Source organism: Haliotis cracherodii, unplaced genomic scaffold (genome assembly GCF_022045235.1).
Source record: "Haliotis cracherodii isolate W230 unplaced genomic scaffold, xgHalCrac1.p SCAF_11, whole genome shotgun sequence".
NCBI classification, from domain to species: domain Eukaryota; kingdom Metazoa; phylum Mollusca; class Gastropoda; order Lepetellida; family Haliotidae; genus Haliotis; species Haliotis cracherodii.
The window spans coordinates 3,032,591-3,093,538 of record NW_027266266.1 but is presented as its reverse complement, the minus strand read 5'-3'; the positions used below and the strand labels follow the sequence as shown (position 1 = coordinate 3,093,538).

Genomic DNA, 60,948 nt, shown 5'->3' with positions numbered 1-60,948 from the left:
CACAGATACGTGAGTTGACGGCTATTCATCAGTTTGCGTCTTTGCCTGAATGAAACGCAAACCTGACAGGAGATAACCTTCGCCAGCTATCTGGTATTACTCTACAATTATCTGGGAAATATCTCATTCATAACGACAAAGCGAACGCAAAACAACAATCGGCCGTGCGATTATTGATTGACAGAAGGTGTGAGAGCGTTAGCCAATCAGAATCGTTGTACATATCATTCTCTCACTGACCCAGACTGTTGGTCGCTACGAGATCGAGGGCTCGTGTGTTGCTATTGAGTCGACTGTGGGTCGGTTTGACGGAAATCATTAGCGTTGTGTCGCGTTTAGTCTCCGCGTTACTTATATTTTGTAGATGTACAAATGAGGAAACCAGCTATCTGAACCAAGGCATCAGTCGCACGTGTGTTACCCGTGCGGAAGGCTTATTTTGGCAAGTGCCCAATATTGTCAACACTTTTGAGATTACAAGGATTTGCCATCTTCTGTTTTTTTCGGATACAAAAATTGCGGCCCTTAGCTCAATGAGACAAATACTGTCGAACAGCTTTCGATTTTCAGAGCCGGATGACATAGGTAAGTAGCCAATATATTATAACTAATAACCGACAATGAAAACAACATGTAGCACTGACGTAATTGCTACGAAGTAGAACTCGGTTGTGTGTTGCGTGATGTTGATGTGTTTTAGCTGAATTTTACAACTCCTTTCCCAATAACGAAAGTAGCACCAGTAAGCGTGATGGTGCAAGTACGTTAGGTGTACGAGTTGGTCTGCGACAACGCGCGAATACGTGAGAGTATTCACGAACATGTTTTCGAGGGAAATTCGTAGTGGTTTCTAGAATTGGGTCAAACGGGTCACGCGCTATAACGAGACCAACGTGGAATCTATTGTTGAAGGTTGTTGCTCTTTGTTGCAAGTGTTACCGTAAGCATGCAATTAATCAAAAGTGTACAATAAAATGTCAAAATATAATTAATAGTTATATTGTGAACAATTCAATACAAACCTAACTAAAAGGACTAACCTCTGTTAATAATATAGGCCACTAGGCGTATTTGATCCTGAACGTCACAAAATGTTTTTTTTTTTTTTTCAATAACAAGATATATTTGGTTTGTGTGAGTGTAACAATATACTCTCTATTTATGTAGCACCATTTAAAAAATATATTGTCAGGGCTATTTATTGAAATTACATGTTTATCAAAAGTCAATATTTATTCTGGGTGTATTATTTACAGCCATTTAGGCAAATTATGGCCTGTCATTGTGACTTCTCTCATGTCATTTTAGTCATTGTATAGAGCATGTTATAAAATGGCTGCAAAATTACTTGCTTTTTCATAATTTCATCTTCATAAAAGAAATGGGAAATTATATTTTGAAAGAGCTCAAGTTTCAAAAAGCACACAAACTGTTTTTAATTGCTTTTAATTACTAGTTGTATAGGACCCCATGGGGATTTTGGGTTAGAATAAAAGACAACTATGGGTGTGGTCAAACTCTTGGCTTGATTACAACGCCATTGTGCCCCCTTGAAGTGGATTGTTGCTCACAATATCAATCACTGGCTTTGTCTGGCCCATTCTCAGTTATGTACGGACCGCCTCCGTGGTCTAGTGGTAGTGCGGAAGGTCCAGGGTTTGATCCCCGGCCGCGTCATACCAAAAGACGTTTAAAGATGGTACTTGTTGTTAGCCTGTCTTGCGCTCGGCATTAAGGGGCTAAAACAGGGACTGGTCGGCTCGGAGTCAGTATACGGTGTCTGAGTGGGATATTCATGTTAACATGGTTCATGGTTAAACTGTGGCATGGTATCTCAGTGAGCAATCACTATAAATCGGCATCAGTCCGGACTAGTACAAGCAGCCACACACACGTGCATGCAATAATCTTGGACGCGAAGTTAAACCCCATTTCACCTCACCTCACCTCACCTCACCTCAGTTATGTACAGTCCACTCTCAGGGAATCAGGGGAGGGTTGCCAAACAATATGACAGTCTCTAAGCTAAGAAGGGTCATAACAAATACCGTTTTTGGTGAGGCCCAGGACAAAATGGACTTTAATATTAAAATCTGAAGTACTTTTTGCATTGTCTTTTCAGGGGGGGGGGGGGGGGGGGGTCATTAAAATATACAAGGGCATGGGGAGGGTCCTCCAAAACTAGGACAAGCATGAGGGAAGGGTTATTATTTTCTGTACATTAATGCATCAAGCACCTCTGACCCCAGTCTAATAAATGACTGGTCCCTTCTGATTCCCGGGTAGTGTTGGGGTATTTTCAAAATGAAACAAATACAGTAACCATGAATATGCAGCACTGTTTTTGCACTTATCATTCTAATTTGCAAGAAGGGCATAAATGTTTAAAAAACGGATCTGAAACATTGTAAAATGCGCTAATTGAATTCGTACACAGAGTAATGGTAATTGACCCTTCGAAAAGCCATGTAAACATAATGTCACTCTGACTGTTAATATTGCATTGCCTCAATCACAGACAGGACTTCTGGGTATTTTTATTATAAACTGTTCATTTATCATGACCCTCCACAAATATGTTTATTATTTTTTATAACCTTCCCTAGTCCTGCACCATGACTGTGGAATATGTTTATTTATTTTATGGAAAAACAAAACAATCTAGATACATGTTTGTATACATGGTATAAAAAAAGTAAGTCTAGCCAGCTCTAGCTAAATCAGCATGGGGAAAATTATTTGTATTATGCATACAAAAGTAAGTCTAGCCAGCTCTAGCTAAATCAGCATCAGGAAAATTAATTGTATAATTTCAGAGTCGAGAAGGGTATTGTGTGATATATGATATCATAGACTACATGTTAGTCTACACCCTCCCCAACGGACTGTCATATTTTTTCCTTGACCTCCCCCGATCCCCACCTCCTGTGGTGAAGGGCCCGTGACTGAAATGTTCGCAGGTCCGTGACGCTAGTACACAGGGCATGCAAAATCACTTCGTGGTCACTTCGGTGACCCCGTATGTAAAATACCGGGTTATGTAGTTGAAATTCCGCGTAATCAAGAGTCCATCCTGTCTGAATAACGACATGCTGACAGTTGAAGCTACATAGAAATCATCAGTTCAAAATATTGTCATGGCGACCGATTTGGGACAACCATTGTCTGAAAGGACCTTTTAATTCCAAGAGCTTATTACCCTGTAGCCATGCCATGTACATGTCTTGAATCCCCTAATTGCCATTGCTTGTAATATGCTAATCCTAATTGTTAATCCCTATTGGATACGAATACACAATGCCATTTAGAAAGTGGTCAAATGTAACAAATGTTATGTTTGGGATAACACTTTCTTAGTAAAGTACAGATTCTCGCACCTTTTTGGGTCGAGTCCCGTCCGGGATTCAAACTCACACTCACCAGAGTGAGGCATCTAATCGCCAGCGCACAAAGTCAGCGATCTAACCCACTGAGCCACCCCCCAAAAGTACGATAATCTGTACTTTACTTAGAAAGTGTTATACCAAATACAACATTTGTTACCTATTGGATATATTAATAACTTTATCTGTGTCAGATGACCTTGGGCCAGAGATGAGAAATGGGAGGGTCTTATCCTTCGTCTAGCTGGGGCTAGGCAAGATGCTCCCAGGCACCAGCACGACAACCACTACCACTATGTGCTGACCTGGCACATTTTCATGATACTGATTCATGTATACATCTACCTGAATGCAATGTTTCGGTGTAGATACTAACACGGTTATCAAGCAAATGACATCTTCCTGAGGCAAGGGCGTTAACTGACTATACCCAAATACCACCCTTGCCGAAAAGGCTGGAATTTCCAGACTCGGTCGTTGTGCCACCGGGGGCGATTACGAGTTTTGTCCCTTCTATGTCTCTCCAACTGACCAATTGGATTCCATCACTCATATCACTTGCATTTGCTTCAAACAAAATTGCGCTGCCCAGTCAAAACGATCTGATTGATAATCAAGTTATATATTGTAATGAAACAGGTTACTTCACAAAGATGTGGAAACTGGACTTTTATAGTCAGTTAAGACCCTTGCCTGGGGAAGATGTGGAAACTGGACTTTTATAGTCAGTTAAGACCCTTGCCTGGTGAAGATGTGGAAACTGGACTTTTATAGTCAGTTAAGACCCTTGCCTGGGGAAGATGTGGAAACTGGACTTTTATAGTCAGTTAAGACCCTTGCCTGGGGAAGATGTGGAAACTGGACTTTTATAGTCAGTTAACATCTTTGCCTGGGGAAGATGTGGAAACTGGACTTTTATAGTCAGTAAACACCTTTGCTTGGGGAAGATGTGGAAACTGGACTTTTATAGTCAGTTAAGACCCTTGCCTGGGGAAGATGTGGAAACTGGACTTTTATAGTCAGTTAAGACCCTTGCCTGGGGAAGATGTGGAAACTGGACTTTTATAGTCAGTTAACTTCTTTGCCTGGGGAAGATGTGGAAACTGGACTTTTATAGTCAGTAAACACCTTTGCTTGGGGAAGATGTGGAAACTGGACTTTTATAGTCAGTTAAGACCCTTGCCAGGGGAAGAGGTGGAAACTGGACTTTTATAGTCAGTTAACATCTTTGCCTGGGGAAGATGGCAAATGATTGTATTAGTATCGACACAGAAATGATGAATTCATTGTAATAAAGAAGTGGATAAATCCAACCTTAAGATGTTATGTCTACCTGTATAAAGCAAAGTTGCATATGCCGCAAGACATTGACTCAATGTTGTTTCATCCTATCGAGAACTGTACACCGGCCCCTTGCATATAGGAATGTGCAAATAATTGTTATCAATGTTACGCATGTCTCCAGTGCAAGTGCAGAATGCCTGTTGTTTATATAATCAGGAGTACCATGTTGGAGTAGTCTGTCAGACAGACCCTGACACAAATATACCCAGTACAGTACTGATTGTAGACTAGCATCTCGTCTCTGAAATGAACATATCGTACTGAAAAAAGATAGTTGTTAAATTATCTTGATAAAAATTTAATGAAAAGGAGCCGAGAGATTCTCTTGACAAACATTATCATGATTATGGACTTGCATGGACTGTATCTGATATATTTGTATCAGGGTCTGTAAGACAGACTAAATTGATTGCTGCTTCTGACTTAGTTTACGAGATAATACACACAGTAATTTAAATCTCTGCATATAATACAATGCCTAGCAGAACATGAAATACAATTTAAATGGTAAATCATCATGTCTAGTGATGCTTTATTTCAAATTTCAGATTGTATTGACCATGTTTTATTGTTTTCACCTGTTTGTTTACCAGAAATCACTGAAGGGATACAGCAGCGGTAGAAACTAACATAGTTAGTCCACTAGTCCTTATAATGATAACATATAACAAAACCCTTAAAAATGGCAATTTTCTACTAGTCCTTATGATACTATTGGTCAGTTTGGCAAGGACTACAGGACTGGTGCCAATTTCTAACGCTGTACAATATAAATTTTCCGGTGGAAGACAAACACATGTTTCTTGCAAGTGTAGGTATTGCGTATGCGTTGGTGATGTGCTTCATGCCAATTCACTTTATGGACGGGGTAGTTAGATTAGCATTGATTTGAGGGCTTCTATAGGGGTCGCTTTATAGACGGTGATATGCGGTATATATTTCATGATTGATTCCAATCTCATTAAAATCAGATCTTAGTTTTTGCTAACAAAGATCTGAGGACATCCCATTAGGGGTCAAGTCAGAACGACCTTTCATCCGACCAATCAGAGCGTCGCTTACCAGATCATGAAAGTGACAGTCGGAATGTGATTTCTAATCTTGCAACCTCAAACTTTAACATGGGGTATTCCGAACGAGAGTTACGGGTTTAACAACTGAATCCATACAATCTAGACCATATATTTGCCATTCCAGAATGTTCTTTTGTTAAGGTTTCAAATTTTTAATCGAGAATTTGTCAAAACATGTTTCAAAGTGCAATCGCCAATTTGAAATTTGTGCTGTAAAGCAAGAAAAAGCTGCCTTCTGGTTGGATAATGTCAACTTCTTGTCAGTCCTTCCATTGGTCAGTCAAAAATCGCCCAAGGTCGGTCTGACACGACCCGTTAGGGGATGTCCTCAGATCTTTGTTTAGCGTTAGCGAGAACTAAGATCTGATTTTAATGAGATTGTGATTGATTCTCATCAAGTAACAGGAGAGGAGTTATTTTCACTTTAGTTTATAACAAAACTATTTCAAGAGAACGGCTTGTCAATGTGGAACTAACATAGAAAGGAAGTCAACAGTTTGTGTTCGAGCCAGACACTAATGCTAAAGGGAGACAATTTAAGGGGAGGTAACTCTTGTATGACAATCATTCTGTCAAAGTGTTATGTAACTGTGGTGAAATATCAAGTGTTATGTTCACTGCAGTGAAATATCAAGTGTGATATCACTGCATTGAAAATACAACTCTTCTCAACCTCAGAAAACTCAGCCTTTCACACTGAAGTATATAATATCTCTAATTATCCCCCAAAACTGACCACCACGGAAGATATCATTTGCAGTGATGAAGGATCTTCAGGGGTGGTATCCTGCAATTAAATTGCATCACAATGCTTTGCAGGCCATTGTGACATCATCAGTTACATTGACATCAGTAATTAGAACAAATTGTGCCTGGAGTCCTTACTGTCCACATACCGAGACTTGCCTATCAGGAGGATAGAATTACTACAAATGCATGAACTTTTCTTTGAGTCGAGCCTTGCAGCAAGGCTAGCCCGAACCCTGTGTTAACTGGTAAAATGACAGGCTGTATGGTGCTGCACAGCACTCCCTCCCTCATGTCCACCTTGTTGTCGGCTTCATGGCTGACCTGCTTAGCACCTCCCCCAATTTTCAAGGCTGTGTTTATTTCTAGCGTGGCATACCCTACCAGATTGTTATCAGGCTCAGGGAGTATCTGGGATTCAACTAAGTATCCTTGGCAGGTAAATGGGAAGATTGTTATTTTGTTCAAAATAGGGATTTGTAAACAGATAATATAATGTACTTTAACCATTGTTAACATTGCATTCAGTAATGTGAAACTGAGCGTAATGCTTGTTCCTCTCTATTTAAGTGATCCTGTTGTCGGTGTAATACAAGCCACCTCCTCGTGACATTACTTTTTGATCTTTTAACTTGAACATTTTGAACATGATGAATTGGGACATATTTTTAAATTTAGTGAGTGAGTGAGTTGGGTTTAACGCCGCTTTTAACAGTATTCCAGTTATATCGCGGCGTGTCAGTTTAATGTGGGAGGAAAGCCCGAAGTGATGCAGGTCAGACGTTTACCACTTCGGTGAAACCCACGAGCACGGGTATGGTGCTGACAAACCTAGAAACATAATCGGGGCGAACCGGGATTCGAACCCACAATCATAGGTTTCTGGCGTACCCAGGGGACGCAACTCTGCACAGCGAATCGCGGCGCCTTAGACGACTGGGCCACCCGTGCCCCCTTTTTAAATTTAGGAATAATTACTGAAATTACTGCTGACTTGGCGACATGAAACCTCCTCCCCGGAGCAGATCAAGGCAAATCCTTCATGCTACCAAATGCTCATCTTTCGGAGGCAAGGGAGTTAACTGACTGTAAAAGTCCAGTTTCCACCCTTGCCGAACTAGGCTGGACTTTCTGGGCCCGATCGTAGCGCCACCAGTGGCTAGTAGAAGTTATGTCCCACCTGTTGACCAATCAGATTCCACCTCTCATATCACTTGCTTTTGCTTCAAACAAAATGGCAGCCCAGTGAAGATGATCTGATTGATAATCAAGATCTATATTGTAATAATCAGCTCTTACTTTCCGAAGTGCATCAAATCATGTGAGCACCTTGATAAAAACATGGCAGTTTACGAATTGGATGTTGATTTCGTTACACAATTTTGATTGGACTGTGCATATACTCGTTAGTTCTGTCAAAGTGAAACTCCATAATTCTTGCCTAGTTCATCTTCCCGAGGCAAGAGAGTTAAATGACTTAAAAAGTCCAGTTCCCACCCTTGCCAAACTAGGCTGGAATTCCTGGGCTCAATCAAACAGTGGCTGTTACGAGTTATGTCCCTTCTATGCTTCTCCTATAGACCAATCAGATTCCACCTCTCGTATCACTTGCATTTGCTTCAAACGAAACGGTGGAGCCTGGTCAAGACGATCTGATTGATAATCAAGATCCATAACTTGTGATAAAACGAGTCTTACATTGCGAAGTGCATCAAATCACGTGAGCACCTTGAATAAAAACATGCAAAGATTTAGAAAATATCTGTTGACAACGAATTAGCGCAGCACATATTTTGCAAATCCTGCAATCGACCGAAATCTACATGACAATTTACGAACTGGATTTTGATTTCGGACCGCAATTTTGATTGGACTATGCATAGACTCGTTAGTCCAGCCAAAATGTAACTCCATAATACTAGCCTAGTTCGGCAAGGGTGGAAACAGGACTTATATGGTCAGTTAACTCCCTTGACTCGGGAAGATGTCAAATGCTATACATTAAGGTTTCCTCTATAGTGGCTATGCACTTGGCATATTAGTAACCAAGCTTCAGTCACTTGTCATGTAGATTGACAACAAACTGATGGTCTCCATGGTCTAGTGGATAGAGCGTTTGTCTGGAGGCCAGACATATGGTGGTTCAGTCCCCAAGCATGTCTTACTAAAAGAGGTGAACCGATGGTGCAAGTTAACCGACTATGCAATAATTACAATTTTTAGATGAATTGATATGCTGAAAGTGAATAATGTTTTTATTGAATTAGGAACTAACAAGAAAAATAATATAATTTTGTACAGTCCGGACATATGGCAATTTTCACTGAAGTAAGTTGACGTCAGACATCTTTATGATGTCACAGCACAATTGTATCCTAGCAACCATAAGGTTCCATTTTTCCTGGTGGGTCACAAATACTGATGGTATTAGGCGAAATAGCAATATTTGCGTTCAGGTCCGACTGTTTATACCATATTTCACATCTGTTAACACAGGCATGTGAAAATATATGTGACACTTTTCTAATTATAACAACGTGTGATATGCATGAATGTTCCTAATAGATAACTTGCAAATTCCTATATGCAAGGGGTCGGTGTACGGTTTGTGGTAGGAAGTGATAACATGGAGTCAACAGTTTGCGGTACTTGATGCTGGTATATATAGACAAGAAGCACTGTGTGCCAGGTCAGCGCATGGTGATAGTAGTGATAGTCTTGGTGCCCCAGGGCTAGTAGTGATGGTGTTGGTACCCATCACCTGATCTTGCTAGTTGGGCCAGCTAAGCGTGAGACCTGTCTTCATTTTTCGTCTCTGGACCAAGGCTTTTATATTCAAGGTCATCTGACATGGATTAAGTCATTAATAGACCCGTGAAGATCCGGGGTAGAATAGGTCTTCAGCAACCATGCTTGCCGTAAATGGCAACTATGCTTGTCGTAAGAGGCGACTAACGGGATCAGGTGGTCAGCTCGCTGACTTGGTTGATGCATGTCATCGTATCCCAATTGCGTGGGTCAGTGCTCATGATGTTAATCACTTGATTGTCTGGTCCAGACTTGATTATTTACAGACAGCTTTCATATAGCTGGAATATTGCTGAGTGTGGTGTTAAACAAAAAACAAACAAATGTTGAAAATTGTGTTTACTATTTGTATGGGAACCATGAGTGTAAATACACACTACAGTAAACAATGAGACATAGTAACACAGCTCGTTCAAGATGGCTGACAGTCCGTGTACAATGTAATGGAGATTATCAGTTGGGATTAGCATCTTATAAGTAATGGTGTGATTCTAGACTTCTAGAGAGATACATTTTATAGTTTCAGGGTAATTAGCTTTTCTTCATCTTCATTCAGACAAAGGTTGTTCATAATCGGTTGCTATGACAATGAGCTTTATAACCTACCTCATATACATACCGTATTCGACATAATAAGCGCCCAGGGCGCTCTCAAAATTAGAAATAGGGGGCTCTTATTAGAATATTATTTTGGTTAAAAACAACAGAGTTGAAAGATTGTAAATTTCGAAGTTTATGCTGACAGCCTGAAATGTTTATATACGACAGATATATATTTTTTCCAGAATTTAATTGCCCATAATTAAGAATGCATATAACATACGTATTATACACGAATAAATAAGTCATGTGTACATTGATCAATCGGAAGGGGTGCTAATTGGGATTTTCACTAGCCAATATATTAGAAAATATCGCCATGGGCGCTTATTAGAGCGGGGCGCTTATTACGTCGAATACGGTATACTGAACTGAAAAGGTTGCAGATCGTAAATATTTTGGGGGATATGTTTTTGTAGAAAAAGATGAGCACATTTTTTCATAAAAAATCCTCTAAAATTGTCATGATCCTAAACTTTTTGTTCATTATATTTTGAGATAATTATGAAATATGCAGTCCATCCTCTGTTAGGTTACTGAGATATTTCATACTGTTACTAACCCGAGGCAGCTGATACAGAACGTGTACGTGTTTGTTGTATTGGAAAATGTATCCGTTCCATCATGTCCTTGGAATTATTGAATACTATTTGTATGACAACGTATCCAAGTGATCCACTTCATGTCACTATCTAAATGATATGAACGTCTCTAAATAGTTGCAACTAAAACATGTAAACTAATTTGTATGGTTCAATAAAATATTATTTTGAGTCCCATGTTCCCTGAATATGTTAAATATATATAATTTAGGAGGAGATTGATATTCTCGAAAAAAAAATCCAATTTTAGATTAACATGATTAAAAAACTCTATTATTAATAAGGTGTTACCTATTTTTTTGCCTTATTTATGATTACCTTGCAAATCTCATTGAACAATCCCTGTTCCTGATTAACAGTTCTGACTCACCTTGTCAGCGTGATGGTTGACCGGGACCCAGCAATCAACATAATCAATACCACATGCTACACTTGGCTAGGACAGACCTTGGTGTGATGCAGTCGCAAATCATAACACTATGTACTACTCAAAAGAAGTTAAAGAACACCTGACTCTTTAATATGATTATAGTTAATCTGTCATGGCATAGAGTTATAATGTATGAACATCAATGTTAGCTCCGATGTTTGACAGTTTGGACCTCACTCTATGAAGGTTCATACTCCAATGAACTCACACAAAGTGAATGTCAGTTCTTGAATACAGAAATACAACAAGATATACAGAAATACAACAGCATACATCATATAGACCTTGACCTTGACCTACATCCTTCGAGGTACAAAATAGTGTTACAGAGCTCCAGACAACTTTTTGAACAATTGAGTTTTTACTTGATGGTTTCTATTTTGATTGTTTTATAAAGCAGCTCTCACACTTTGCCGAGGTGGTTGCCGAGCTCTCCCGAGCCTAATTCAGTTAGGACCCGGGAAGAGACTACATATATACGAGTATCATACGAGTACGCTACGAGTGTGTTACGAGCCCCGTGGGAGTCCAGTAAGAGTCTAATAGGAGTCTTTTAAGAGTTGCATATGAGCACAACGATCTCGATATGAGCTGTGCGAGTTTGGTGTGACTTTGGTACAAGGTCGCTACAAGCTGCTAAATAATTCAGCGGGAATTACACTCATACAGCTTGTATTAGACTTGATCAACTCTGCAATAAATTTTGCAGACGATCCTCATACGAGATCTGTACGAGCACCACAAGGTCGCCACGAGTTTGTTAAGAGTTGGGTGGCGGCTCGAGTGTTTTGAGCAGTTCCAAAACTCTTGTAGATCAGTACGAGGTATCCCGAGTTACCCCGAGTTTAGTTCGACCTCGCTACGAGCTCAATATGAGTACCCCCGAGTCAGCTCAGTTCCATACTCGGGACGCAACTCGGCGTAGTGTGAGCACGCTCAACATTTTTTCATTGGGTAACCAATATCTTTTCACTTACCTATTCATCACTCTTTTGGGTTTTGCCTAAACATTTTGAGATTTGTGAAAAATGAAATTATGTTTTAGATGCATATAATTGTTCTAAATATAGACTTTTCTCGGAAAGTAAATTAGCTTCAAATTGTGTTTCGGAAATCATCTTTTTTGTACGCATGCTGAAAAAGCTTCATTGGGTATTTATGCCAACTGTTTTTATACATTTGAGTTTTTCATTTTATACATGCATTTCTGTACGCAAGTTAATTGAAAGTAATTGGGTTTTGAATATTTGGAGGGGGAGGTGTATGTATCACAAATACGCAGCTAATCTGTAGCTCTGGTCATATAAGAATTGACTTTTCCATTGGTCATTGGAGTATGAACCTTCATGGAGTTAGGGTCAACCATTGTATGAACATTGTCGCAAGCTCCAACGTTCATACCATCTTCCCGAGGCAAGAGAGTTAACTGACTTTAAAAGTCCAGTTTCCACCCTTGCCGAACTAGGCTTGAATTACTGGGCTCGATCGTAGCGCCACCAGTGGCTATTACCAGTTATGTTCCTTCTAAGCATCTCCTATGGACCAATCAGATTCCACCTCTCGTATCACTTGCGTTTGCTTCACACAAAATGGTGGCGCCCAGTGAGGACGATCTGATCAAGATCTATATTGTGATAAAACGGGTCTTACATCGCAGACTTTTATAGTCAGTTAACTCTCTTGCCTCGGGAAGATGCGTTCATACAGTTTGGCCATCAATCTAAGATATGAACGTTAATACTACAGTGAACTCACACAAAGTGAAAGTCAATTCTTAAATACAGAAATACAATAACATTTATAGACATACAGCAACATACATAGACATACAGCAACATACATGGACATACAGCAACATACATGGACATACAGCAACATACATGGACATACAGCAATATACATGGACATACAGCAACATACATGGACATGCAGCAACATACATGGACATACAGCAATATACAGCAACATACATGGACATACAGCAACATACATGGACATACAGCAATATACATGGACATACAGCAACATACATGGACATACAGCAACATACATGGACATACAGCAACATACATGGACATACAGCAACATACATGGACATACAGCAATATACATGGACATACAGCAACATACATGGACATACAGCAACATACATGGACATACAGCAACATACATGGACATACAGCAACATACATGGACATACAGCAACATACATGGACATACAGCAACATACATAGACATACAGCAACATACATGGACATACAGTAATATACATGGACATACAGTAACATACATGGACATACAGTAACATACATGGACATACAGCAACATACATGGACATACAGCAACATACATGGACATACAGTAACATACATGGATATACAGTAACATACATGGACATACAGTAACATACATGGACATACAGTAACATACATGGACATACAGCAACATACATAGACATACAGCAACATACATGGACATACAGTAACATACATGGACATACAGTAACATACATGGACATACAGTAACATACATGGACATACAGTAACATACATGGACATACAGCAACATACATGGACATACGGTAACATACATGGACATACAGTAACATACATGGACATACAGTAACATACATGGACATACAGTAACATACATGGACATACAGCAACATACATGGACATACAGCAACATACATAGACATACAGCAACATACATGGACATACAGCAACATACATAGACATACAGCAACATACATGGACATACAGCAATATACATGGACATACAGCAACATACATGGACATACAGCAACATACATGGACATACAGCAACATACATAGACATACAGCAACATACATGGACATACAGTAACATACATGGACATACAGCAACATACATAGACATACAGCAACATACATGGACATACAGCAACATACATGGACATACAGCAACATACATAGACATACAGCAACATACATGGACATACAGCAACATACATGGACATACAGCAACATACATAGACATACAGCAACATACATGGACATACAGTAACATACATGGACATACAGTAACATACATGGACATACAGCAACATACATGGACATGCAGCAACATACAGCAACATACATGGACATGCAGCAACATACAGCAACATACATGGACATGCAGCAACATACATGGACATACAGCAATATACATGGACATACAGCAACATACATGGACATGCAGCGACATACATGGACATGCAGCAACATGCAGCAACATACATGGACATACAGCAACATACAGCAACATACATGGACATACAGTAACATACATGGACATACAGCAACATACATGGACATACAGCAACATACATGGACATACAGTAACATACATGGACATACAGCAACATACATGGACATACAGCAACATACATGGACATACAGCAACATACATAGACATACAGCAACATACATGGACATACAGCAACATACATAGACATACAGCAACATACATGGACATACAGCAACATACATAGACATACAGCAACATACATGGACATACAGCAACATACATGGACATACAGTAACATACATGGACATACAGCAACATACATGGACATACAGCAACATACATGGACATGCAGCAACATACAGCAACATACATGGACATGCAGCAACATACAGCAACATACATGGACATGCAGCAACATACATGGACATACAGCAATATACATGGACATACAGCAACATACATGGACATGCAGCGACATACATGGACATGCAGCAACATGCAGCAACATACATGGACATACAGCAACATACAGCAACATACATGGACATGCAGCAACATACATGGACATACAGCAATATACATGGACATACAGCAACATACATGGACATGCAGCAACATACATGGACATGCAGCAACATGCAGCAACATACATGGACCATAAGCAACATGCAGCAACATACATGGACATACAGCAACATACATGGACATACAGCAACATGCAGCAACATACATGGACATACAGCAACATACATGGACATGCAGCAACATACATGGACATACAGCAACATACATGGACATACAGCAACATACATGGACATGCAGCAACATACATGGACATACAGCAACATACATGGACATACAGCAACATACATGGACATGCAGCAACATGCAGCAACATACATGGACATACAGCAACATACATGGACATGCAGCAACATACATGGACATACAGCAACATACAGCAACATACATGGACATACAGCAACATGCAGCAACATACATGGACATGCAGCAACATACATGGACATGCAGCAACATACATGGACATACAGCAACATACATGGACATACAGCAACATACATGGACATGCAGCAACATACAGCAACATACATGGACATGCAGCAACATACATGGACATACAGCAACATACATGGACATACAGCAACATACAGCAACATACATGGACATGCAGCAACATACATGGACATACAGCAACATACATGGACATACAGCAACATGCAGCAACATACATGGACATACAGCAACATACATGGACATACAGCAACATACATGGGCATACAGTAATATACATGGACATACAGCAATATACATGGACATACAGCAACATACATGGACATACAGTAATATACATGGACATACAGCAACATACATGGACATACAGCAATATACATGGACATACAGCAACATACATGGACATACAGCAACATACATGGACATACAGCAATATACATGGACATACAGCAATATACATGGACATACAGCAACATACATGGACATACAGTAATATACATGGACATACAGTAATATACATGGACATACAGTAACATACATGGACATACAGCAACATACAGCAATATACATGGACATACAGCAATATACATGGACATACAGCAACATACAGCAACATACATGGACATACAGTAATATACATGGACATACAGCAACATACATGGACATACAGCAATATACATGGACATACAGCAACATACATGGACATACAGCAATATACATGGACATACAGCAACATACATGGACATACAGCAACATACATGGACATACAGCAATCTACATGGACATGCAGCAACATACATGGACATACAGCAATATACATGGACATACAGCAACATACATGGACATGCAGCAACATACAGCAACATACATGGACATACAGCAACATACATGGACATACAGCAACATACATGGACATACAGCAACATACATGGACATACAGCAACATACATGGACATACAGCAACATACATGGACATGCAGCAACATACATGGACATACAGCAACATACATGGACATACAGCAACATACATGGACATACAGCAACATACATGGACATACAGCAACATACATGGACATACAGCAACATACAGCAACATACATGGACATGCAGCAACATACATGGACATACAGCATGTATATACTGATTGAAACAAACAAGGGAACAAGGACAAATATAGGGAAATAAACTTGACTGTCAGTACATTTGAAATAGCATGCATACAAATTCAACATGTCAGAATCAAATGTTGAGATGTGCTTGTGTACCTTGTTTTCAACACATACTTGGTAGACAGGCTGGGAACCCATGATAGCATGTCATTTTACTGTGTCTAAAACTATGTGTTGCCTTAATCATTTCCATCAGTATATACCGTATTTGATGTAATAAGCGCCCAGGGCACTCTGAAAATTAGAAATAGGGGGCTCTTATTAGAATATTATTTTGGTGAAAAAAACGTAAGATCGTAAATTTTGTGGTTTATGCTAACAGCCTGAAATGTTTATATACAACAGATATATTTTTCCAGGATTTATATGCCCATAATTGAGGGTGCATATAACACATGAGTGCATATTATACACGAATAAATAAGTCTTGTGTATATTGATCAATCGGAAGGGGTGCTAATTGAGATTGTTCACTAGCCAATATATTAGCAAATATCGCCATGGGCACTTATTAGAGCGGGGTGCTTATTACGTTGAATACGGTATATATATATATATATATATATATATATTTATCGTATAATGGGTAGGTTTCTCGGCAGGATAAAGCCAACGGATAAAAACGATATCCGTTGGGGTCATATGCGGATAGAGATGCAAATATCAAAGGTCAAGTAGGGACTACTTTCACTGTTTATAAACCAACGTGGCGTCGCCCTCGTCATTCGGCGATAGAGTCAGAATTAACCATCGGGAATCTGGATAAACTACAGAGATAATTTCTTTCATTTTCAAAAGAACAGTCTAATATACTGAAAATCAGTGTCTAACTGTGACGTAGCTAAGGCATTTTATAAGTTTTGGCAACTTATGAGATATAAATTTCGACACAATTTTGCGAGGGCACAAGGCATAGCCAAGCGGGATCAGTAGCCATATCTGTGCTTGTAGACCTCTGCGGCTTGAACCTTTCTCCACAAATTAAAATAGTTGGATTTGGCCGAAATATGTTTGAATTGTTACCTTGTTTGGTTTTGTCGCTGTGTGACTACACTTCTTAACGTTATGACAGGACAGACCGACTGTCAACAACGTCTGACCGTGGCTGTTATGTCTCATAGACTAGGATTAGAGTAGCTTCCCTTTGACAAAGGACGGTTACTCTTGCAGACAGACCGATGGATTGCCGCGAAAGGCAATTAAAAACAATTGTTGATTTGCGTATATGTTGCTTCGCCACTGTATAAGAAAGAGATTTCAGTTGGAACTATATTGGCTACTGTCACTGTCCGACTGACACGTCACTTACCCTGTGACGTAATAAATATTAAAGCATGCATTCCAGGAAAACTTGCAATGTTTCGGTATTGTTTTTGAGAGAGGGAAACGATTTTGAAGCAAAGAATTAAAGAATGACATTATATGATAAAGAGGTTATCACGCTTGTGTGAGCCAAGGCTCGCTAAATACAATGTTTATTCCTAATACAGGATATTTACCATCCCCAAACACACTCGCGTGATAACCTCTATATATGTACACACACGTAGTAACCTCTTTTATCAGTCAGGACACGTCATGAGGTCACTGACCTTTTCACTTGACATGACTTGGATTAATTATGTTTCCATGGAAACAATTCAACTTTGTCTCAAACAAGTGAAGGGTTGCTAATGCTTTCGGTATTGAATGAAACGTACAAGTATCAAATCTATGTTTGAAACCCTCTTCATGAAAAACACAGCCAGTTTATCTCCTAATTCCGTTTTCAAACTTCTAAAAAGGACTGCTTTTACATGCAGGCTGAAAAAAGTCAAATAACTGTGTTGTGACAACAACAGCAACACCAAAAATAGATATTAATAATAATATGTTCAGTGGGACTCTTCTTAGGTAACCTTCACTGAAACTACTTGTAAGTTTATGAAATATGTAATTTCCCAAAGAAATACATTGCTATGCACAGATGCAAGACCAAGTAAATGCTTTTGAAAAATAAACAAATTACAGAAAAATTAATGTAAAATTTTCTTATAAATATTCCCAAACAACTGCTGAATGTTACTATCATCATCCATCTGACATTAACAATTAACATCGTACTAATTATTCTTGTTTTATGGATGAACCTAGCTGAAAAAATGCAGGATAAAAATAAGAATGGTGTGATTGATGTTTATCATGTTCATCATCGTTCATCATCCGGAAGAGAATAACCCATGCTCATCATAAGAGGTGACTACTGGTATCGTATCCCAGTTATGTTGATCGATGCTCATGATGTCAATCACTGGATTGTCTTGTCCAGACTTGAATATTTACAAACGGACATTTTATGGCTGGAATATTGCTGAGTACTGCATTAAACAACAAACAAAACAAAAATCTTAACACCTCATCAGGTGACTGACAAAAAAACATGCTGTATATCTTCAGGGATCACATTTAGGTAAACCTACACTAACCCCTTCATCCATTCCTGTGGTTCTCATGATCTTAAATTACCCGCCCTTAATTTTCATTAACATTTCACTGACCAATCAAACATCGAGATAAGGAAAAAGGAAATGGTTGAGGGAGAACTTACTATTGCCAGTTTTAGTTGACACGAAGACAAAATTTTAAGGCTTTCTTTTACGTGTCAGTCTGTTTGTCAATGTTGGATTTCTCGCAAACTCGTAATCAATTAGACTGGCCGCCATGTTGTTGGTATCGCCAACCAACATTGAGGCGGGTTTGTAACTCGTATTCTGATTGGTCTGTCAGAATGAGAAGCATAGCAATTCAAATTGGCTAATCAAAATTAAGGGCGGGTAAGTTTAGATCATGTAGATCGCGAGAACCATGGGATGGGTCCAGAGGTTAGCATAGGTTTACCGAAATGCGAGCCCTGGAGATACGGAGGCTGACGCAAAACATGGCACACAGCACACAAACCTCAGATATACTATAGATGCTTAATGATAAAACTTGTTTTTGACAGCTCGTGCGCAAGTTGTTGAACATTTGCAACTGTCTTTGGGGAACCAGTCTCATCGCCAGGGCAACGAGACATGGGCATGTGCGTGGGCACCGGATTACTCATACTTTGCCTGGTCGTGCGGCAACCGGATAGTTCAACTCTTGCCCTGGAATAGGTCCAGGAACTGCATCAAGTGAGTTAGTTACCATGGTTACAATGCTTTATTTCGCCACGAGGTCTCCAAGGCTTCGACCTCTGTCCAGTTGAGACTTTATCATCTTTAAGTGTGTGTGTGTGTGCCTGCATGAGTGCGTGCGTGCGTGTGTGTCTCTGTGTGTGTGTGTTTGTGTGTTGAGGGGGGATGGTGGAGGAGTGGGGGGTCTGATTCTGCTGCCATATTGTTAAAAGTGACATCTCACGAAACAGTCGTCCAGCTATGCTTGATACAACCATAATAACGTAATTGTTAAGATGTTGTCTACCCACCTCGCCTCGCTATCAATAGTTCGCCTGCATCATCATGTCCCGAAGAACCTAACGATGAAGCAAGTCGCTACAAGATTTTGCTTTCTTCATCATGTTTATACTTGATCAAATTCACTGTTACTGAGTCCAACAAACATTCATGCTTCAGTGAATCACAAGCATCATAATAAACATACACAGATGCCTTGAACAGTAAATTGCATAACATGACTCACCTCACATTTTTGAAAATTTGTAAAATACACAACTCCAATTTTTATAGGGATGTTTAATCTTTCCGTGATACACACAACTAATTCTCATAATACGCCAGGTGTTGAAACAGAATGATAGAACTGACTATCCCTATCAGAGCTCCAGATAAGCTTTTGGTGTTGTGGGTATTTTACCCATGCATTTTAAAATCATTGGGTATCAGTAATTCTATCTGCGTATTCAAATTTCTGTTACTCACTAGTTTTTACACATGTGGGTATTTAAGTTAAATATTTAAAAACACTATTCATCTAGTCCCTGCAAACTGGTGTCGTGTGGGTTCGAGAGCTTTATAGGACTCAAAAATACCACACTTCTTCCACACGAAAGTGAGATGGCAAATGATCATGATGTGACTGTCATCGTGGAGTTTGGCAAGGTTGACGGAATGACCGTTTATAGTTTCAAAATAAGTTGCTGATTTGCTAATCGAATACGCAGGGTTACTTCACAATATTTTGATGATACGCACAAATTTTATTTTTGTAGCGAATCTGTAATGTTCATTGCGTATATGATACGCTTGGATTATATTTTACTGTGTATTTCTGCATTTCTGATGTGTATTTCACTCAGATACGCAGCTTATCTGGAGCTCTGCCTATACAGAGTTGAGTGGTTTAATTAAAAAATTGTTGTCTAATATTGGTGACCAAGTGTGCTGTTTAAGCAGGCTGGCGTGAAGATCTCCTCATAACTGGGGGACCCTCTGGGTCACACTCAGTGTGTGTTGCGGTGTCAGGTGGCGGGATTAATACGCAGTGTGCTGCTCTCTGCTCGAGACCTGATTACCTAGCCAGCTGACAATAGGTGGCACCGCTCACAGCTGCTCTGTCATGAGACCTGATTCCCTGGCCAGTTGACAATAGGTGGTTTAACGTCACGTTCAAGATGATTGCACTTACATAGCAATGTGCAGGCATGTGTGTGTGGCTGCTTGTACTAGTCTGGGCTGATGCGCATAATGCCGATTCTGAGATACCATGCCGCAGTTTAACATGAATACCCCACTCAGACACAGTATACTGACTCCGTGCTGACCAGTCCTTGTTTTAGCCCCTTAATGCCGAGCGCCAGGCAGGGTAACAACAAGTACCATCTTTAAATGTCTTTTGGTATGACGCGGTCGGGGATCGAACCCTGCACCTTCCGCTCTCCGGGCGGATGCACCACCACCAGACCACGGAGGCGGTCTTTCATAATAAGGACTGTCACTGTACGTTAATTATTAGATTTTAATCCAATTGTTTTGAATATGTATTATTTATGTCAACAAACTGTTCAAGCCTGCCAGCTCAACACAGTGCTGTATTACAAGGTCATTGGAACTAGGGGGTGAAGCCCGTGAAGATCTGGGGTAGAATGGGTCTTCTGCAACCCATGTTTGCTGTAAAAGGCGACTATGCTTGTCGTAAGAGGTTGCTAACGGGATCAGGTGGTCTGGCTCGCTGACTTGGTTGATGTATGTCATCGTATCCCAATTGCATGGATAGATGCTCATGTTGTCAATCACTTGATTGTCTGGTCCAGACTCCATTATTTAAATAGACTGCTGTCAAAGATAGCTGGAATATTGCTGAGTGCCGTTTTTTAACAACAAACAAACAAACAAAACCTAGGGGTGAAACGATACAGCAAGGTCACGATACGATACGTATCATGATACATAGGCCATGAAACCATACATATCGCGATACGCATATTTATGTCAAATCGCATGGAAACTTTTGACAGTAAATATTTCAGAGCAGATTAAAAAAGAAAAGCTTGCTGTAAACACATATTTGTAGTGGGTAATTTTAGTAGTGAACTTGAAACACTAATTACAAACATTTTGCTTTATCTTACTGACATAAACACCTGGGGTCATTAAACGAGTAGTAAGTAATTTATTTCAGAAAAAAACATATCATGTATCGTATTGTATCGTCACATGAAAACTCACGATGCACTGATGTATCGTTTCACCCCTAATCGGTGTGTTTTTTTTCTGCAGGGATGACAAGGAGTGCCATGAGTTGCGGCAAACTCTCACGATTGACTGTGGAGAAATTGTGTGGTCAGTTGCGTTTGGGTCCGGGACGTCCAATGTCAATGCTCATGTGTGGACAAGACTTAAACTTGACCACAACCTGATCCTTGCCACCGGTCTGCAGAGTGGCCGGATCAAGCTCTGGAACTGTGGCACTGGTAGGTGCAGAAACAGAAACAGAAACAGATTGCACAAGGGCAATCTAGATAAAACAAATAACAGTTTTATCAATAGGCTAAAACAAATCATAGTCTTGGTTCTCAGGTACCGCCGGCATCATCATAAGTCTGCTGCACGTTTCGTTTTTATTTCCATTTTCAAAACAATACAAAAATCAATGTGTTTTATAAAAGTATAATATTTAATAGTTTTATAAATAGTCTTAAAAATATCATAGTCTTGGAATGTGTTTTATAAATGTGATAGATTTCCTAGGTGGATCCAGGTGTGTGTGTGTGAGTGTGTGTCTTTCTCCCCCCCACCCTCACCCCCATCTCCACCCCCATCTCCACCCCCCCTCAACAACCAAATCTTGTATTTTGTAGACAGTAATTTACTGAGAGAGGATTTTGATATTTTACCCCTCCCTTTTAAAAATAGTGGTTCCGCCTTTGGATTTAGGGTATTTCCATCTTATAATAATTAATTTATAATGTTGACTATGTGACACTGTTCATCTGCTTGCGAAATGTTCATAAGGTTTCTTAAGATGGCATTATAATTAATATTATGTAGTGTACAGAGTTGCCTCCCTTAGATGTACCAGAAACCAATGATCATGGTCAGAAACATTAATTCTCCTTGATTGTGTTTCTAGATTTGACAACACCAGACTCATGCTTCTGGGTTTCACATGGAAACAACCTTTCTGCACACAACAAGCTCACACAATGGGTGTTAATCCAAACTCACTCACTCACTCATAGAATTTGAGCCACCTTTATCATCATGTATATGTTAAAAAATTGACACAGATTTATTTTTTTCCTTCCAAATCTCAACTCCAGAATCAAAATGTAAGTGTAACAACTTCAAGATTTGAAACGCTTTTGTAATTAAACATTCTTTTGTTTGTAGATTTTTGAGATTATGGTGATTAGCATGCCTTTGTGTTGATAACCTTGATAACTGTATCACTATACACTTGGTTTAAGAATTTACTAGTGGGTCGGTTCTAATACTAACATGCTGTCCTTCTTCCATCGCTTATCCAGTTCTTAGCTCACCTGTACTGATTTTGGGGTGAAAGTTTGAGAGAGCATATGTCTTGAGGCACTGTCAGTCTATCTTGATAACACTAACAGGATCTGAGACTTAGCACGGATAATCCTAGCAATGGTATTTCTAACATTTCAAACATGGCCGCTATAGTAGCCATTTCCAAAACGTCAATTGCCCCATTATGCATGCATCATTATGATTTAATGTCACAGTTATTCAAGAAAAGGTTAAAGGTGATCAAAAATTCAACAAGACTGTCGGGCAGGTGTCGGGCAGGTGTTGCTTGCCCATCTTCAATGTTACCTGAGCACGTTCAGACATTATCAATAATGAAAAAACGCGAAAAATGAGAGACAAATGACGTCTTGATTCAGATGAAATAATGCTGACAATTATTTGAGAATCCACAAGAATATGTAAGTTGGCTTAAAATTATCTGCCAGACAGTCTGGCAGGAAGAGGAAAATTTCATTCAGCCTGACAGAAATGTTGCCAGCCACGGGCAGGGGGGCAGGCAGTTATTTCGTACACTCATTTCATTGAGTTCCATGTCAAGAGGATAGGAGACAGTTAACAAATCACTGATTGTAGTCTGTGATAACAGAATCACTAACACTGTATATACTTCATATGTAGACGGTTCGAACTTCTTGTCTTTCACAATACGCGGTGTAGATGTTATCCCTCTCGTTCTATTGTCGGTGTAGCAGGCGTCCATGTTGTTGCCCTGTGGGATTTAGGGGCTTGGTAGTCCAGAGTGGTGCAGTTATTAGAGTCAGTCTTGGGTTTAAGTTTGGACTTTTTCTCATATGCATTGCTTTAACATTTTTGTTTGGAATTTATTTTAATTACGGTTTATATTATAACTGAATGAATTACAACTAAATACGTAAGTGTTCATTTGTCTCTGACAGAAATACAGCAAATAAATTTTCTTGTGTGGACTTTACAAACATGAAGCAGACAATAAAGTGTATGGGCTGCCAGGGATCTGTTATATTTCAGCAATGCTTGAACTAGAAAGGAACAAATATATAACCAAAACAATGTTTTTATAAACATAATATCGTTCAAACACATAATTGTGTTTTGTTGATTCCGACAGGGCACCTGCTGCTGGAGCTGCTTGACCACAAGGATGTTGTCCGAGACATGGACTTCGCCCCCGATGGCAGCCTCCACCTGGTGTCGGCGTCGCGTGATGGCACGCTCAAGCTTTGGGATCTCAACATGGACGGCAACATGTACCGCACACTCCGCCCGCAGTGCAAGTGGGTGTACAGCTGCAGCTGGTCGCCCAATAAGAAATTCATAGCAAGCAGTGGGAACTACAAATGTGTAAGTAAGACTCTCACTCACTCACTCTCACTCACTCACTCACTGCCCCCTTTTTCATTCTAGCGAGGTGCAGCCTCAATGAATGAATGTTGTTTTATGCTGCAAACAGCAGTATTTTAGCAGCCAGTAAATATTCAAGCCTGGACCAGGCAGACTAGTGACTGAAAGCATGAGTAACAATCCATGCAACCATGGCAACAGGTCATGACACAAATCAGCCTGACCACCCAACACCAATGTTCCTGAGCCCTTGCACCAAGCCTGAGCAACGACCGTTGCCATCTCAGACAGCTGATTCTCAAGTATGAACACTCTGAACTTTTTCAAGAATCCATCCATTCCACTCCAAACACCAGATCTATTCTAGTCGCTTCCCTCCACCAGATCCATTCTATTCGACTCCCAACACCAGATCTATTCTAGTCGCTTCCCTCCACTAGATCCATTCTATTTGACTCCCAACACCAGATCTATTCTAGTCGCTTCCCTCCACCAGATCCATTCTATTCGACTCCAAACACCAGATCTGTTCTAGTCGCTTCCCTCCACCAGATCCATTCTATTCGACTCCAAACACCAGATCTGTTCTAGTCGCTTTCCTCCACCAGATCCATTCTATTCGACTCCAAACACCAGATCTGTTCTAGTCGCTTCCCTCCACCAGATCCATTCTATTTGACTCCCAACACCAGATCTATTCTAGTCGCTTCCCTCCACCAGATCCATTCTAGTCACCTCTCACCACCAGATCTATTCTAGTCGCTTCCCTCCACCAGATCCATTCTAGTCACCTCTCACCACCAGATCTATTCTAGTCGCTTCCCTCCACCAGATTCATTCTAGTCACCTCTCACCACCAGATCTATTCTAGTCGCTTCCCTCCACTAGATCCATTCTATTTGACTCCCAACACCAGATCTAGTCGCTTTCCTCCACCAGATCCATTCTATTCGACTCCAAACACCAGATCTATTCTAGTCGCTTCCCTCCACTAGATCCATTCTATTCGACTCCCAACACCAGATCTGTTCTAGTCGCTTCCCTCCACCAGATCCATTCTATTCGACTCCCAACACCAGATCTATTCTAGTCGCTTCCCTCCACTAGATCCATTCTAGTCACCTCTCACCACCAGATCCATTTTAGTCACCTCTCACCACCAGATCTGTTCTAGTCACCTCTCACCACCAGATCCGTTCTAGTCACCTCTCACCACCAGTTCTGTTCGAGTCGACTCCCAACACCAGATCTGTTCGAGTCGACACCCATCACCAGATCTGTTCTAGTCGACTCCCATCACCCTCTCTGTTATAGTCGACACACACATAGATAGTTCAGTAGTTACACTTGACACCAGATTGTGCTGATGTGCAAGCACCCAACAGGCATCTACATAAACCTGTCAGTTTAATGTGATGTATTTATACTCTGGAGGCCGATCATGACAGGGTTATTAAGTCGTGAATTATTCAAGTGCAGCTGTCCAGTCATGCAGATAGGAACATGCTGCCTGGGTTATTACAAATACTAAATAGTTATGTATGCATTAATACATGATAAGTTGTAGTTTGATTCTGTAGATAGTATTGATTATTTGACATGAATTTTAATGAACAGAATAAGTGTATATATTTGTCATTACCATATTCTTATTTTTATCACTTTATTTCTTTTTTTCTAATGTGCAGATAGGCCATGTTATTTCAGTAGTAGATTACATTATGTTGGTCAGTGTGAGTATATGAAGTTAATCTATTGTGATACATACCAAGTACATGTTGGATAGGCACGTTTGTCTATACAGTTATTTGGTTAGGCAAAGAGGTGACATGATGACCAGACTGTCATAAGTTATTCATATTCATTACCATATTTAGTCTTCAGTTTCAGGCATATTGAATCAAACATGACATCACGCGGCAGTTACATTGTGCTAGGTTCTATACACGAATAAATATGGTATTAATGTGCAAACTGTATGGGGATTGTGTCTTTGTTTGTAAGTTGTGTGGATATTTCTATTTAAAGTTTGTAAATATTCCATCGTTTGGTAGCACTCTGGTTTTCTTTAGTAGGCATGAGCTTGTGATGAGAATCGTGAAAATCTGTTGGACGATGCTGTTACCATGGTTACAACTTACAGTGGGAAATAACAGGTTTCTAGATTCCCATAGGTATTAACCTTCAACCTTGTTTCCTGTATGCATATGGGTGTTTTGAAAGACTACCCTAAGGTAATAATGGGTTGAGGTATTGTTTGAACTGGAGTAATATATGTCAGTCGGAATGACTAGGGAGCTCAAATAATTTGATCAAAGGTTTGTTGTCAGGTAAACACTTTATTTTTAATGTTGTAAGGAGATCTTGGTTGCAACATGTCATGGCTTGTGAAATTGTTTTCTTTAAGCATACAATGAGTGCGTGTTAAGGTCATGTTGCCTGATGAGCTTATGAGAAATTGGCACTAGTCCTATAGTCCTTGCCAAACTGCCCAATAGTTAAGGCAGTGTTAGAAATTGGCACTATTCCTATAGTCCTTGGCAAAATGCCAAATAGTTAAGGCAGTGTTAGAAATTTGCACTAGTTCTATAGTCCTTGCCAAACTGCCAAATAGTTAAGGCAGTGTTAGAAATTGGCACTAGTTCTATAGTCCTTGCCAAACTGCCCAATAGTTAAGGTATCATAAGGACTAGTAGAAATTTGCCCTTTTTAAGGGTTTCGCTATATGTTATCATTATAAAGACTAGTGGACTAAAACTTAGTTTCTATTGCTGTCCGAAAATTATTTGCTATATGTTTACACTATTGCCTCACTTTGAGAGACCAGGCACGCCGTGATATAACTAGAATAACTTCAAAAGCGGCGTTAAACCCAACTCACACACTCACTCACTTGATGACAAATGTGTTTTTGTCTGACATTTAATGTTAAGAATGGCATTGTGTCAGTTTATTTAATGAATACATTAACATTTAGTCTCTGACGAAAAAAAACATACAGAAAAAACAGTTGTTTAATCATTTTAATAAAAAATAATAAAAAGGAGCCCAGAGACTCTTCTTTCAAAGTGGAGTAATCTAGACTTGCTAACTAGTATAGACTTGCATGGGCTGTATTGGATATATTTGTTTCGGGGTCGGTATGCCAGACTATTTAATGATATACACATCATGTTACTGAAAAAGGATAAATAAAGGAAATATAGTTGAGTTTTAGTGTGGATAACCCTTTAACCTACTAACCCAAAATGTTTCACAATTCATGAAACTGGAAACTTAAATATTTCCCCCTGTGTGACGCCTCCTCCAAGTACAGTCACCATTCTTATTAATGAAGCCTTTGTCCCAAATACCCTGGTTATTTAGTGATAAGAGTATTGTGATGGAGGAAATTACCTTTCAATAAACCCTGAGAACACTTATCTTGTTTATTTTGCCTCCCAATCTTGTCATGTTGTAAGACAAATTAACCTCCTCTAATGTCATATTAAACAACAATGTCATCTTATACAGTTCTCTCTAGATACCAGAGACCCGTGAAGATTCCGGGGTAGAATAGGTCTTCAGCAACCCATGCTTGCCGTAAAAGATGACTATGCTTGTCGTAACGGGATCAGGTGGTCAGGCTCGCTGACTTGGTTGATGCATGTCATCGATCCCGATAGCGTGGATGGAAGCTCATGACATTAATCACTTGATTGCCTGGTCCAGACTTGATTATTTACAGACCGCCCTCATATAGCTTGAATATTGCTGAGTGCGGCGTTAAACAACAAACCAACCAACCAACCAACTGTAGATACCAGACGTAACTTGGACCAGTTTGAAGACAAATTCGTAGACATGAAAGACACACACCCTTTACACTCAGGGCTAGTTTGTTTTGTAAAATTAAGGAAAATATAAGCCAAATAGATAACAATTGTATTGCACTAGTTGCTTGAAATTTTGCTTATTCTGAAAATTATTTATTTGTAGTTTCAAGCACATTTTAGACAATTTCAGAGACACCCATTTTCCTAGATTTTGTCAAAATATGGAAAATAGTAACTAAATTAATTACAAATATATTGTTATTTCTGATTGAAATTATCATTTAATTATTATGCTGCCTTGAACCTAAATATGTCTGTATATTTAAAAAAAAATAATTGGACCATAGACACAGTCTCACCCACACTATCGCTGACCTTCTTTATGAAGGATTGTGACTTACAGTGACATGTGACCTATATCCTCTAGTACACTAATACACTAATACAGACCCTGTGCAGGAGACTGACAAAAAGACACCAAAGTATTGTTTTGCATAAGAATCAGTTGGTTGGAATGTATTATCGTGTATAATCGGGATGAATGTCTTACATATCTTACTTATTCTGTTAATGGATTAATACTTGTTTATGTCATTATTAAATGTTATGTTTTTCAAATATAATATCTGTAGAGGTTCCTGTGTATGACTCCAGGGTGCCATGACCTAGTCTGTAGAGGTTCCTGTGTATGTCGCCAGGGTGTGAATATGTGAAGCCCTATTCTGGTGTCCCCTGCTGTGATATTGGTAGAATATTGCTTAAAGCGGCGTAAAACCTCACTCACTCACTCACTCACTCACTCACTCACTCACTCACTATGTTGATAACATGGGGATCAAATGTTGATAACAAGGGGATCAAATGTTGATAACAAGGGGATCAAATGGTGATAACATGGGTATCAAATGGTGATAACACAAGGATAAAACATAACACCAGTGTCAAATGACATAACACATGTTTCACATGAAAACAGATCATTTCCTTGCTTGACAATCAAATTTAAGTAAGTTTGATTAGTTAGGGCTGTTTGGGCCACAAGCCCTTGTGTTGTTAAATATTTCAAGACCAATTATCACATAAGTGTAAGAAATGTGGTATCCAAATATATCTTTACACATGGCCATTCTCTCCATACAGCACTGCTTGCCTTGTATCGTTATTTCTAAAGTAAAATCGCAAATCATGCAAAAAAACGTCACATGTACATTGTCTAAGTTGATTATTCTATCAATTCCTTTACATGACGCCTCCAAATTCTTTACTGCTATGAAACCATACTGACCGAAATCCGTTGACACAAATAGCTGACATCAGACCCTTACAGAATGGGTGTGATTCAAACCAACAATCATAGGTTTCTGGAACGCCTTGGTGACGCAGTTCATCAGTTTACAACATGTCTCCTTACGTGTTCACTGACCCTCCTCCTGCAGGTGGTGCTGTGGGACGTCGAGGATCCCTACGACATCAAGGTGCTGCGGAAGCTGGAGGGACACTATCATGATGTCGTGAGCTGTCAGTTCTCCCCCGACAGTGCTCTCCTGGCCACAGCCTCCTACGACACCCGGGTCATTGTCTGGGACCCCTACACAGGGGACTCACTGCGGGAGTTTGGGTAAGGCACTGTTGTATTTGTCACTGTGGTATATGATGCTGTTGTATGTGGTACTGTTGTATATAATGCTGTTGTATATGGCCTGCATACGATGCTATTGTATGTGGTGCTGTTGTATGTGGTGTTGTTGTATATGGCCTGCATAAGGCACTGTTGTATGTGGTGCTGTTGTATGTGGTGCTGTTGTATATGGCCTGCATAAGGCACTGTTGTATGTGGTGCTGTTGTATATGGCCTGCATAAGGTACTGTTGTATGTGGTGCTGTTGTGTATGATGCTGTTGTATGTGGTGCTGTTGTATATGGCCGGCATACGATGCTGTTGTATGTGGTGCTGTTGTGTATGATGCTGTTGTATGTGGTGCTGTTGTGTATGATGCTGTTGTATGTGGTACTGTTGTATATGGCCTGCATACAATGCTGTTGTATTTGGTGCTGTTGTATATGGCCTGCATAAGGCACTGTTGTATATGATGCTGTTGTATGTGGTGCTGTTGTATATGGTCTGCATAAGGCACTGTTGTATATGGCGCTGTTGTATATGATGCTGTTGTATATGATGCTGTTGTATATGATGCTGTTGTATGTGGTACTGTTGTATATGGCCTGCATAAGGCACTGTTGTATATGGCGCTGTTGTATATGATGCTGTTGTATGTGGCACCGTTGTATATGGCCTGTATAAGGCACTGATGTATATGGCGCTGTTGTATATGATGCTGTTGTATGTGATGCTATTGTATATGGCCAGCATAAGGCCCTGTTGTATATGACGCTGTTGTACATGGCACTGTTGTATACGGGCTATGTTGTATACATCATTTATAGCAGTGCCGAAAAATATTTACTTGAAGTTAAATTTGCAAGGTCAATTTGCCATGGTTTTGTATTTTGTCATGTTGGAAATATAATCATGAAGTCTGTTTCCATGCCCAAAGGAAAAGTATTAGTTGAAAAACAAACTGGCAATCCCAAAAAGGTTAGGGTTATTTCACAGATACATCCTATAAAGAAGCAGTTTCACACAGTACTTGATGCTCTTGATTGAGCACAACTGTGACATTTGTCATTGTCTGTGCATTGTCGACATTTGGGATGCATGTTCTCTGTTCTATTCACAATATGTCGTCAAGATTTACAGGTTATGTGTTCCTTTTTTAAGGAGTTTTTGCGCTTTAAAAACGAAGTCTAATAAATGCTTTGTGTGACTTGTACAAACTAAGGAACTGTTCTGTTCACAGACATCTCTTTCCCCCTCCAAGGCCGATCTATGCCGGCGGCGCCAATGACCACTACGTCCGGAGCGTCTCCCTAGCTGGAGATGGAGCTCACATCGCCTCCGTCTCAGATGATGGGTAGGAGTTTGTTTGTTTGTTTCACACTGCTACATCCGCTACATCAACCCAATACATTGGCTACATCAACCCAATACATTGGCTACATCAACCCAATACATTGGCTACATCAACCCAATACATCGGCTACATCAACCCAATACATCCGCTACATCAACCCAATACATCCGCTTCATCAACCCTATACATCCACTACATCAACCTAATACATCCGCTACATCAACCCAATACATTGGCTACATCAACCCAATACATCCGCTACATCAACCCAATACATCTGCTACATCAACCCAATACATCCGCTACATCAACCCAATACATCCGCTACATCAACCCAATACATCCGCTACATCAACCCAATACATCCGCTACATCACCTCAATACATCCGCTACATCAACCCAATACATCCGCTACATCAACCCAATACATCGGCTACATCAACCCAATACATCGGCTACATCACCTCAATACATCCGCTACATCAACCCAATACATCCGCTACATCAACCCAATACATCCGCTACATCAACCCAATACATCCGCTATATCAACCAGTAGGCGATGGTAACAATTATTAGACATATTTTTCTTATACAATTTATGTTACATCGATCTATGGGGCATACTTTGAACATTAACCAATCAGTACCTTCAACACTGTAATAGTTCTTACTCCTAATTCTTGACATAAACTTCATACTGTAAGTTATATTTAAGGTTAAGAGATGGAGTGTAATAAATGCTGTATTTGCTGCAGGTACGTCCGGTTCTGGGATCTTCACAGCCTTGGAGATCCCGCCATGATCAGCGAGAACACCAACGCCCTCTGCTGTGCGTACAGCCCTGGTGGAGCAGTGCTGGCAGTGGGGTAAGCATCACTATCAGAAATACCTGCCTGCCCGCCTGCCCGTGACAAGTAACTTTATGTCAGGCTGCTTGAAATTTTTCTCCACCTGCCCGAATGTCTGGCAGATAATTTTAAGTCTACTTACGTATTCAGTTTTGTTACAATTCCACATTGATTCTAAATTAAGTGTTTGCATTATTTTAACTGAATCAAGATCTTATTTTGCGATTTTTCAATATTAATAATGGTTGAATGTGGGCAGGTAACTATGAAGATGGACAGGCAACATTTATGGGTCACCAGCCCAGCTGTCTTGTTAGGGTTTAGCATTATTTCAAACACTGGTTAGCTTGCTGATGTCTTCATCTGGAGATTAGACTACGGCTAATAATTTTGATAGAAATATATAATTCTATGGGATATTCCTGAACATGGGGAAAATCTAGACTTGCTTCATATTGGCCTTTTACATTACGGACAAATGTGAAGCGGAGGGGAAAATAATGTGGTTCAGGGTCTGTGAGACAGACTTTCTTGAGACTTTCATCCATTTTTCCACTAAATAGTCAGACGGGTGACATTTTGGTTTTGGCTGACCTCGGCTTCATGAGTCAGGATGATTGTTGTTTAACTCCCACTCTGCCACAGATCAGGCGGGGCGCTGGGGTAGCCTAGTGGTTAAAGCGTTTGCTTGTCAGGCCGAAGACCCGGGTTCTATTCCCCACGTGGGTACAATGTGTGAAACCCATTGTTGGTGTTCCCTGCCGAGATATTGCTGGAATATTGCTAAAAGCTGTGTAAAACAGCACACACTCACTCACTCATATTCCAGGTATATGACAGGGTCTGTCAATAATTATATTTGGACCAGGCAATCAAGTGATTAATAGTGTGATGTTGATGTTGCAATGATCCATGATGTTGGCGTACAATGACATACAATCAAATCAGTCACAGAGTATGACCACCCAATCTATTCAGACCCGTGAAGATACGGGGTAGAATAAGTCTTCAGTAACCCATGCTTGCCGTAAAAGGTGACTATGCTTGTCTTTAAAGATGACTAATGGGATTGGGTGGTCAGGCTTGCTGACTTGGTTGATGCATATCATCGATCCCAATTGCGTGAATCGATGCTCATGATATTAATCACTGGATTGTCTGGTCCAGACTCGATTATTTACAGATCGCCATCATATAGCTGGAATATTGCTGAGTGAGGCGTTAAACAACAAACCAACCAACCAACCAACCAACCCAATCTATTCAGTCATACGACAAGGATAGCTTGGCAGGATCTACTCCAACTTGAAATCCCGAATGGGTGATAGTTTTTGTCATATTAAAACTTGCTAAGCATCTCTCATTGTTTTTTCAGGACGCGAAGTGGTGAAGTTACATTCTACAGAAGTGAGCGGGATGTTACGAGTTTACTGCATCTCGCGCGAATGACAATCAGAAAACGTCTGCCCACGCCAAAGATAGATCATCTTTCCATCCCGATCAAGTTGAAGGAGTTTCTCAAATATCACGATGTGTAGAACTCGGCATTGTGGGAAGACTAGTATTCTGTGAGGAACCGTTATGGTGCAAGTCATGTCACAATATCGTGGAGATATTTAAATTATGGATTCATCCACATTCATTTCTGTGATGACGGTGATCCTGCTCCTCAATGACCAACCATTGGATGTTTGGGGGAGTCGCTGTTTAGAGAGTATTTGTTTTCTAAACAGAAAATTCTTGTTCATGTTTCAGAAAGTACAAATATTGTATTGACAGCGGTCATGTGACCAAAAATTCATTTCATTTGGTATTATGTCATGGATCCACGAATGGAACAGGATATTAGGGGTGACATGATACATAGGTAACGATACGATACATCGTGATGCACATATTCAAGTCAAATTGTGTGGAAACTTCTTGACTATAAATCAATTTCTAAAGGAAAAGCTAGCTGTAGACACATTGTCGTAGCTGCTATTTTTAGGAATGAATTTGGAACGCTTATTACAATACATTTCGTGATATTTGACTGACAATATTGTTGGAGTCATTAAACGAGTAAGAAGTAATATATTATAGCAAGTGTATCGTCTTGTATCGATACAGAAGAAAACGTATTGTGTATCGTATCGTCACATGAAAACTTCCGATGGACCAGTGCACCAATGTATCATTTCACGCCTACAGTATATGTGTTTCATTAATTTATTGGAGGAAGCCAGGATACACATGGTTGATCCTAGTGTAGGGTCTGCAATTGCTCACAATGATTATTTTGTATGCACTCTGTTGGGCTGGGATGTGTGATGAGTCCTTGGAGGTCTACAGACACCTACACACAACTTGCTCCCACTAGTACCCTTCTACCCTTGCAGAATCCTATTGAAAACATCGCTTATTTCTTTCAATGGTTTAAATAATTTGCTATACAATGCATTAATATGAAAAATAACATTTCTTTAGCTCCATAATTTATTATTTATTTGGCCTAAGTTGTTTTGGTGTTCGATTTGAGGGGAGGGGGGGGGGGGATAAATTCTGATATTGTTTCTTGTGCAATGTTTTGTATATTTACCTAATATATAGATGTCTGCACTTTACTGTAAAAGGATTGCAATGGCCAGAGATTACATACAGTACTATAATCAATTATTATTTATAAAAGTAATAATTGCATAAAATTATTTCTAAGCAATCAAAGATGAAGCAAAAGCAAAATGTAAACTGTTCTTTTTTGATTTTATGATTGTAGTTATTGGCATCTGTTGCTTGAATCCAGAAGTTTTAATATATAAAGTGTCTTACCTAATATTAGTTCTAAATACAGTTCTCAAGTGATGCAGGCATTGGGTTGGCCTGGTTCATCTTCCCGAGGCAAGAGCGTCTACTAGCAATTGCCTATGTTTTTGTGGATGAAATCGTGAATGTTTTCGGTATCTGATCGACTAAGCGACTAAGTTGTCGCCTGTGGTAGTTGCCATCTTTGTGAAGCTATATGAGATAAGAACAGCGATCTGATTGGATATCACGTTTTAATTACAAGGGGCACAATTCGTGATCTACGCAAGGTGGCGCCAGGGTCAACCCAAGAAAAGTGGCCTTGATGGGGCAAGGGTAGAAACTAGGCTTTGATGTAGGCTAGTGGACAAGCGTGCCTCAGTAAGATGGGCCTGGTTTTGATACTCTTATCCTGATGATTTCAAGGCCTGTTGCTATTTCACTGCTTCCTAGTTGCTATTTTGCAGAGCACCCTCTGAAGGTTTTGTTACTTGTTTATTGTTAGTTACATGATGTTTACTGAGAAAAGTATGTTTTAATGTAAGATTTACTTATCTGGTTCATTATCGATCATCTAATGAAGGCAATCACACAATTAATGCCTTAACATAAATCATTCATGGTCTGCAACAGTAGTTCATTTAGAGTAACCTCCCTTCCCTCTTAATTCTACAAGCTCCTTCCCAGCGCGTGACACCTTCGTTACACTCTCCGTAACATCGCTGCCACCAGTGTGGGCGCTGCTAATCCAAGAATCTTGAAATTTGCCCTCTTACCCCAAATGAAGTAACGTTTATACTTTTATTTATGTCTTTGGTAATGCCATCGTTGTGAATTTTGAGAAGGTTTACGACTGACCATATTTCTCAGATGAATTTAACTTCTTTGTTTGATCAAATTGGTTCGAGATTGCAGACGAACGGAAAATCACCCAAATTCCCTCTTACATTCTTACTATACCAATTAAACCATAGTTGAAATGAAATAGAATTTCAAATTGACAAACACAGAAAATAATTGAGTTAATGTAAGTGTATTCGGCGTCACGGCAGTCATCGCATGTTTGTAAACATAACGGTCCGTCGGTTTCGAGTTCAACTCCAAGGATGGTCATGGTCACCTGTCACAGTGGGGAGTTTTGACTGGTGGCAGCGATAGTATAAAGAGCTCCGCAAACGGGATATCGCTGTGAGGAGCTTGTTAATTCTAATGTTGGTATGAAGAGGTTTGATTGGCTGACTATTGACAGACCATATAAGGGCTCTGTTATTTTGTTAGAAGCAATGGAAAGGCATCCTTACTGTTTCTCAAGGGTAGATGTGGATCAAGCAAAGAAAATGCACCCTGATTGTTGAGGATGGGCCTATACACTGGATTCTGTAAACATGTTTTACACAGCAAAGCCAAGCACTAGATGACCACTTTACAATATTTCGGTAAATTTCTTGCATTGGTCTATATGCTTATTATATATAAGGTCACTTTCTGTTTAAAATGCTCAAGTATATTTTTATGAATATAAATTGATGTTTGCAATAAGCCAAAGATTTATCCGGTTACCATGGTAACTTGCACACTAAGATTTCAGCTTCATCCCATGGGCACCGACCCACCTTCATTCATGTCTTACACTGTGGGGATAATGTTGCAATTTGGTAAATAATATGAATGATATCTTCCCGTTTTGTATGTGTATTATCTTGTTTATGCCTCGTACATTTTGTAAAAACTCTCAGACACTGATTTGAAAAATATTTTTTTAAGTAACGGCAGAATGGGGATAAATTCAATTCCCATTTTTTTTTTATAGAAAAAGGCCACCTTTGGTTATTTCTTTCAATAGTAAATTCAATTTCATTGGCTATTTTTTAAAGTTTATATTAGAGAGACATTTTTTTTAATGCTTCACACTGTGTTTATTTTTTTTAATTTTGATGTTTTCAGGTAATATCCAACCTAATCCAAAGGTATTATTATTATGATGATGGTTATCATTTCTCCACTGACTTGGTCCTTGGTTATTGAGACCGTGGACAATGGTGCCAGCAGTCTGTGTCAGTCATATCACGTGTTGCCTTGTACGTGGCTGAGGGTGAAGTGTTCCTGTACTAGCCAATCATTGCTGGGAAATGGCAGTTATGAATATTTTGAAGTTATTTTAGTCCTATAATGAGTATTATCATGATGATCATGTGTGTCCAGTATTTATATTCAAAGGCAGGAATAAATTATCATGTACATTTATTTGCTAGGTGATATTGGTGATAACTGTGCTGATATTGACCGTACAGCTCCACTGATTAATCACCTGGCCAGCGTGTAGACCGAAACTACTGGCCAAGAGAGATTTGGGGGTTGGATACAAACTTGATATTGAGATAAACGAAGAAAGTTCATCACTATCATTTTACTATCAAAATTCAGTACATGTCTAGTGGTGTGTGATAATAAGCAGACATTTCCTGGTTACTTGTGTAAATAATATAAACTATTGCTTTACTGGTAAAGACTGGTAAGTCAAGTTGGTCCATCTTCAGCTCAATTAGACACCATTACACGAGGGTGGTTCTGGGTGACAAGCTTCCCAAAAATAAAGATCTGATAAAATAATGAGAACAAAATGACAGTTATTTTGGCTTTGAGTATTAAGTACAACTAGTTGAAAGAAACCAATGTTTTTTAAACTCGTACCTAACTATAATGCTGAAATATGATCCAAGAAAACAGTTACATGAACTATTTTTACAATTTTGTTTCATCTTGATATTTCTCTCATTTATTTAATTAAACTTAGGAAGCTTAACAAAATATATGAAATAACTTTGCCTTGAAATATATGCATTGCCTGTACAAATGCTCATGCTACAATGTGGTTCATACAGTTCCACTTGTATGTTTGTATCATCTGGCTGTAGTTTGTCATGTAGTCGTGGGGAGACTGGGGCAGAAATTAGATTATAGAGACATTTAGACGAGGGGGACAAGGGACATGTCGATCTTATAAACATAGGAGACAGACCTTTGGTGCAGATTTGGAATAGATTTGTTACCTTTATTTGGAATATGTTATCTTAGATTTGAAACCTTTATTTGGGAAATGTTATCTTAGATTTGAAAACTTTATTTGGAATATGTTATCTTAGATTTGAAACCTTTATTTGGAATATGTTATCTTAGATTTGAAACCTTTATTTGGAATGGAACACATTAGCAATTATACAATTTATTGTCAATCTAAGAATTTATAATATTTGAAAAAGCTAGTTGTCTCTTTTCTTCAAGAACACTCTTCAAATTGCATTTATTAATAAGGTAAGCAGAGTTTACCCTGATTTTTCTCCTGATGTCCTGCAAATTTGCCTTAATCCAAACTCTAGGGAAATAAGTAAGGAGGTTGTATGGAAGTATGGAAAATGTAGTGATACTTTCAACAGGCAGTTTACATTTTCAGGATATTACTACACAAAAGAAAGTAGTTCCTCCATCCTCCCCACGACAGGGAGATAAATGTACTTATACCAAAACATTGTGGATCTGTTTGAATGATGAAATCATTTTGTCTATGAATCATTATTGTTTCAACATTCAGTACGTCATGTGTCACTCCCAACATGGTGGTTCTGCATGGCCTCCGTGAAATGGACTCCATGTTAATCTTTCATTCAAAATCATTGTCTATGTCCTGCATGCAATACATGGAGACTGTGCACGACTCTGGACTGATAGATGTGCTATATGTAGGTGAAGAGCTTATCAGATGTTTTGACTCTGTTTTTCTGGGTCATTGGACCTCTAGAACAATAAACAACATCTCAAATTGGTTCAAGTATGCTTTCCTACTATCAAGGAGGGAATATGGGTTTACATTATCTATTCTACTTCCAGGGCGCACTGTGTACTTTTATAGCCAAGAACAGGTATATTTAATTGTAGATTCACAAATACTGTACTACTTTGATAACAATGCTACTGAAATACACAGGGTGGCCTCGTGGTTAAAGTGTTTTCCTCTCATGACCGACACATGGTTTGAATCCTGCCTAGTACAATACCTGCTGTCACCATTGTAAACTGAAACTGTTCAAATGATAATGGGGTTAAACATAGTGTCTATTTCTCAGTTCCGATGCTAAGTTGGAACTTATGTTTGTTAGATCGGCAAGAGTTGTGTTTCTGTGCTCACAGATTAATCAAGAAATTGATGGAAATAACAAACAACCCACACGCCTACAGAGAAACTCGCAAATCTTAAGTGTTGTACAATCGTGATGAAGAATGCTCTGTTTACATATGTTCAAGCGATGGCTATCTTATAAGGAACCTGCTGGTTGTTGTCACAAGTATTTTGACTATCTCTGTGACAGGTATTTATCTGATTGATGGATTATAAAAATAGTTCAGGCACCCTGCTTAAGCGGCCTTTGTTAACTTCAAAGTCAAAAATAATAGTCGAAGCATATTGTGAAAGTATTTGTATATTTATTTATATGGTTTTGAAATAAGAACAAAGCTTGTACATTTAGGTATTTCCCTCAGTGTTCAAAGTAGAGATTATCTGTATAAGCCATGTGTGTTTTGTATTGCATTTATAAGATATTAGGAATACAAATTGTTCTGTACAAGCCTATGGTGAGAGTAAAACACATTTATTTCCCTAATTTTTAAAAATTCAATTTATGAAAAAATACAAGGATGTTTTAAAATACTTACAGAGGTTAATACATGTTTCTTTCAGTCAGGTAATATTATAAACAGTGTATGAATACAATGCCTGTGTGAATCGCCCAGTAATAAATAGTGCCGACTGATATGCCATGCTGGCACTATGTCTGTTTACAGAAGCACTCACGCATCAGGAACCTCTATCGAGACATCTTAGGAAGGTTGCACTATAGTTTTTCCATCAAGTAGGCACTCATTATTCCTGCTTGCTGGGGGGCACGGGTGTCCCAGTCGTCTAAGGCGCCATGATTCGCTGTGCAGAGTTACGTCCCTTGGGCACGCCAGAAACCTATGATTTTGGGTTCGAATCCTGGTTCGCCCCGATTGTTTCTAGGTTTGTCAACACCATACCCGTGCTCCTGGGTTTCACCAAAGTGGTAAATGCTGAGACCTGCATCACTTCGGGCTTTCCTCCCACATTAAGCTGACACGGCGGGATATGACAGGAATAATGTTAAAAGCGATGTTAATCCCGACACACTCACTCCTGCTTGATGGCCTCCTTCACATGTTTTAGTCAGATTGGTTACAACGTCCATTGTTTATATCAATGGGATAACAAAACAACTATATTGGAGTAACATAATTAAATAGTATTTTTATATATTTGAATTTGCCAGAAATTAACCTGTACTAAAATTGGAATAATATCATGAAACCATTAGTGTGTGTTTCACATCTGTTATCGCGACATATTTCACCTCGTAAAAGGCGATTACCATGTTAGTTATTATTGTTTATAAATACACTCTGGCACAATTATTCCTTACCTAGCTTTTGTTGTTGCTTTTGTTATTATATTTTTGTAGAAACAAAAAGGGCAAGATCTCATCATTCGATTCAAATTTTAAACCTAAGCTGTTACGGAAACTTAATCCAAATATGGCATTATTACCTTGCTATAAATAGAGTCGTTTACCATAAAGGAAACCCCCATGTGTTGTGGCTAAAAATAGATTCATTGGATATACTCGCACAAAACTCGATGACATCATGTATGTAAATGTGATGCAGTGCAAATACTGAGAAGACCCAGTCTGTTTCAGAAGGCGAGGTGAGGTGAAACGGGGTTTAACATTCAAGATTACTGCACACATGTAGTGATGTGCTTTCACATGTGTGTGCATGTGTTTGTGTGTGTGCGTGCTTGTGCGTGCTCTTGTACTAGTTTGGACTAATGATGGTTTTATAGTGCTCGCCCACTGAGATAGCATGCCGCAGTTTATGTATACTCCACTCACAGTATAGTGACTTCGAACCGACCAGTCCTTGTTTTATCGCTTTAATGTTGAGTGCCAGGCAGGGTAACAACAAGTGCCATCTTTGAACGTCTTTTGATATGACAGGGCCAGGGGACTGAACCCCGACCTTCCGCTCTCCTGGCAGACGCTATATCCACTAGGCCACGGAGGCTGTCATTTCAGAATGTCTTGACTACAATACACTGGTTCTACTGGAGGTTGGGAGTAACATCTTACTGTTCAACGTACTGTAGGAATCTTTGGAAGGTTTGTTCCTCCACTGTGATGTCATCGCCGCCGAGTTAATGAATAATAATTGCTATGTTTAAAATAAAATGTTTTAATGTCAACCTTTTCATGCACTTATATAAGACCACATGAGCCTGTATTCACAGCGACATGAGGGGCGGTCGGGTAGCCTGGTGGTTGAAGCGTCATGGTGGTTGTCCCCCGCCATGATATTGCTGGAATATGATATTGCTAAAAGCGGTGTAAAACCATACTCACTCACTCACTCTCCCTACCTCTTATGTAGGACTTTCAGGTGACAGATGTTTATGATGGTTTTTTTGTGTCCGTGTGGCTTCATACCAAAGCTTTATTTTTCTGTAATTTTAATGTATAACTCTATATGTTGATTTTATAAAACCCACTTAACTCTAATAATAATTATTAGAATAATAAGTACATTTATATTGCACTATTTTTCAACATCACAAGGACAGGCTCATAGTGCTTAATTATTATTAACCCTGTCAATGGATCTGTGTGCACTCAATTTTCACACTCAACTCCCTGGGGAGTATACAACACAAGCTGCATGTAATTCACTTTTTATATTTTTTGTCTAAAATGAATTCGAAAGAAGGTACCTCCACTGGGTTTTTTAGTAGGGGATATTTTTGTTGTTGATCAACATGATCAGAGATGTGATATGGCGTGGGATGTTGGTAAAAATGAATGATTGGACGTTTCATTAATATATGAACCTTGTTAAGGGCATCTTGGGTTATCAAATGAACTATTTCAGGGGATGAGCATTATTTATTCCATCGGTGCATATTTCTGTACAGTTTCTCCACCCTCTGCTTCATCTGGTATTGATACCATAGCAACCAAGTAACCATAGTTACCAGTCAGCATTAACGAAAGATGTTTTAAAATGAACTGGAAATCCACACAAACCAGGATGCTGTTGTACAAAGTGGTCTTAGTGCTAAGGTAATCATAACTCCTTAACATCGGCTTACGATCATCAACGCACTAAGGTTGTTTTTGTGCAAGGGCACCCAGCCTTATACCAGTGAAAGAGAGTACATGAAACGCTAATTACTCTGATCGTATGAACAGGGGTATTTCTTTTTATAGTAAAATCATTATTGGAGAAAACACTGCAGAAACCAATCCTCTATGTTCATATTATCAGAATACTTATGATTTTGTGCATTGATTGCCCGGTAATAAATATTGGTTATATTTATTTTTTGCATTGTCAACAAAAATATTTATGTAGGGCCAGACTTTTCTTTTTTTTTGGTTACTGATTATTTGATTTGGTTTTCATTGTTTTCATTTCCTGAAAATGTTTGAAGGTAGGGGAAAAAATAAAGAACAATGTTGGGGGAAGTTTTTAGATAAATTTTCAAAAGTTTGAATAATAGCATAACAATTTATTTATTAGTTGGGTTTTTTAACATTATACTTATTTCTGGTCAGGAGATAACATCCACTTCTGTTCATTGTATTTTGCATTTGAATTTTGGGAGTTTGTGGATTTTAAAAAAGTCTGGCCTATTAAAGGACAATGGACACATTTGCATTTCGTTGAACACAACTGCGAAAGTTTATTTTTGTCTGTTAGGAATATGTCCAGTACAGTGGACATGTCATTATTTCCTGATATGGTTGTGTTTCCATACATATGGATTATTGAATATTTTGCAGCTTTTGTTTGTTTTCTCAGACAGTATTGTTGGCATGTGTACATATCTTCATTGAAAGCCTGTTTATATCTGTATACTGCTCCTTGTAAATAATGAAATAAACATTTATCTATTATTGAACTTTTGCAGTACTCATTGAACATTGGACATCATTGCTTACTGTAAACCCTGGCTCGGGTAAGAATATAGGTCGCCAGCAACCTATGCTTGTCCTTAGAGGCCACTAGATGTAGATGGGTCCGGTGGTCAGATGCAGTGACTTGGTTGATTTCGTGTCATACCCCAGGTGCGTGGAACAATGTTCATTATGTCAATCACTGGATTGTCCGATCCAGACTCGATTATTTAGAGACTGCTGTCATATAGCTGGGATATTGCTAAGTGAGGGTTCAACAAACAAACAAACAAACAATCAGAAGCAATCAGATGGACACACTATACTGGAGTGAGTGAGTATGCGTTTACCCCGATATTAGCAATATTCCAGCAATATAACCCCAGAAAACAACACACACTATACTGGAGTGAGTGAGTATGCGTTTACCCCGATTTTAGCAATATTCCAGCAATATAACCCCAGAAAACAACACACACTGTACCAAGATATGGACTCCACTGCTTGTCATCAGATCCCAATTGTGTGGAGCGATGTTCATAATATCAACCACTGGATTGACTGATTCAGAATATTATGAGTGCACCATGAAACAACTGACAAAAAAACAACACAAGCAGTTATTGCTTTGCTGAGGTTTATGCAATTGACTGAAAAATATTTCTGTGATGTCTGATCCAGTCTGTCAGCTTGTGGGAGAAAAGCATATCTTTGAAGTTTGCTACTATGTTATTTGGATCTGACAAACCAAGAAACATCAGAGTGAATCTGGGGCTCGAATCTTAGGTTCCTGGTATGCCGAAGGGACATAACTCTGTACAGTGAACTACATGGCTTCAGATATTATTTCCAATCTTCCATTTCTGTAATGTAAAAGTCTTAAATGAAGCAAGTCTAGATTTTCCTCAGGGTCAGGCTGAATGTCACATCTCACTGGGACTCCTTTTCCGTTTAAATGGAGTTATGTATTTCTATCAAAAAATATATAGAATCAGAGACTAAACGTTAGTATTGGCTTCAGACGTATGGGCCACTCGGCAACCCAAGGTACAGTTTAAGTAATCACGAACGGGAGGACTGGTTTACTAATTGTTGAAATGGTTAATTCAAGTCCGAGGCGTGGAAAACTAACTAGTAATTTCGAGTGTTAGATACCAACGTTCCGTGCTCTAATCCACGACAAACATAAAATGGACCTAGGCACCTTAAATGTTTATCCAACATTGTTTTGTTGACCTTATTATTATTAGGAATTTGGAATTGATTCTGATTGGTTAATCAAAAGTTTCAAATGACAATAACCACCTTTTCTAACCATGATCAGCCTGAGAACGATCCTTGGTGTGTCAGCACCATAGCCATCCATAGTTGGGTGTTTTTTTTGTACTTTTGTTAAGCACCGCACTCCGGTGCAATATTCCAGCTGTATGATGGAGGTCTGTAAATCCAGTGATTGACATCATGAACATTATTCCACGCAACTGGGAAACAATGACCTGCAATCAACCAAGATACGAGCCTGACCAGTAGTTTGTATGTTTAACGCCGCACTTAGCAATATTCAAACCATATGACGGAGGTGTCTTAATAATGGAATCTGGACCATGACATTGCAAAAACCTGAATCAACCTACCTGACGACCCGATTCCGTTAGTCGCCTCTCACGACAAGTATGGGTTGCTGAAGACCAGTTCTAACCAGGATCTTCTCGGGTATGAAGGGTATCGATCTATAAGTTAATAACCTTTATTACGCACAAGCCCGCTAACACACACGCGCGCACACACACACACACACACACACACACACACACACACAGGCTAATTACTATCACCTAGGGGCTGTAGGTGGCCTTGTGATGAAAGTTTTCGATCGTCACGCCGAACGCCGTGGGTCCATTCTCCACAAGTGTATAATGTGTGAAGCCACTTCAGGGGACAAGCCGAATGGCGAATTACGGAAAGAGGCGAGTGGTGACGAATGGCCTGTCTCCCAGATTGTAGATAATAAATTAAAAAATGAGTAAATCAAGTCTAGAATGTTTTGGCATGTCTAGATTGCTTCAACTCCAGGAATTAAGAATCGTTCTGGTCTCCATCTATTTTACTTGTAATTTTGAAGATATATATTTTGAAATAACAACTTTATTTCTGGGACTAAGTGTTAGTTAGCTCGGGTTCTTTAACTGTCTCCTACAACGACTACATCTATGTTGGTGGAACGCGGGCACGACTCGCCCAGACCGTGTGACATACAGTCCTTGTTTATTGTGGTTGTCAAAGTTAACAGGAGGTAAGCACACGAAGCCCTGCATTTCACCGGGCGTCATGTTAGTAACGTTTGCTGTGTGGTATTGCCTAGCCTTGCTCCAAGGCTGTACTGAAAGAAAAGTCCATGGATGTGTAGTTATTATACCTTCTAATAGGCAAGACAAGATGTGTGGACAGTACATTCGAAGGACTCCAGTTTCTTATAGAGACATCCTGTTCTTATTATTTACATAATCTTAAACTTATGTTTTTAACTAATAATTATTGCCTAAGAGACTTGTGCAAGTCTCGGTATTGCCACCTACTTATTTGTGACACAGTTCTCTTTGACGTTCTGCGCCCACCTTTATTCCAGACCAGTGAGTGTGTTAAACCGGCTCAGTGGGACTTGGGCACCGGGGACACAGAAGAAAAGCAACGAGAGTGACAATACAAAGCACTACTTGTGGTGCTGCTCTGTAATGTTTGTAGCTGTCTTTTTAATAACACGTAGACACAGAAGCTTATGGAAATGAATTCAAAACCGTCATGTTGTTTGAATCAACTGAGCCAACCTTTCAAATCCCATCCACATCTTTGGTTAAGTGTTTTTCTCGCGACGCCGAGTGAGTGAGTGAGTTTGTGAGTGAGTTTATTTCAGTAAGGAGGCCACCGGCCCATTATACAATATAGATACAGTGGATTACAACAATAGCATACGCCGAGTATTGAGGGCAACCAACACGTGGTATATACTATTCAAAAGAAGTTAACGACAGATTAGCGACAGTAATATGAAAGAATCGGGTGTTCTCTAACTTAATTTGAGTAGTATATAGTGTTAATTTCATTATCTGCCATATGCCCACAGTATTGACATAATGCCACAGAGTTTGGATGTGTTTATTTTGTAATATAGTGTACTGTACAAACAGTTCCTCGTTTATGGGTATAATCATTTGCTGATGATAAGCAAATTTGCGCTATGAATGTATGCATCAGTTGTCATGGCTGGACCTTAGGTGGTAAATACTTACTTCCATGTGTCCCCTTCAGTGAGACGTCGTTTTGCCCTCCAGTGAGATGGCGTTTTACCCTCCAGTGAGACGGCGTTTTACCCCCACGGTGAGGTGGCGTTTTACCCTCCAGTGAGATGGCGTTTTGCCCTCCAGTGAGGTGGCGTTTTACCCCCACGGTGAGGTGGCGTTTTATCAGCCAGTGAGATGGCGTTTTACCCTCCAACGAGATGGCGTTTTACCCTCAAGTGAGACAGCGTTTTACCAGCCAGTGAGATGGCGTTTTACCCTTCAGTGGGGTGGCGTTTTAGCCTCCAGTGAGGTGGCGTTTTACCAGCCAGTGAGATGACGTATTGCCCTCTAGTGAGACGGCGTTTTGCCCTCCAGTGAGTGATATCTCCATCCTCCTGCGATGATGTGAATGTTGTTTTACGGCACACTCAGGACAATTGCAGCTTTCGTACTAAAGCTGTCACCAAACAAACCCGCTCCAGCCTCACAACCCTTCGATAGACGTTGTTTTCACAAGTCTTTTCCTTTGTAAGCGTGTATATATTACCGTCAATTTGTAAAATGTGATTCTCTCAGGCAATTTATAAAATGTGTAAATATTTCAGTCATTTCGACTAAAAAATCTGTCCAGATTGATTAAGACGATCAAAAGGGCCTACAAACATCACAACAGATTATTATGTAGGATTAGAAGCCAAACAACATAGAAATGTACTTTTCAACGTAACATTTTCAGTCTCTTGGTGATGACATTAAACATCAAAATGTTTGGAATTTGTTATCCTAATAATACAGATGGAAATGTTTTTCAGTCACTTTGTAAAATAACTGAATATTTAGAGGTTTCATAAATGTGTTACACATTTGACAGTAAAAAAAATATACACACTATAAATAAAGCAATGCTCAGGTGAAATATTTACTTTGTGTTGCAAGTCAAAACTTCGTCACCATTACCGATGCTATTTTATTTTGTTGATCAATGTGACCATACGCCCTTATTACTAACAATAAAAGTGACTAATGCGCTTACGAATGGCGCAGCAGAGGTCGCGAACTAGTCTAGATTTCTGCTATACATCCGGGTACTCACTGGGAAAAAACAATGACAAAGGCAACAACCAGTCCCGGGGAATTGCGTTAGATCAGTGCCCCTTTAAAAACATGAAAAGATTTGGAAAATATCTGCTGCAATCGACCGAAATCTGAACGACAGTTTGCCAACCGCATTTCGATTTCGGTGCGCGATTTTGACTGGACTATGCATAGACTCGTTAGTCCAGCCAAAATAAAACTCCGTAATACCAGCCTAGTTGGGCAAGGGTGGAAACTGGACTTTTATAGTCAGTTAACTCCCTTGCCTCGGGAAGATGGTGCTCATGATATCATTCTCAGGATTGTCTTGTCCAGACTCGATTATTTACAGACCGCCGTCATATGGCTGGAATGTTGTTATTTGGGCGTTAAACAACAAACAAACCCACAGTCCTACTTCGAGTCACGTGATCGAGGAGACAAAGAAATATAACATCGAATAATGTATATATACATATCCATATAATTCCCTCGAATTCCCTGTATCAGCTGTTCTTCCGTCCGTCACTGAACTCGTGATTCTTCTTCTTCGAAACCACAGAACAAATCGCGCTTTTCATTACAACAAAATTGCCTTTATATATTCAAAAACTGAAAAATTCAAAATGGTCACCGATACAGTCTCATCACCACGCAACCACGTCCACGACACGGTCTACTTTCAAAAGTTTGGATGATAATTATTAGTCACTGAAATAAGGATGCGCTTCTGTACCACTAATCGCTCTGATCACAAACATGTTGACGTTTAGAGGCTGCGTTTGATGAATACGCCAAATAATTATTCGTGATAAATGTTCCACACAAATTGCTATGTTTATGCTATGAGTAATGTTTACTGTAGTGTCACATGTTATATACATTTCATACCAAAGCACGTACACAAAGCATACAATGTAACATCCGACATATAGGGTGTGTAGCCATCAAGCATTACAACGTCTACACCTATAGAATATGCTGAAAGAGAATTTGGGAGCTGATGCAGATCCGATTACGTCACACTCTTGTACCTGATACCTCTCCTTCACGATGTGTGACACACCCTGTGAGATTGCCGTGTGGCCTGCACAGGTCCTATCCTGCTGTTGTAGGCGGTATGTCTTAAGTAATGGTATTGTAACTCTTGACGCTTGATCGGAGTAGGGTAGTTTGGTGGTTAAAGCGCTGGGTATCACGCGGAGTGTTCGATGTCCATAATACGGTAGGGATGTTTCTTGGTTCCAGTGATTGATATCATGAGCATCGAGCTACGCAACTAGGAAACGATGATATGCATCAGCCAAGTCAGCAAGACTGACAAACATGGATTGCGGAAGATCAAATCTAACTCGGATCTTCACAGGCTAGACATTCTTGAAAAGATATTAAATGTGTTCCGCGCCGTACCTGTATTATGAATAGGAGTGATATAGCTTAAGCAATAATCCATCAATATCACGGCGGGGAACACCAGAGATGGGCATCACCCATTGTACCCATTCGGCGTGACGAGCGAACGCTTTAACCACTAGGCAACCCCAAGATGACATGCATCAAACAAGTCAGCGAGCCTGACCACCCGACCTCCTTAGTCGCCTCTTGTGGCAAGCATGGGTTGCTGAAGACCTATTCTAACCCGATTCTTCACAGGTTTGGTAGGAATGTGGCAAAAAGACACCTTACTATCTATACAATATAGCTAATCATAGCAATATACACCAGTGATATACACCAGCAATATACACCAGCAGTATATACCGCCAATATACATCAGCAATATACATCAGAAATATACACCAGAAGTATACACCAGCAATATGCACCAGCAACATTCACCAGCAATATACACCAGCAGTATACACCAGCAGTATACACCAGCAGTATACACCAGCAATATACACCAACAGTATACACCAGCAATATACACCAGCAATATACACCAGCAGTATACACCAGCAGTATACACCAGCAATATACACCAGCAATATACACCAGCAGTATACACCAGCAGTATACACCAGCAGTATACACAAGAAATATACACCAGCAGTATACACCAGCAGTATACACCAGCAGTATACACAAGAAATATACACCAACAATATACACCAGCAGTATACACCAGCAGTATACACCAGCAATATACACCAGCAATATACACCAGCAGTATACACCAGCAGTATACACCAGCAGTATACACAGGAAATATACACCAACAATATACACCAGCAGTATACACCAGCAATATACACCAGCAGAATACACCAGCAGTATACACCAGCAGTATACACCAGCAGTATACACCAGCAATAAACACCAGCAGTATACACCAGCAGTATACACCAGCAGTATACACCAGCAGTATACACCAGCAATATACACCAGCAATATACACCAGCAATATACACCAGCAATATACACCAGCAGTATACACAAGCAATATACACCAGCAGTATACACCAGCAGTATACACCAGCAGTATACACCAGCAGTATACACAAGAAATATACACCAACAATATACACCAGCAGTATACACCAGCAGTATACACCAGCAGTATACACCAGCAGTATACACCAGCAATATACACCAGCAGTATACACCAGCAATATACACCAGCAGTATACACCAGCAGTATACACCAGCAATATACACCAGCAGTATACACCAGCAATATACACCAGCAGTATACACCAGCAGTATACACAAGAAATATACACCAACAGTATACACCAGCAATATACACCAGCAGTATACACCAGCAATATACACCAGCAGTATACACCAGCAATATACACCAGCAGTATACACCAGCAGTATACACAAGAAATATACACCAGCAATATACACCAGCAGTATACACCAGCAGTATACACCAGCAGTATACACCAGCAATATACACCAACAGTATACACCAGGAATATACACCTGCAACAAACACCAGCATATTTTAACATAATTAAGTACCTTTAAGGAACACCAGACAATGGATTTATATTAAGGGGACACAACTGGCTTGCTCGTAGTAGGTACCACAAGTCGCTGTGCAGAGTTGCGGCCCTTTGGCGTGCCAGAAGCCTGTGTTCGGGCTTCCCACACACATCAAGCCTACACATCGGAATATGATAATTGAACTCTTTTTTTAAAGTGACATAACCCAAACTCATTCCCCCATAATGTTAAGAAATGTATCCGTGAGTTTGTATTTGTAAGTCCGTGCAAGGAAGTTCAAGAATGAAGAATGAAATGTGCTTCACTCATCCAAGTTAACACTGATCTCTGCGCGCCCTTTGATTGTGACGTCACAGAACAGTATGTTCTCACAGATGTTATTATAACCGTGCGTTTCAAATATTGAATACCCTTCCCCACAATTAAGTGTCTTCATTGACCAGCAAGCGTTCCCTCCTTTGATTAATTATGTAAGAAATGTGACCTACAGAGACAGGCAATTGAAAACCTGATTCCAAAGAAATTCAAAAGTAATCCCGGGACGCGACACGACTGTGCTAACTGGGTCAATTGCAACTCTGAATACAACTCAACTGAAATATCGTACACACGTTCTGGTCCAAACTCCAAATTCCAAACAGTGACGTGGTGACGTGCACATTTAAAGATGCTGTGGGTTTGGAAAATTATCAAAAAACTGTGTGTGCTTTAGTGACGGTTTGTAGGACACATAGGGCGATAATATCTGAAGTTTTCCTTTTGGAGAATTGCGGTACATGAAATTTTAAGTTATTACAAGCTGCACCGTCTAATGTACCACAGCACGCGGCATACTTTAGGATTATTTTAGGAAATTCGACTAATGTATGCAAAGGTCAAAGATTGCGTCAATATACAGTATGTAATATGACAATCTACCGTAGAACTCTTAGTAAATGAATAAGGTCATATCGACAGTGGAGGCTACGGGCACCCACACAGTAGACATAGGCAGGCAATAGGTGGTGGTTTTAAACAAACGATCTCAATGAGTTAGATCGTCACGAGGGTCCCTGCATTTAGAGTCGGCGAGGAGGAACCGTACAATTGGTTTTTCACAACACGTTTTTTGCTCAAGACACCCTCATGTCAAGCGGACATTCTTTTGAGGACAAGCTATTTTTACATTCTTTTCAGGAACAGGTTGAATCTGGATTAATGTATGCACGTGTTGAACGTTCTTCCTGTTGTGTAGATTGAATAACATGTCGCTTCTCGAGAGGTCACACTCGATCCTTTGACACGTACACTGTCACGTTTGTTTGTTGTTTGTTGGTTTGTTGTTTAACACCGCACTCAGCAATATTCCAGATATGTGACCTTGGTCTGTAAATACTCGAGTCTGGACCAGACACTCCAGTGATTGACTTCATGAGTATCGATCTACGCAATTGGGATAAGATGATAAGCATCAACCTAGTCAGCGAGCCTGACCACCTGATCCCCTTAGTCGCGTCTTACGACAAACATGGGTTGCTTAAGACCTAGTCTACCCCGCATCTTCCCGGAAGGGTAGCCTAGTGGTTAAAGCGTTTGCTCGTCACACAGAAGACCCGGGTTCGATTCCCGACATGGGTACAATGTGTGAAACCCATTTCTGGTGTCCCCAATTGTGATATTGCTGGGATATTGCTAAAAGTGGCGTAAAACCATACTCACTCACTTCACGGATTTAAACTCTCACGTCGACTAACGGGATCGGGTGGTCCGGCTCACTGACTTGGTTGATGATGTCATTGATCTCAGTGGCGTGGATCGATGCTCATGATGTCAGTCACTGGTTTGTCTAGTCCAGACTCAATTATTTACAGACCGCCGTCATATAGCTGGAATATTGCTGAGTGCGGCGTTAAACAACAAACAATTAAACAAACAACAAGAGTTGGTGAAAAGTTTACAACGTCCAGGTCAGTCAATCTAATGTAGTGTTCATATTGACGCACCCATAGTGTTTCTGGAGTGTTAAACAGTTGATACAAGTCCTTCCAGCGGTGTTTATGTGTTATAAAATAACGACAAAATCTCTGAAGAAGTGATATCAACTATAGAGCAGTTCCATGGGCGGCCATCCGGTCAAAAAATACAAAGTCGAAATTAAAGACAAAAGTGCACGAGGAATACATTGAGCACGTCAACATGCATTCATCATTTACACGGCGGAACAAGCCGGTTAAACTTGACGTTTTTTTATTTGCCTTTAGCTGTTTAGTGTCCTTTTTGTGCACTGACGTTCTTTAGCACACTTTGCTCTTTCTTTACAAATTGCCTTCTTTCGTTTGCGGGTTGTTCATTGATATCGGGCACTCTTGAAGAGCAACCTCCCCGTGGTGAGTGCTGGGTAACGCTAATAGCTCTTCCCCCGTGGCAGAATATTTCCACAGCACCCCATTGCTGGTCGTAAAAGGCGACCAAATTGGGCAACCTGTTTGCCGTGGGTTGCGCCCCTGTGTCGGTGGAGGACGGGATTCTGGTGGTTGAGGGCACAGGGCCACGTATAGCCATACTGTACTGACACACTAAAAAAAGTGTAACCAGTACAGTCAGTATAGTATGGCTATACGTGGCCCTGTGGTTGAGGGCACTGGAGCCAGGAACAGGTGTTCCTTTCGCCCAACACACCACTTTGACCCTTACTTCACCTAGACGGGTGGTAGAATGGGCCCGATTCTATCAATCGGCTGGTCACGCCATGCCCTGTGCATGGTATATTTGAACATTTCGAAATATAAAACTATTTTGGATCAGGATATGTCCTTACCTTGATTGTGTGAATTTTAATTTAGCCTAGAGTCCTATGCCAGAAGGCGGTGGCTCATGGGCCAATCTGGTGATACGGATCGCTGAATTCTGTGTTCTTATAAGAAAATGCCATGGGCCGAACCAGCCTGACATTTCTCTTTTATTAACGACAGCTATTCACGTCTTTATTTCTGGAATATAACATCCTTGTAGCCCTGATGTTGCGGACTGGCTTCCACTGCACCATCGTCCTTGTTGACACTCCATGGCGGGTGGGAAGCAGAGATGTCGAAACCTTTTCTTACACCATGGCTCTTCCCATTCCATCTGGTTCATCGAAAAATAAACGTAGACATGTTGAGTCTCTATCATCTGATGAAGGCTCTCCTGCCATTGTTGACTCGTGGCCAAGGTTCATTGTTATCTCATCTGCTGATGACAATCCCTTGAAACTAAACCCATTTGCCATCTCCTTGGGCATTAAAGGCGTCCGTGGAGAGGTCAAGAACGTTACACGCCTCCGTAGCGGTTCACTGTTAGTGGAATGTGAACGGAGACAACAATCTTTTGAAATTAAAGCAGTTTGTGAATACACCAGTTGTTGTCTCAGTGCACAATACACTGAACTGTCGAGGCATAGTTAGGGACTGGGCTCGTTGTCTTTCCGATATGAGTGAGGAGGAAATTACAGCTGAGCTAAAAAATCAAGGTATAATTGCTGTGAAGCGATTTACCAAAAAGAAAGAAGATGGCAGTATTACTAAATTTACATACTTATCTGTTTACATTTGCCCTTGCATCTATTCCCAAGAATATAAAAGCTGGATACTTTAACATCGGAGTGGAGGTATACGTACCAAATCCACTCCGATGCTTCAAATGTCAACAGTTTGGTCATGGGGCCAAGTTCTGTCGTAACAACACGGCGTGTTCCCGATGTGGTGGAGCCCACGAGGGCTCTGAGTGCACCAATACCATCAAGTGTGCTAACTACAATGGAGAACACTTGGCCTCATCCAAGTCCTGCCCCAGATATGAACGTGAAACAAAAATTCAAAAAATATAACACACCAACAACATCTCTTACTTTGAAGCTAAAAAGTTGGTCCCAGCTCAAAATCATTCTACAACTACGTACTCAGCTGCTGTTTCCTCTCAATCCTCAATTTCCTCTGCGGCCCCTGTTGTCAGACCTTCTATGATCTCGACTTCATGCCAAACTTCACTATCTTGGGTGAGTAAACAGCTCATCCTTGATGAACAAACTCAGATCGCTCCAGCCTCGTTAACTTTAGCGACATCGGCCTCTCAGACGGACGTTTTAACATCACAGCCAAATTCAGAACCAGCCTCAGACCCATCATCTGATCCATCATCTGAGCCAGAAACTGTCAAAGAAATAGTACACGATGAAGCCCCTCTTTCAATAAAACAAACAAAGAAGCAATTGAAACAAAGGCCAGGGCCCTCCAGCACTTGGAGGTGCCTGACACGCAATCATCCCTTGTAAAGGTTCACAATCAGTTTGAACCTTTGGAGACGGTCCTTCACTCCCAGTCGGTGGGAGCGGGCCCCCATCTCCAATTGAGCCACCATGACCAGCTCACATACCCTTATTCAGTGGAATTGTAGAGGACTAAAGAATAATTTTAATCTCCTCCAGGGCCTAAAGCCACTGGAGGGTCTTCAATCTTGGTGAAGCAGGGTGTCATCCACAGCCCTGTTTCTCTGAATACCCCAGTACAGGCTGTTGCTGTCCGTGTGACATTGCACATTGTTATAACCTTGTGCTCTCTCTATGTTCCTCCGTCTTCATCTCTACATCAGGTTGATCTCAAGGCACTTTATGACCAGCTACCTTAGCCCTGCATCATCATGGGTGATTTGAATGGACACAACCCCCTATGGGGAAGTGCACATTCTAGCAATAAAGGTAAAGTATTGGAAGATTTTATTTCCAACAAGAAGTTATATATTTTTAACGATAATTCAAACACTTATTTACATCCTGGTACAGGTACATACTCTTCCCTTGATTTGTCCATTACAGACTCTGATCTGCTGAATGAGTTTAAATGGTCAGTCCATGATGACCTGTGTGGAAGTGACCATTTTCCAACCATTCTCAAAGCTGTACTTCCATCCGATGTCCCTCCATCATCACGATGGAACTTCACTAAGCCAACTGGCCTTTATTTGAAATTCTTTCATCTGACAAGTTAAAACCTGATCTGTTTATCAATGTTCCTGACCCTGTACAACTGCTGAACTAAACAAAATAGCTGATGCATGTATCCCTAACTCCTCTACAATTCCACACATACGTAAACCATGGTTTACTGCTGACTGAAAACAAGCTCGGAAGGCTCGGAAAAAGGCTTAACATTATTTCCGTCGCCATCCTATGGTACATAATTTCAAAACTTTAAAAATTTTAAATGCTAAAGCCAGGCGCACCTTTAAACAAAGCAAACGCCAATCTTGGCGGGCTTATGTTTCCAAGATAAACTCACGTACGCCTATGTCGAAAGTATGGAACATGATCCAAAAAATCAAAGGTAAGGGTTCTAAATCTAGCATTCACCATCTTAAAAATGGGGATGAATTATTGACGGATACTTCAGATATTGCAAATAAACTTGGCGAAACTTTCGCTAAACAATCTTCCTCATCTAACTATGTACCCCGATTTCAAAAGTATCAAAAACAGCAAGAAAAGAAATCTATTAATTTTCAATCTGATAACGGGGTAGATTATAATGGAATATTTTCAATCCATGAGCTTCATACTGCCCTTGGGCAAGCTCATGATACTGCTACAGGAGCTGATAATATACATTATCAACTTCTAAGCACTTACCAGAAACATGTTTAGAAACCCTCCTATCGATATTTGACGACATTTGGACATCTGGAAACTTTCCATCATCATGGCATGATGCCATAGTTGTTCCCATACCCAAACCTGGTCGGGATCATAATGATCCCTCAAATTATAGACCTATTTCATTGACCAGCTGCGTTTGCAAAACCATGGAACACATGGTCAACAATAGATTAACATGGTACTTGGAATCTAATAATCTAATATTCAGTGTAGATTTCGGAAAAATCGAAGTACTGTTGACCATTTGGTTAGATTGGAGTCATTCGTTAAGAATGCCATTATTGACAAGCAGCATTCAGTGTCTATCTTTTTCGATCTACAAAAAGCATACAACACTACATGGAAACATTGTATTTTAAAAGATTTACATGATTTTTGATTGAGAGGCCGTTTGCCTCAATTTATATCCAAGTTTTTATCAGACAGACATTTCAAGTTCGTGTGGGTTCTACCCTGTCTGATCATTACAATCAGGATCAGGGTGTTCCACAAGGCAGTATTTTGTCAGACACGTTGTTTAGTATTAAAATAAATAGCCTATCTAAGGTTTTAAACGATTCAGTTGATGGATCTCTACTGGTGGATGATTTTAATATTTCATGCCGTGGTAAAAATATGAATACTGTCGAAAGTCAACTACAATTGTGTCTAAATAAAATGGTTTTAAATTTTCAAAATCTAAAACGAACTGTATACACTTTTGCAGAAAATACAAACCACATAAAGACTCAGAACTAGTTTTAAATGGCACTCCTATTGAAGTTGTAAAGGAGGCCAAGTTTTTGGGCATAATTTTCGATCATCATTTGACCTTCATACCGCACATCAAGTATATTTGAAAAATAAATGTCTGAAAGCACTTGACTTGCATAAAGTTGTTTCAAATTCCAAGTTGGGAGGAGATCAGAACCCCCCCCCCCCCCCCCCCCCCCCTCCAACTTTACAGAGCACTTATCCGATCTAAACTGGATTATGGCTCCATCATCTATGGTGGAGCCTGTAAAAGTAATGTAAAATTACTGGATACAATTCATCATCAGGGTCTGAGGCTTTGCCTTGGTGCCTTCAGGACTTCACCCATTAATAGTAAATGGAGGCTGACGAGCCATCCCTAAAACACCGTTGCATAAAATTGTCTTTACAATATATCTCGAAATTACATTCTAATAACGCGAATCCAGCATATGACTGTGTCTTTAATCCCCTTTACGAAAATCTCTACAATAATAAATCATCTCTTATCCCACCACTTGGAATAAGAATACAATCTCATATTTCTGCTGCTAAAATAAATCTTAAAAATATAGCCCCCACTCAGCTTTTGTCTTCTCCACCATGACAGTTAGTGAAACCAGAGGTGGACCTCGCCTTAACTAAACTAAAGAAATCTGACACAAACCAGCTGATTTATCAACAACAATATACTGAATTAAGAAACACTTACAAATCAATCTTTACAGATGGATCTAGGGACCAGAACTATCTCATCCAGATTACCTGATAATTGTTCTATTTTTACAGGTGAAGCCAATGCCATTCTAGTAGCTCTCAAATATATCAGTAGACAGTCAAAATATCAGAAGTTTATCATTACTGGGCAATACGACATCGTTTTTTGTTGGTTACCCAGCCATGTCGGAATAACTGGTAACACAATGGCTGATGCAGCTGCAAAAGCAGCGCTCAACAAATCTGTGATACCACTTCAAATCCCATACAGTGATATTAAACCTGTTATTAGATGTTACATTAAAGATCTCATGCAACAGAAGTGGGACACCCAAGTAGGTATCAATAAATTACATGAAATTAAACCAAATATCGGTTATACCTACTTGGGTTGTCAGTCCAGATTTGATGAGGTCATTATGCGACGTTGTCGTATTGGCCATTCGAGGTATACTAATGAATATATATTGAAAGGTGAGGATCCTCCATTCTGTATCCCTTGTGATGTACTGCTTGACTGTATTGATTGTTCTATCACAAGTAAGACCCCCTCCGTGGTCTAGTGGTAGAGCGGAGAGCGGAAGGTCCGGGGTTCGATCCCCGGCCGCGTCATACCAAAAGACGTTAAAAGATGGTACTTGTTGTTACCCTGTCTGGAGCTCGGCATTAAGGGGCCAAAACACGGACTGGTCGGCTCGGAGTCAGTATACTGTGTCTGAGTGGGGTATTCATGTTAAACTGCGGCATGGTATCTCAGTGGGCTAGCACTATAAATCGGCATCAGTCCGGACTAGTACAAGCAGCCACACAAACACACACACGTACATGCACGTCGCTATATAAGTGCAATAATCTTGGACGCGACGTTAAACCCCATTTCACCTCACCTCACCTATCACAAGGGATAAATATTTCAGTGCAACATCAATTATGGATCTTTTTAATAATGTTTCGTCTCATTTAATAATTAGCTTTTTAAAAGAAATTGAACTGTTTGATAAATTTTGAATATGTGTACGTAGTTAATATTTTATTGTATCAGTAGTGTTTAACTTGTACCTGAGATTGTTAGTGTATGTATCCTCAAAGGGGGTTAAAGTACTGTAAAATTATTGTCCCACCGAGAGTGTATGTAAGACCACATCATTCGAAGTCAATTTATTCCTACTACCGTTTTAGTCGTAGTATACTTGTTTGTTTTAATTTGGCTAAACTTGATGATAATCGCCGGCAGCTAAGGGATGGTGTAAATCCTGCTGGGGAACCGTGCAGGTAGCAGAAGTATTGTAAGTCCCCACGGTTCCTAGTATGGTGGCCTAATTTAATTGCTGGCGATCCCTAGCCCCGTTTTTATACTGTATTGTTATTTATGGTGATATCTTTTTATGGTTCAATACTAGTTTTAAAATATACATCTGTGATAATCTAGTTATTTTACTGTCCTTTGACGACAGGTTTTATAATAACATTGTATGTATTATTTCTGTCTAACTTGATTTAGTCACGATATGGCTGAAATATTGCCGATGTGACTATAAATATTCACTCACTCACTCACTCACTCACTCACTGATATCGTTTTGTATTTTGAATTCATTATTTGCATGTAAACAATGACCTTTATTTGTAACATTTGACATTTATTGCGCACTTTTGTCCTTTATTTCAACTTTGTATTTTTTGACCGGATAGCCTCCCACACAGTCTACCCCTTGTCGTTAAGGGAGTGGTGGGGTAGCCTAGTGGTTAAAGCGTTCGCTCGTCACGCCGAATGGGTACAATGTGTGATGCCCATCTCTGGTGTCCCCGCCGTGATATTGATGGAATAGTGCTAAAGCTAAATCACCCCTGTTCATAATACAGGTACGGCGAGGAACATATTTTGATATCATTTCAAGAGCTGTCTAACCTCTGAAAATACCGGGTTAGATCTTCAGCAACCCATGTTTGTCGTAGGAGGCGACGCACGGGATCGGGTGGCCAGCCTCGTTGACTTCCTTGACGTATCAACATTGCGAAGACTGCCTGGTCCAGATTCGATTATTTACAGCCTGGAATATTGTTAAATAGCTGGAATATTGCTGAGTGCAGCGTTAAACAACAAGCAATTAAACAACAACAAGAATTGATGAGAAGTATACAACGTCCAGGGTCAATCTATCTAATTTTCCTTGTGAATGATGATAGAACGTTAATATTCATCATGGTACCAGGTGTGTAATGAATGCCATGGCCGCAGTTCTTGAACAACATTGCGTGTAAGCATCACTCGGGAACGTTATTCCAGCTTAGTCACAAATGACCAGTTGGCAATAGTTTGACATACTTCACTAGAAATGAGTTACCAACAAGCTGTCTCAACGATCGGTAATACATTGCAATATAATACAATATTATACAATATATCAACATGTCCCTTCTGTAATGGTATAGAGGCACGTCTATTCAGTAATGCGAGGTCTGTTGGTATATAGGTACGTGTCTATTCAGTAATGCGAGGTCTGTTGGTATATAGGTACGTGTCTATTCAGTAATGCAACATTTGATGGTATAGAGGGACGTCTATTCAATAATGCGAGTTCTGATGGTATAGGGGCACGTCTATTCAGTAATGCGAGGTCTGATGGTATAGAGGCACGTCTATTCAGTAATGCGAGTTCTGATGGTATATAGGCACGTCTATTCAGTAATGCAAGGTCTGATGGTATAGAGGCACGTCTATTCAGTCATGCGAGGTCTGTTGGTATAGAGGCACGTCTATTCAGTAATGCGAGGTCTGATGGTATAAAGGTAGGTGTCTATTCAGTAATGCGATGTCTGTTGGTATAGATGCACGTCTATTCAGTAATGCGAGGTCTGATGGAAAAGGTACGTATCTATTCAGTGATGCGAGGTCTGATGGTATAGGTACGTGTCTATTCAGTAATGCGACATTTGATGGTATATAGGCACGTCTATTCAGTAATGCGAGGTCTGATGGTATATAGGCACGTCTATTCAGTAATGTGTGGTCTGATGGTATAGAGGCGCGTCTATTCAGTAATGCGAGGTGTGTTGGTATATAGGCACGTCTATTCAGTAATGCGAGGTCTGATGGTATAGGTACATGTCTATTCAGTAATGCGAGGTCTGTTGGTATAGAGCCGCGTCTATTCAGTAATGCGAGGTCTGATGGTATATAGGCACGTCTATTCAGTAATGCGAGGTCTGATGGTATATATGCACGTCTATTCAGTAATGCGAGGTCTGATGGTATATAGGCACGTGTATTCAGTAATGTGAGGTCTGATGGTATATAGGCACGTCTATTCAGTAATGCGAGGTTTGATGG

At 39.9% G+C, this 60,948-nt stretch overlaps 1 protein-coding gene and 1 pseudogene across 1 annotated transcript; one reads left to right on the top strand and one right to left on the bottom strand.

The window, feature by feature from the left end:
- The first annotated feature begins 263 nt into the window (after positions 1 to 263).
- Positions 264 to 37,102, top strand: LOC139456105 (WD repeat and SOCS box-containing protein 1-like). Its single transcript, XM_071237635.1, has 8 exons — positions 264 to 585; positions 19,442 to 19,613; positions 22,158 to 22,351; positions 24,520 to 24,752; positions 30,004 to 30,185; positions 31,426 to 31,539; positions 32,299 to 32,409; positions 33,767 to 37,102. The coding sequence occupies exons 1-8, from the start codon at positions 534 to 536 to the stop codon at positions 33,927 to 33,929; spliced, it is 1,221 nt and encodes a 406-aa protein (XP_071093736.1). The 5' UTR covers positions 264 to 533; the 3' UTR covers positions 33,930 to 37,102.
- A 12,148-nt stretch (positions 37,103 to 49,250) lies between these two features.
- On the bottom strand, positions 49,251 to 50,498 carry LOC139456024 (uncharacterized; annotated as a pseudogene).
- Between the last annotated feature and the right edge of the window lie 10,450 nt (positions 50,499 to 60,948).

Excerpts from the sequence above, each read along its gene's own strand:
- LOC139456105 (XM_071237635.1), top strand. The coding sequence starts at position 534 with ATGAGACAAATACTGTCGAACAGCTTTCGATTTTCAGAGCCGGATGAC. Across the intron at positions 22,352-24,519 it reads GCTCTGGAACTGTGGCACTG|GGCACCTGCTGCTGGAGCTG; the intron begins GTAGGTGCAGAA and ends TGATTCCGACAG. Across the intron at positions 24,753-30,003 it reads GCAGTGGGAACTACAAATGT|GTGGTGCTGTGGGACGTCGA; the intron begins GTAAGTAAGACT and ends CTCCTCCTGCAG.